General features: G+C 39.5%; 1 protein-coding gene and 1 pseudogene across 4 annotated transcripts; one reads left to right on the top strand and one right to left on the bottom strand.

Annotated features, from left to right (window-relative positions):
* Positions 1-5921: 5921 nt before the first annotated feature.
* On the top strand, positions 5922-20594 carry ATP23 (ATP23 metallopeptidase and ATP synthase assembly factor homolog). 4 transcript variants are annotated; one of them, XM_015152149.3, is made up of 6 exons: positions 5922-6604; positions 10720-10765; positions 11785-11866; positions 14934-15071; positions 16747-16830; positions 20144-20594. In XM_015152149.3, exons 1-6 carry the CDS (start codon positions 6418-6420, stop codon positions 20345-20347), a joined length of 741 nt encoding a protein of 246 aa, XP_015007635.1. In that variant the 5' UTR covers positions 5922-6417; the 3' UTR covers positions 20348-20594. The 4 variants fall into 4 exon arrangements, with proteins under 4 accessions (XP_015007635.1, XP_077810790.1, XP_077810789.1 ...); XM_077954664.1 differs by lacking the exon at positions 5922-6604 and adding an exon at positions 7388-7474; XM_077954663.1 differs by lacking the exon at positions 5922-6604 and adding an exon at positions 10364-10619.
* A 28965-nt stretch (positions 20595-49559) lies between these two features.
* LOC713002 (hsc70-interacting protein pseudogene) lies at positions 49560-53963 on the bottom strand (annotated as a pseudogene).
* Between the last annotated feature and the right edge of the window lie 18126 nt (positions 53964-72089).

Below are 72089 nucleotides of genomic sequence, written 5' to 3' on the forward strand. Positions count from 1 at the left end.
GATTCTATAATATGCCATTAGACCCCCCCATATGGATCATGTGAAAGTTATAACTATATTTTCCCTTTGGTTTAGTTGCTAGGAACCTCAGAGCCCAATCTGTGGCACCCCTCTAGTAATTACATGGACCTTTTGGTATGAAGTTTTGGGGTATTAACATACTCCTGGCTTTATTTTGTTTTCCATTTACCTTTGCCTCAGTTTCTCTTCCAATCATTTTCTCCTATGATAGTGTGTAGTTTTTCCCCAAGCATACTCAATCTTTTGTGAAAAAGGTGGGACATCAATACAGGTGTAAACTGTCCGGCTGTATTGTCTGGCTCCCAATTTCTTTCTTTCGCCTGTCATTCTCCTTCGGCTACTCACATTCTCTATTTTCCTTGACAGCCAAACTTCTTGAAAGAATTGTCTTCACATGCTGTGTCCACTTCATCCTGTCTTCTCAATTCACTGTAAACAGATTTAAAGTCTTCAATGCCTTCTTTGTTGCTATGATATTGATACCAAAATTATATTGTATTCGCTCATATATGCAGGACACAAAATGGTTTCCCTAAATTATCTCAACTATGAAAAAATATGCAGAAAAAAATTAATAGGTAATGCATGAAAATTTTGTTACTTCTGATGACTGGTGAGATTTATTTTCTTTTAAAAAGTTTTACACAATTTTAAAAACAAGCGCATTAGAACACATCTCGATGTAAATTAGAAATTCTCAACTTACATTTTCTAAAAGGAGGCAGAAAACTAGAGAAGCGACAATGAGGAGCCACTGGGCCACACTTCATTTCACCTTAAGACAGACTCAGAGAAAAACAAAGAGGGTGCGACTCAGATCCCCGGGGCCAGCGGCTGGGCCAAGGGGCACGACTGGATAACCTATTGTGAGGAAAATCTTGAGAGAGCCCTCACGACCCTTTAGCACATCCTAAAAGACCTCTGAACTTCTCTGCCTCTCCCGCTAACGGCTGCAAACCGCAGATAACGGTCAATCGCCTCCGGTTGTCCTGGTAACAGCCAGCAACAACAATCCCGCCTTCCTAACTCCTCCCAGAATACTGTGCGTCTTCTGCTTCACTTCCAGGTTCGGAGGACCGACTTCTTCCGGAAGTATCTGCCTGCCAGTCACCTGGCGTGTTCTGGCTGGGTGGCTTTGGTAGACAGAGTGTGGCGTATCGTTGGGCAGGGTCCTGGGGACCCTTTTGTTCTTTTCGCCGTTTAACGGGACTGGAAAGCTAAGCAAAGGCTTTACTCTCAGGGAATTTATTGTTGGTCGTTGATAGATGAATTGGACGTTAGTTTTTAAAATGTTTTGGTGGGGTTGGCAAATTTTGATTGCTGAGTGACAGTGGTGGGTAAAATTCATCTTAGAATTGTAGCAGGCTGTCTTAGTAGCCTTTAGATTAAATTGGTTTTAAGTGTTAGCAGGCAGTTTCAGCAGCCAGGCCTGTAGAGAATTATATTTTTCAAGTGATATTTGTGACCTGAATGTTTTCTCCCTCTGGCCTCTCCACTTTTTAATAGGTATGACAAAAATGGCCCAATTTATATGATCAACTTTCACAGCTGAAAGGTGGTAAACTCTTTACAATTATATGTAATTTATTTTTTACTGTGATAGATTTATAAAATTGTAAATAATTTAGTTCCCATGAAAAAGCAATTATTTTTGCTTTAGAAAATGAAGGCTGAAAAAACCCCCAAAACACAAAACCTCCAAATCCTACCCATTTAAAGACAACCAGTGTGAATACTTTGTAGGAATCTTCCAGACCCTTTCTATGAATTATAGTAAGTACAAATTCAAAATGGAATCATACTGTATATGCTACTTTGGAACTTAAAAAACTTTTTTTTTTTTCCAGACAAAGTTTCACTGTGTTGCCCAGGCTGGAGTGTAGTGGCCTGATCTTGGCTTACAGCAGCCTCTCCACCTCCTGGGCTCAAGCAATTCTCCTGCCTCACTCTCCTGAGTAGCTGGGATTATAGGCGGTGCCACCACACTCAGCTAATTTTTCTATTTTTAGTAGAGATGAGGTTTCACCATGTTGGTCAGGCTAGTCTCAAACTCCTGATCCCAAGTGATCTGCCCGCCTCAGTCTCCCAAAGTGCTGAGATTACAGGCATGAGCCACCTGTGCCCGGCCTGAAATTTTTTTTTTTTTTTTTTTTCCCGAGCTGCTGTCTCGCTCTGTCGCCCAGGCTGGAGTGCAGTGGCACAATCCCAGCTCACTGAGGCAGGAGAATCACTTGAACCTGGGAGGCGGAGGTTGCAGTGAGCCGGGATGGCGCCACTGCACTCCAGCCTGGGCAACAGAGCAAGACTCCGGCTCCAAAAAACCCAAAAAATTTTAATGAACATATTTTGTTTAAAAGAGACACTTAACGTGGTCATATATGTTCCATTTTACCTCTTGTTGGATATTTAAACAATTGATGTCTTTCCCCACTCCTTTTTTTTTTTTTTTTTTTTTTGAGGAGGAGGAGGTGTCTTGCTGTATCACACAGGCTGGTCTTGAACTTCTGGGCTCAGGCAGTCCTCCTGCCTCAGCCTCCCAAATAGCTATGATTACATGCCACTGGCCTGGCCATTTTTGCTCTCAATTAGTGCTACAATGGAGAAATGAAAATCCTTATAGCTAAATCTTTGCCCTTGCTCTAATTTCTTTGTGGTAATTCTTTTTCTTTTTAAAACTCATTTGTATTTGCACTTCATTATCTCTTCCTTAATGCCTTTTTATTCCATACTTTATACTGTATACAGATGAAGTTACACATGACATCCAAAGCCCACTTTATTTTTTAAAGTTGATTTTTCTGATTATAAAGGTAATATATGCTTATTGAGGAACATTAGAAAATTTCAGAAGAATGTAACGAGAAAATTCCAATACCTAGACCGCCATTGATACTGTGATATGATTTTTTTCCCCTCTGTTTCTTCAACAATCAGTATTGAAAGAGTGTTAGCTGATTTAGTAAGGAAATGTTGCAGCTTTTGGTTTGTACTTTTTTACTTATTCCTGTAGCTGAAGGGTGTTGCAAATAGTATCCAGAAATAAAGCCACATACCTACAACCAACTGATCTTAGACAATGACAACAAAAATAAATAATGAGAAAAAGACACTCTTTAATAAATGGTGCTAGACAAAGTGGATAGACATGCAGAGGAAGAAATTGGACCGCTTTCTTTCACCATATACCAAACTTAACTCAAAATGGATTAGAGTTAAATTTAAGACCTGACACAATAAAAACCCTAGAAGGAAACCTAGGGAAAAGGTCTTGTGGACACTGACCTAGGCAAAGAATTTATGAGCAAGTCTTCAAAAGCAATGCAACAAAAACAAAAACAGACAAATGAGTTTCATTGTGCTAAAAAGCTTCTGCATAGTAAGATAAATAAATAATCAAATAACCTACAGAATGGACGAACATATTTACAAACTATGCATTCAACAAAGGACTAATATCCAGAATCTACAAGGAACTCAACCAGAAAAAACCAAATAATCCTATTCAAAAGTAGGCAAAGGACAGGAATAGACATTTCTCAAAAGAAGACATACAAGTGGCTAATAAACATGATAAAATTCTCAGCATCACTAATCATTAGAGAAATGCAGATTAAAACCACGGTGAGATACCATCTCGCACCAGTCTGAATGACTATTATTAAAAAGTCAAAAAAACCTGATATTGATGAGAATTCAGAAAAAAGGGATTGCTTATACACTGTTGGTGGGAATGTAAATTAGTACAACCTCTGTGGAAACTCGTATGGAGATTTCTCAACTAAAAATAGAACTACCATTTGACCCACCCAGCAATCTCACTACTGACTACCCAAGGGAAAACAAATTATCACTGGGTGTGGTGGCTCGTGCTTGTAATCCTAGAGCTTTGGGAGGCTGAGGCAGGAGGATCACTTGATGACAGGAGTTTGAGACCAGCCTGAGCAATATAGCAAAAAACCTCCATCTCTGCAAAAAATTAAAAAGTTAACCAGACATGATGGTGCATGCCAGTGGTTCTAGCTACTCGAGAGACTGAGGTGGTAGGGTTGCTTGAGCCCAAGAGTTCAAGGCTGTGGTGAGCTATGATTACACCACTGCACACCAGCCTGGGTGACAGAGCAAGAACCTGTCTCTGAAAAAGAAAAAAAAAAAAAAAAGAAATTGTATGACAAAAAGACAAAGACATAGAACCAACCATCAACCTAAGTGTCCACCAACAGATGGTTAAATAAAATGTGGTATGCATACACCGTGGAATACTATGCAGCCATAAAAATAATGAAATGTATTTTGCAGCAACATGGATGGAGCTGGGGGCCATTATCCTAAGTGAAATAACTCAGAAGCAGAAAATCAAATACCACATGTTCTCACTTATAAGTGGAAGCTAAAGATTGGGTGCACGTGGACATACAGAGGGGAATAATAGACACTGGGGATTCCAAAAGTGGGGAGAGTGGGAGGGAAAGGGTGAGGGTTGAAAAATTAACTATTGGTTACAATGCTGACTGTTTGGGTGATGGGTACACTAGAAGCCCAGACCTCACCACTACATAATATATCTGAATAATAAACCTACACATAAACCACCTGAATCTATGTATAAAAAAAGAAACCATGAAAAAAAATCCAAATAGTATTTCAAATGTGTGTAGGCTATGGTCCATTTCTAGGCATATCTAGCCTTCCTTCAGTATTCCACACTAATCACACTGAATTGTAATGGCTTAGTTTTCCATATGTGTATGTTTTAGTTCTATAACTGGATTGAAAGCTAGTTGTGTGGTCCTAGATAAATTATTGAATTTTGCTGAGCCCACTTTCTTTATCTGCAAATTAGAGATAATACTTTGCAGGGTTGTAGTGAGGATTAGAAATAATGTATCCAAGGTGAGTTTAATTAAAAAGTAGTTACTTTGTTTTTGACTTCTGGCTTTAGCAGTTTATGTACATAGGAGGTGTTTGTATTTTTATAATATTCCAAATGAATGACTATACTAGCATCCCACCCAGTTTAGATATTTACTGAGCATATATGACACATAAAGCACTGTTCATAACTGTAAAGGCCTGGTGAGCCTATATTATTCAGATATGTTTCTTACATAAACCACATGCTGCTTTTCATCTTTAGCAATTTTCTTAGTCATCTGTTTCCTCAGTCTCTTAACACCTTGCCTGACCCATTAGTAGGTGCTGAATAAATGTGTGAGCTGAGTGGAATAATTTAGTAGGAAAAGAGAAACACAAATTGGATAAAACCTGGCAGGCCACGATGAAAATGATTAACAGGTATAAAGTACTTTGTACATTGGGAGATCAGGAGACATTAATTTTGATTAAGGTATCTGGGAATGCCCTGTGGAGTAGGCAGATTTGACCTGGGCCCCAGTAATAGGGGCTGAGGCAAGGAGCTTAAAGATGGAAATAACAATGTAAGTTAAGGCTGAGAGGTAGAAGTAAACACGGTGCGCTTTGTTATCAGGGAGTTATTGGTCGGGGGGAGTGCAGAAGAGTAGGGTAAGTGAATGGGTACAGATGGGAAGAAAAAATGTCGTTGATCCTACATTTTGAGGATTTTGATGTGACTCGTCACTCTTTATAGTTTTAAAATGTTTCTGAAAAATACTGCTTTCAATATGGCCTGAGACATCCTTGGGCTGAGTGGATCTGAGGGATGGCAGGGGTCGGGAAAGTGGCGGGCCAGCGATGACAACTAGCCTGTCCCTGAAGAAGGCCGGGAGTGGCAGGATGGCCGAGACCTTCGGCGGCACAAGAGCACTTAGTGGCCAATATTTGCCCCGAGGTGAGGAAGGAGTGTCTGCGAGGAGGCGGGACACCCTTAGCAGCTCAGCAGGCAGCAGGAAGCGGCAGAACAACGCTTGTAAAGGCCTGTCACCCACACTGGGTGGGCAGCAGCGAAGTCCTCGGCAGCCCGGGTGTTGCCTTTGAGGGAAGTCGCAAGACGCAGCTCCGCCCAACAGCATCTGTCCCCGCGCCCCTCTCCCCGCCCCTCCCCCTACCCCCTCTCCCCGCCCCTCCCCCTACCCCCTCTCCCCGCCCCTCCCCCTACCCCCTCTCCCCGCCCCTCCCCCTACCCCCTCTCCCCGCCCCTCCCCCTACCCCCTCGCCCCGCCCCTCGCCCCTCGCCCCGCCCCTCGCCCCTCTCCCCGCCCCTCGCCCCTCTCCCCGCCCCTCGCCACTCGCCCTGTATCCCGTGCTCCCGGTCTGGTTCAAAGCTCCCTCCCGCCTAACGTCTTCAGCCCAGCCTGGCTGCCCTTCTTCCCTGCGGAGGGAGGGCCTGGGCGGTCGGGTTGGCGGGAGGGAGGTTACCTTTCCCGGTCTCGCTCCGGCCGCCCGAGCCGGAGAGAAGCAGCGGCGAGGTCTGCGGGCAGCATGGCGGGAGCTCCGTACGAGCGCGGGAGGGGCCCCGCGGCAGGGGAACAGCTGCAGCAGCAACACGTCTCTTGCCAGGTCTTCCCCGAGCGTGTGGCCCAGGGGAATCCCCAGCAAGGGTTCTTCTCCAGCTTCTTCACCAGCAACCAGAAGTGCCAGCTTAGGCTCCTGAAGACGCTGGAGACAAGTAGGAGCCATGACCTGGAGGCTGGGGTTCGGCCGAATGGGTCTGAGACCGGGTGGGCGAGGAAGGGCCTGGGTAACACCTGGCCAGCGGCTGCAGTTTCAGCCTCGGGGCTGAGTGAACCAGGTTCAGCACAGAGTGTAGGCAGACAGGGCATCATGGGGGCTGGGTTGGGCGCCTGGGGCTCAGTTTTCCCACCAGAGGAGGCGCTGAGACCCTTTTCGTCGCTGTTTTTGGCTTGGGGAATGAGTTTGTCTGCCCTTTTTTGTCACTCACTGTTGTGACACATCCTCCGATTTCTTACATAAGTTATGCAGCCACATTGTGACTTCAGGGTAAGGGTGAGGCCGAGTTTTAAAGAGCCATCGAGGTTAATTAAGGCATACAAAGTCTGTAAAAATGTAATTAAAACATACAAAGGCTGTAAAAATGTAAAAATAGTTTTGCAAACCTATTCTTCCTTGGAAGGGGTTCTTAGCCTTCATGCATGAATGGGCTTCAGAGCGTAGAAATCCCTGAAATGGTCTGTGAAATCGTGCGTGTGTGTGTGTGTGTGTGTGTGTGTGTGTGTGTGTATGTGCCTAAGTGCATTTCTTTTTCTTTCTTTTTTTCCGAGACGGAGTCTTGCTCTGTCGCCCAGGCTGGAGTGCAGTGGCGCGATCTCGGCTCACTGCAAGCTCCGCCTCCCAGGTTCACACCATTCTCCTGCCTCAGCCTCCTGAGTAGCTGGGACTACAGGAGCTCGCCACCACGCCCTGCTAATTTTTTGTATTTTTAGTAGAGCCGGGGTTTCACCGTGTTAGCCAAGATGATCTCGATCTCCTGACCTCGTGATCCATCCGCCTTGGCCTCCCAAAGTGCGGGATTACAGGCGTGAGTCACTGCCACTGCGACCAGCCCTAAGTACATTTTTTTTTTTTGGTGGGAGAGAGAGTTTATAGCTTCATTATAATCTCATAGAGGCCAACGACCACACAAAGGTTAAGAACTGCTGTGGGTTAAACGGGAACACAACTGCCCATTGACAAATTTCTCTCCAGTAGCAGAGACATTGCACTAGAGAAGATTTCTTAATTCCTTTACATTGACATAGACTTAGTGTACTTTCAGATACATTTGGAAAATTAGTCTTAAACGTACTTGTCCCAAAGCAAGGTTACTATTTTATAGTTGGTCAGTCACAGTTCAAAAGTCAACCACGGAAAGATTTTCCAACCTTCTTGGGATTACCTGCTTGTAGAGACTCAGGGAGGTAGGAGGGGGAAGGGGAGGCCAGGGTAAAAGGGGAGAGAATGATGATATTGTATTTACTATACAAATATGTATTGAGTGCCTCCCAGGTTTTGGTGGGGGAAGTAGAAAGATAGCACCTTGCCTGGAAGGTGCTTCAAAGTGGAATAGAGTGGAAGGAGTGTGGGTTGCAGAGTTAGATGTGGGTTCAAATGCGGATCCCTTTCCTCAGATGTGGAAGAGTGACTTAACTTCTCTGATCCTCATTATTCTTATTGTAAAAAAAGAGAAGGGGAAAAATACCTCTTTTAGGGTTGTTGTGAAAAATAGATTTTATGGGGCTGGGTATGGTGGCTCATGCCTGTAATCTCAGCACTTTGGGGAGCCAAGGCAGGGGGATCGCTTGAACTCAGATGTTTAAGACCAGCCTGGGCAATATAGGGAGACCCTGTCTCTACAACAAATAAAAAAATTAGCTGATGTGGTGGCTCGTGCCTGTAGTCCCAGCTATTTAGGAGGCTGAGGCAGGAGATTTGCTTGAACCCAGGAGGCTGAGGCTGCAGTGAGCTATGATTGCATCACTGCACTCCAACCTGGGCAACAGAGCAAGACCCTGTCTAAAAAAAAAAGTATTGATTTTATGAATGTAAAGTACCAGCATATCAGGAGCTGAGCTGAATAAATGGTAGCTGTTTTTATAGTGGAAGGGCCACACAGTGGAGGAAGAGTAGAAATAGATAGGATGTGAGGAAGGTGGGGTGCTGAACATGAGCCCCAGTAGGAATCAATGGACTTCAATCTTCCAAGGGCAGGGTGGCTGGGAGGGCCTGTTGGTGGTATTAAAGTGTCAACCTGCAGCTTTAAAATCCTGTCCCTGCGTGGGGCATGGTGGCGGAAACCAGTCCTCATGGGAGACTTTTTTTTTTTTTCACCAAAACAATTTTATTCTAAATATTGCTGCAGGTCCTTTTTGAAGTACTAAACCAAGGTGCTGCCTGCATTTGTTTTTTTTTTTTTTAAGTATGAGGACTACAGACTTTTGAAACTGTTTTAACTTTGTAAAATTCTCCTAGTTGCATGAATAATAATGTGCTTAATATGGTACCTGCTACCTGGTATTCACTCAATTAATAATACTTATTGTTAACAATAATTATTCTACTGTGAACACTCTTGCAAGGGGCAGGTTGGTAAAGCAGTAACCTATACCTGACTTCCTCATCTCACATTTCTTTCGCCTATTTTTGTCTTCAACCTTTTTTTTAAACATTAGTTTCTTTTTCACTTTTTTTGGGTTACGTCATATAATTGGCTGTGCATTTATACTCTCAGACAAGATGCTTATGGGAAAAGTTAATATCAGAGGCATTTGGGTTCCTTGTACTTTCCTGTAGTAGTCACGGGCCCATAGAGTCTTAGATGTGGAAGGGCCCTGAGGAATCGTCTAGGCCTCCCTGTCCCCTTACAAGGAAACCTCTGTGCCATTGCTGGCCAGATACTCCACAGACCTCTACTGGAACACAGTTACCTGTTCCCTGAGGCTCTTTCAATCTACTGTCTATTGTTTCACCAGCTTTAATTGTTGGAGAAAAATCCTTTCTCTTACTGAGCTGAAATCTGCTGCGTGTAACTTCCATACTTTGGTCCTTGTTCTGCCCTTTGAAGAAATATTAACTGAATCTAGTCCCACATGGCACCCCTTCAATACTTGAAGCTACTGTGGTCCTAGTTAAGTCTTCTGTCTCCTTTCCAACCCCCTAAATCCTTTCTTGCTTCTTACTGGGAAGTAGTCCTGTAGTACCCTAGTCACTATCCCCTGTGGAAGAGCTTCAGTGGCAGGTCCCGTTTAGAACGTGGTAGTACTCAGCATGGGACATGGTGTTGCCAGTATGGTCTGACCAGGACAGAACAGTGTGGCTACTGGCTTCCCCAAATCTAGGTACTGTGCTGTTGTTCACTTTTTTTTTTTTTTTTTTTTTTGAGACGGAGTCTTGCTCTGTCGCCCAGGCTGGAGTGCAGTGGTGTGATCTGGGCTCACCGCAAGCTCCGTCTCCCGGGTTCACACCATTCTTCTGCCTCAGCCTCCTGAGTAGCTGGGACTACAGGCGCCCGCCACCACGCCCGGCTAATTTTTTGTATTTTGGTAGAGACAGGGTTTCACTGTGTTAGCCAGGATGGTCTCAATCTCCTGACCTCGTGATCCGCCTGCCTCGGCCTTGCAAAGTGCTGGGATTACAGGCGTGAGCCACCGCGTCCAGCACTGTTCACTTCTAAGGAATGTGGCCGTAGATTCCCTCAGTCTTTTGGTATATATCGTAATACAACGTGTTTGATCATTTAACTAAACATGAACTTTAAAAGCATAGTTGATACTGTCTAAGATGCTTAGTAGTACCATCTTTGTATTTGTGTTAGTGTTTTTTTTCAGTACAAACTTGCTTTGATGTTAATTTAAACTTGGCCTCTCATGTCAATTTTTACCAATTTTAAGATAAGATTACTTTTTTTTGAGACAGTCACTCTGTCTTCCAGGCTGGAGTGCAGTGGTGTGATCTCAGCTCACTGTAACGTCTGTCTCCCTGGTTCAAGCGATTCTCATGCCTCAGCTTCCCAAGTAGCTGAGACTACAGGCATGTGCCACCATGCCCAGCTAATTTTTGTATTTTTAGTAGAGATGGGGTTTTGCCATGTTGGTCAGGCTGGGCTTGAACTCCTGGCCTCAAATGATCCACCTGCCTCAACCTCCTAAAGTGCTGGGATTACAGGCATGAGCCACTGCATCTGGCCTGTGAGTTACTTTTTGATAATATCTTACACTGCTATTTGGGTAGTTTAATTGGTGCTACTTTTCCAATTAGCTTACTTAATTAAATCAATATCTTTTTTAGATCCGTATGTCAAACTTCTGCTTGATGCTATGAAACACTCAGGTTGGTAAGTAACTCTTTTTGAACTGCTGCTCTGAGATCTGGCTGCTGAAAACAAAAACCAAGTTCTCTTCTTAAGAGAGCTGCTTAGGATTTCTCTGAGGTCACGAAGTCTTTTCCATAGGGTAAATAGAGGTAATTGGCTGCATTGTTTCCAGGTAGGCCTTGTTCTCTTTGGACATCTTCTGCCCTAACTAATGTTCTTTTTTTTTTTTTTGAGACAGAGTCTCGCTCTTGTTGTCCAGGCGGGAGTGGGCAGTGGCGCTGTCTTGGCTCACTGCAACCTCCCTCTCCCAGGTTCAAGCAATTCTTCTGCCTCAGCCTCCCGAGTAGCTGGGTTTACAGGCGCACATCACCATGCCCAGCTAATTTTTGTATTTTTAGTAGAAATGGGGTCTCACCACATTGACCAGACTGGTCTCAAGCTCCTGTCCGCAAGTGATCCACCAACCTTGGCCTCCCAAAGTGCTGGGATTACAGGCGTGAGCCACTGCTCCAGCCCAGCTCATTTTCTAGCTCTTACCATTCACCTTGGGTGATTAGTAAAGACAGTACTCAAATTTTTCTTGTAAGTAATTACCAATCCTGGCCTTTCTGCTACACCAGCCTGAGCATTGTTTTTAATGGAAAAGAACTCTCAGCTTGTTATCTAGGAACCTTGCAGATGTTGTATAACTTTGAGGGGTTTAAAGGAAGTGACTTCTGACATCTAGTTCTTAACATTCTGGCCCAAGGGCAGGAACTCCAGCATACTTGCAATATGGCCATAATCAGTTGAACAAATGTTTTGTGGAATTATATCTATAGAATTTGAACTAGGATGCATTTTGCGTACAACCTCCTTATTTTACAGGTGAGATAACTGAGTCTTGAAGATGTTAAGTTTCTTTCCCAAGGTTTCCTATGTGTTAGTAGTAGAGGGGATTTACTGTATGGTGGAGGGTCTCCTGAGTCCTGGCCCAGAGCTGTTTGCCACATACACACTGTTTCTGGACATTGTCTCTTTAATCTGTTCTTGCCTTTTAGTGCTGTTAACAAAGATAGACACTTTTCTTGCGAAGACTGTAATGGAAATGTCAGTGGAGGTTTTGATGCTTCAACATCTCAGGTAGGCATTATTGCCAAATTGTTTCCTTCCCTTTAATCCTCTCTCTTGATATTTTTTGAGCATCTTCCACATGCTTGGCATTCTGTTTGGTAGACTTTGTGTAGGACTAAAAAAGTGAATTAGTTATCCTTACTCTAAGGAGTTTACTCTTAAAATCTCTTAAGGAGTTTATAACCTTACAGGAAAGATAAGACATGAACACAGATAATTATAAAATGAGGCAGGCTAAACCATTTTAGATGGGCTTGGTTACCACAGTGGGACAGTGATGTGATTGATTGAAAGATGCCAGCAGATTCAACTAGAGGATATAAAGCCTCCTTAGGGGCAGAGCAGGGGCAGCATGAGCAAAAGTGCATGCTAGGAAACTGCATGGCATGTGTAGGGAATGGCATATTGTCTAGTTTATCTCGAGGGAAGGAACACGTGGGGAATAAGGGAAAATAGGATTGGAAAGAAATGTAAGCCATATTTTGGGAGGCCTTGAATGCTAAACAAAAGGGTTTTACCTTTACATGGTGAGAAGTGATACTGCCTGTGAAAATCTTTCATTAGGGGAGTTTTCTTATCTGTACAGTATGGACAATGATTTTATGAAATGATTATTTTATGGAATGATTATGAGAATTAAATGAGATATTTCTTATAGAGTTGCTTATCTTAGTACCTGGCCCATAGTAAGCATGCAATAAATTTTATTATTAGTTTTAAGTCATCAGAGGGTTTCGACAGAGTCTTGGAGGTGGTAGATAATGTCATGTGATGAGGGTAAATGATGGTGTTATAAGTAACTGTTTCCCACCTGAATGTATAATTCATATTTAACTACACTTAACTGTTTCCTGCTGGATAATTTTATATGTATTTAGGTTGTTTATAGCATTTTTACAGTAATCATGGGAAGTGGCAATATAGAACAAGGGTAAGAAGTTTAGATTTTGGAGTCAGACTTGAGTTCAAATCTTAGTTTCCCTGCTTATTATCCGTGGGGCTTGGGCAAGTATTTTTCTTCTTCTCAGTTTCCTCATTTGTAAACTGGTAGTCACAATACCTATAGCTCTCAAAATGGCTCTGCATAAGTTCACCCCCTTCCCGGTCCCCCCAGGGTTAAATAGAGTGCACATCTTGAACTTTCATCCTAATTCTCAGCAGTGTTGAACACAGTTGGGCACCCTCTCCTTTTATTTTATTATTATTATTATTTTTAATTATTATTATTTTTGAGACAGAGTCTCACTCTGTCGCCCAGGCTGGAATGCAGTGACGCAATATGGGCTCACTGCAACCTCCGCCTCCTGGGTTCAAGTGATTCTCCTGCCTCAGCCTCCTGAGTAGCTGGGATTGCAGGCATGTGCCACCACGCCCAGCTAATTTTTTTATTTTTGGTAGAGACAGGGTTTCGCCATATTGGCCAGCCTGGTCTTGAACCCCTAACCTCAGGTGATTCCCCCACCTTGGCCTCCCAAACTGCTAGGATTATAGGTGTGAGCCACCATGCCTGGCCTTTTTTTTTAAGTGAAAATTTTTATTATGAAGTATCTCATTCATACAGAAGAGTAAAAAACCTGTATGTCCGCTTTCAGTAATAATAAAGTGCACACCTATGTAACCGCCACCCAGACTAAAGAAAAAGAACATTACTAGGACTTCAGAAACCTGTGTGGTCCTCTTGAATCAGGTCCTTTTCCCTTCCTTAACCTGATTTTTGTAGTAACCATTCCCTGCTTTTCTGAATGACTTTACCATCTACATATACAGTCCAACAGTGTGTTATTTAGTTGACTGCTTTTGAGCTTCATACATGATATACTTTGAGTTTTATGTAGTATTTTGTAGTATGAAATTGTGTAGTAGATAGTCTCCAACTTACTTCCCACGTTCAACATTAGTGAGATTCTTTCTTGTCATTGTGTGTACCTCTCTGGTTTATTCAGTTTCCCTGTTATATAGTATTTATGCTGTTGTGTGTTTGTACTACAGTTTACTTTAATATTGATTGTTTCCAACTTTATTATTATGAACAATGCTGCTATAAATATTCTTGACCTTCACTAGTGGTACACATTGCAAGAGTTTCTCTAAGTATATGCTCAAGAGCAGAATTACTGGGTCATGTAGTTTGTGTACACTTGACTTCAGCTGTTAATGCCAAACACTTTCTTTGGTTTCTAGTATGCAGCATTCTTCTGGTTGCTCCTTTGCTAGCTTACTTTCCTCTGCCAGCATTTAAATGTTGAAGTCCCTCAATCCTTGGTCATAGAGCCCCTTCTTTTCTTACTCTGTACTCTGCCAAGGAGGTCTCATCAGTTTTCTGGGGTCAAAGCTCATTTTTAAGAACTCCACATTCCATATATCCAAGTGCCCATTTAACATCTCTACTTGAGCATCTTTTTATTTATTTATTTATTTATTTTTATTTTTAGTGAAAATAAATTTTTTTGGGGACAGGGTCTTGCTCTGTTGCCTAGGCTGGAGTGCAGTGGCGCAGTCATGGCTTACTACAGCCTTGAACTCCTGGGCTCAAGCGATCCTCCCATCTCAGCCTCCTGAGTAGTTGGGACTACAGGTATGCATCACTGGATCCAGCTAACTTTTAAAATTTTTTGTAGAGATGAGGCCTCATTATGTTGCCCAGGCTGGTCTTAAACTCCTGGCCTCAAATGATCCTTCTGCCTTAGCCTCCCAAAGTGCTGGGATTACAAGCGAGAGCCACGGTTCCCCGCCTACTTAAGTGTCTTGAAGACACTTTAGACTTGAAATGTGTGAGTCCAAATTCATGATTCCCCAGTGAGGATGGTGCATGAATACATCCTTAATTTACGTACTGCTATAGTCCAGAGAGAAGAGAAGGGAGAAGTTAGTCACTGGGCGAGGCAATTGGAGCATGTACACTTAGGACTGGGACTTGTCCCATGGGTAGATGTGCGGCCAGTGGAGAAGAGTGGGTAGAGATATTCCAGGCAGGTGAGCTTGTCGGGGAGAGGTGAGGTCATGTGGGAGAGAAGATCGAGTCTATGAAAGGAAATTTTAGAAATCACTGAACTTCTTTTATTTTGGTGTCTCCTAGATAGTTTTGTGCCAGAATAACATCCATAATCAGGCCCATATGAACAGAGTGGTCACCCACGAGCTCATTCATGCATTTGATCATTGTCGTGCCCATGTCGACTGGTTCACCAACATCAGACATTTGGCGTGCTCAGAGGTGAGTTTTATTGTATTTTTCTCCAGAACACTCTATGCTTGAATATTTTATTCAAGTGTAATTTATTTAAATGTATTCCTTTTCCTACTGTCATAGCTCTACCTTAGTCTTGAATTTCTGTTTTTAACTAACATTGAATACCATTTTTGATATACAGCTAGAGAAATTTAAACTATATTTTTAGAAGTCTGTTAACTATATCCTGTAAGTCCTAATAATAGTGATGACTGACTTTAATAAGCTATTAGTTTTTTCCTGTGGGATACATTTTATAATGTGAAAAAATAATAATTAACATTTACTGAGGGCTATATTCCAAACACTGTTCTGTTTGCACAGATTCTTATTTAATCTTCACAATAACCCACTGAGGTAGATATACTATTATTGTCCCTGTTTTATGTATGTGGAAAGTGAGACAGTTGTTTAGATTCCAAAGTTAGTAAGTGGCAGAGGCAGGATTACAACCAGTATTTTTAACTAGCTTGCCCAGCTGCCTTCCATAGAGTTCCTTGCTTGCCCTAGAGTAAAACATGCTCGTTTCAAAAATACAACATGAAAAGATATTTATTACTAAGCACGTTGGATTGCTCGGAATATGCTCCTAGAGAGAGCGTATTCTGCATATGCATATACTTGGGTGTCATTAATTGAAGAGTTGATTAAAATAATCTAAATCTCAAGCCTATACTTCATAACTTAGATTATTTTCCCTTTCTCTTGAAATTAATATGTAGCCCCCCTGCATCTAATTAGAATTCCAATTATTTGGAGAATAGACTGAAACCTGAGTTTTTAAATAGGTCTCTCTCTTGGGTGCTGTGAGAATTAATGCCTTGTAGCTAAAGTGTGTTAAGTACTTTGAGCTCCTCAGAGGAATGAGGCCATAATATTGTAGAAGGAACACGAAGTGGACCATTCTGTTAGCAATGAATTAGCAAAAATGTGGTCAGGCTGCCTGTAGAATCTATGTGGGTTGTTCTAAGACTTTTTCATTCATTAAAGTATAGTAAATCTGAAAATATGTCCTAATTTCAGGCTGTCATGCTCATAGCATGACCGGTTTGGAATGTTCTTGATTCTTTGTATTTTGTATGGCTTCATTTTTCATAGGACAATCAAGTCCCTAGAGGAAGGTCCTGAACTTATACAGGTTTGAGGGAAGCTGCAAGAGAGATTCGGGCTAGGGTTGGGAGGGTCATATCCTCAAAGTGTCTCAGATATTAATGCATTCCGTTTTAAGCTCACTTTGAAACTCAGTTTATTTCAAGAATGCTTTCTTGAAGTACTTTTTAGTAATTTCTACAAGTATTTGTATCTTATAGAGTGTGTAATTTAACTCTGAGGTCTAGCTCTCTGACCTTTGGTTCCAAAAAGAAATTAGTTCTGTCAGTAAAGCTACAGCATAAAGTTTAGAAAATTTCCTTTGGTAGGCGACTGAACTTTTCCCCATCTCTCCAGTGTATTTGGCATTGTCTAGCATAGCTCATAGATACTTGCTTTTGTCGTCAATAGAGTTTAAAAAGTCCTTTAAGAAGAAGTAATACAAATACTCTTTTCTCAGACAAAGATGCTAATTTTATATTCTTTTCTAATTTTAAAAAATTGGTTGATATCATAAAGATATATAGAGCATGAGCGTTTATTTTCTTTTTGTCTGTCTTCTGTGTGATAGGTTCGAGCTGCTAACCTTAGTGGAGACTGCTCACTTGTCAATGAAATATTCAGGTTACATTTTGGATTGAAACAACACCACCAGGTAAAAGCTAACATGCAATCACTTCCCCTCCAGAGTGTTATGAGTGGAAATAATGAATAAAGAAATGAAAAGTACATTCAGTATTTGAAATTTAAAAGAACTTCCTATGTGAAAAGAATACAAAGTATGTGCCATTTAAACAAAGTAGATGGAATTTAGTTCTACTTTATAATTATGGGCAAGCTATGTGACTCAATGAGTGTGTGAGATATTTTAATAATGAAAGGAGGCCTGGCACAGTGGCTTGTGCCTCCCAGCACTTTGGGAGGCTGAGGCGGGCGGATCACAAGGTCAGGAGATCGAGACCAGAGTGGCCAACATGGTGAAACCCTGTGTCTACTAAACATACAAAAAAATTAGCTGGGCGTGGTGGCGCATGCCTATAGTCCCAGCTACTCTGGAGGCTGAGGCAGGAGAATCGCTTGTACCTGGGAGATGGAAGTTGCAGTGAGCCGAGGTCGTGCCACTGCACTCCAGCCTGGGCCACAGAGTGAGACTCCTTCTGAAAAAAAGAAAGAAAGGAGGCCCGGCGCGGTGGCTCAAGCCTGTAATCCCAGCACTTTGGGAGGCCGAGGCGGGTGGATCACGAGGTCAGGAGATCGAGACTATCCTGGCTAACATGGTGAAACCCCGTCTCTACTAAAAATACAAAAAACTAGCCGGGCGTGGTGGCGGGCGCCTGTAGTCTCAGCTACTTGGGAGGCTGAGGCGGGAGAATGGCCTGAACCCGGGAGGCGGAGCTTGCAGTGAGCCGAGATCACGCCACTGCACTCCAGCCTGGGAGACACAGTGAGACTCCGTCTCAAAAAAAAAAAAAAAAAAAAGAAAGAAAGGAGCTAAGATCTTGCACCTGGGATACTTTTCGATGAGGGTGGATAAGGAATGGAAGTGAAATCACAGCATGTCTTACTGTTATTCTAACAATTCTTGACTTCTGTTTTGAATCTACCATAGCATTCTGGAAACAAAAAATGTAATCCCTTTCAGAACAGAGAGTGCGTTGCTCCACAAGTTATGGCTATGTCTCAGTGTACCTGTAAAGGCTGTATAATGTGATAGAAAACCTTTGGCTTAGCACAGACTTGAGTATGATGAGCTTAGCTGAGAGGGATTTGTGTTAACAAAACAAAAACAAAAAACAAAAGAGATAGCTATAAGGCAAGATTATCCTGCTGGAAAGGCTTTGGGATCTGTATTAGATGGATGTGGGGAAAGGAAGTATAGAACTCATGGATTGATAATGAATGTGAGCAGTTCTGCTCACAGCCACCCTGGGCCTCTGTCCACATTTAGGAGAAAGGGTGGTCAGTCATTTTCTACAGTAAAAGCCTGCTGAGCCAGTTTGTGAAGTATGTGAGCATCAGGATATCAGTTCCAACTAGATGAAAAAAGATACGCTAAGGACAACAGGAAGCCCTTGGTTTTCTGGAGAAGAGAGTAACTCAGCTCTGGGGTGGAGGGTGGAGTCACAGTGAGCTACTCAGAGAAACTGTGAACTGAGTGAATCGGAGCGAGAAGAAAAGCCTGCTGCCTGGAAAGGGTGATTACTCTGGACAGTGAGGTGTTCAGCCTGTTCCAGGTCAGCTTATTGATATGCCACTGACTTGTCTTGTGCTGCATGTTTTCTGTGCCCTTGAGTCCCTGCTTCTCTGGTGAATTCTGTGTGTTCTGACTGTCAGTGGAGAGGGGTGGAAGCAGGGTCCACATCAGCACACCCCTAGAGAAGAGGATAATGTGGTTAAAGCATGTGCTGGCATAGCTCATGGATATCTGCTCTTGTCAATAGAGTTTGAAAAATTCCTTAAAAAAAAAACTGTTACATATACTCTGTTTTTAGAAAAATATGCTAATTTTTATATTCTTTTCCAATTAAAAAAATAAGTTGATATAATAAAGGAGTAGAGCGTGATTTTTTTTTTTTTATTCACCTTGTATCTTTGTGATAAGTTTGTGATGCACTCAGTCTTTGAAAGAGAAGTTTTCCTCTTTTTACCACTGGGTAGCAGCAGCAGAAAACAAATAGAAATAGCAATAGGACAGAAAATATGTGGAGGTAGTAGGAATGTGGCTGAGGGAGAAGAGTCTTAGAGAATGGAGTTCCTGCTTTTGTACAGCATGTGCCCAGGGAATAGAAACAGCAAGTACAGTTGCTGATTGTAAAATTACATAGTCATACCTTTATTTTAACAGAAATTTATTATGTCTAAAAAGAAGTAAATCTGTGGTCTACACTTGTGTCTCCTAACCCTGTAGCTTCAGGAGACAAATTTTTGTACCTTTTTTTCCCTGCAGGGGAGAAATTTCCTCTCTTTTTTAGCAATTGTTGTTTTGGCTTCATATGGTTCTTTTCTTCTTCTTTATGCCTGGGGTTTATTTTTTAAAATCAGTGTTTGGTAAAATTCAGGTTGAGAAACACTAGATTCCAATGTGAGTATCTCCAGCTTGAGCACACTGACCAGGCCAAATGAAAAACTGGGAACATGCAGAGAAAACAGATGGTTGTCAGGATGCACAGCCATCCAAACCAGTGTTTGATTATTTTTAGGAAAAGGTCAAGTGCCATTCTTTTGAGTTTTAATTTGGGCCTGGGGAGAAATAAATGGATTAAAAGCTCTCCAAGAATTGGAATGGCAGGGCCTTATATTTCTTAAATATTTAAATTAGAGTATTGAGAAATTCTAGCCTATTACTATGAAACATTAGGCAAATTATTATCTTAGAAGTTTAATATCTGTGTAAAGAACAATCAGGAAAAAAAGTTGTTTAATTTCCACCCCCCTTAAAAAATTACGGTACTTTCCAAGTTTGGGTGGATATGTGTATGGTTTTCTGTTGCCTCCAGAGAGGACTTACCCTTCTCAAAGGAAAAGTTATGTAGCATTGGTCATCTGAAAAGAAAGAGAGGTACAGAAGTGAAGTGTATTTTAAAGTTAATTAAATTTTATAAAAACGTCACTCAGGACCTTATAGACTTTTTTTTTTTTTTTTTTTTTTTTTTGGCGATTTTGCAAATTGGGAGATACTGTTTGGTAGACACTGCATAGAATTTCTGAGAATGACATCTGCTTATATTAGTGGGAAAGATGAGAAAATAGAGGTCTTACTTATGCCTAAATAATTTTAGGTTGAGCTAAAAATACTCCTTAAGTGTTAGGTATCTTTGTTCATTTTGTTTTCTTCTTTGGAATGATAGAAATTAGTAAAATAATATGAGGAAATTAATTTTAATTAATTCAGACATTAGATAAAATGTATTATTTTATGATTAAGTGTTTATATAAAATTAGAGCCTCATACTTTTCCTTCTTTTTAGACTTGTGTGCGAGACAGAGCCACTCTTTCTATCCTGGCTGTTAGGAATATCAGCAAAGAAGTAGCTAAAAAGGCTGTTGATGAAGTTTTTGAATCTTGTTTCAATGACCATGAACCTTTTGGAAGGATCCCACATAACAAGACTTATGCAAGATATGCTCATAGAGACTTTCAAAACCGTGATCGGTATTATTCAAATATATGAGCACAATGACATTTTATATTACGGAGCTTCCATCATCATGCAGAAAAAAAAATTTGTTCTCAAGTGAACAAACATATAAAATGTAAACAATCCATTCAATCCAGATAAAACAGAAGATTGTGATTCTAGCATATTATCAGAAAAAGTAACTATGGCAAAAAATGAAACTGCTTTAAACTCCAAGGCAAAAATTGTATCTTTATAGCTAACCATTTAGTAAATAAATAAATTACATTTTTGTATTTTAGTGATTTGTTTTTATTACATGTGATTATTTTAAAATTTGATTAAGAAACCTGTGAAGTGTGCCCTTCCATGATGTTGATAGGTGACCACTATTGGTATTTATGTTAAATGTAAAGAAATGTGTACCGATCTCATTGTAGGACTCTTACCGAGCTGTTGTTATGATGAAAATTGGAAATAATTCATTCAGTGGTCGATGCTATCCTTTCCCTATTCCTCTTTTATCATATATGTAGGACCCGTATGGCCTAATTTTCTGGGGACAGTCCTGGTTAGATCTTTTTCTTTTTAATAAAGGCAGTGGTCAAATTTTAGCTCCAGATCGACTGCAAGAACAAACCAGCAATACCAAGAGGACCCACAGACCCTCTGAAGGAAGCAACGGCTCCTGCAGTACCCAGGAGACACCTCAAATACTGTGAATGCCCCAATTGCAGAAGTGGGAAAGGGAGACCCTCCTCTCCCAAGCACACCCCCCCCAGTGGAGAAACTGAAGGTCTGTTTGTGGGAGAAGTTTCCAACCTTACCTGGAGCTGAGTTAATTTAGAGAGCCGAGCGAAATACAGGGGGTAGAGGAAGCAGCAGAAAGGCCCAGGGAGCTCGCTGGGTCCCCAAGCAGCCCATTCCTGCCTGTCACCACAGGAATCCATTGTGGGGGCAGCCAGAGAAGCAGAGGGTAAAACTCCACACACAGAAGGAAATCTCTAGCTGGACTTTGTAACAATTTCAATGGGGCGAGAAGCCTCCTGGCCAGAACTTGGGAGAGGGCGCAAATCCCGTGTGCAGAATCCACAGAGGGTAAGAACCAAGCTCGTTTCTTTCACAGCTGGGAAGCAGGTAGCCTGGGGCAAGTTTTCAAGCCTGTCTCACCCACCACCTGGAAACAGACTTGGGGCTGTGGTGGGGGGCATGGTGGGAGTGAGACTGGCCCTTCGGTTTGTGTGGGAGCTGGGTGATACTTGTGACTGCCAGCTTTCCCTCACTTCCCTGACAACCTGCATGACTCAGCAGAGGCAGCCATAATCCTCCTAGGTACATAACTCCAGTGACCTGGGAATCTCACTCTCATCCCCCACGACAGTCACAGCAAGACCTGCCCAAGAAGAGTCTGAGCTCAGACATATCTGTCCCTGCCCCGACCTGATGTTCCTTCCCTACCCACCCTGGTATCTGAACAAAAAGGGGATATAATCTTGGGAGTTCTAGGGCCCCGCTCACCACAAGTTCTTTTCCATACTACCACAACTGATGCTTTCTGGAAAGCTCCACCTCCTGGCAGGAGGCCAACCAGCAAAAAAATAGAGCATTCAACCACCAAAGCTAAGAAGCCTCACAGAGTCCATTGCACCCCCCTCCCACCTCCACTGCAACAGGTGCTGGTATCCACAGCCGAGAGACCCATAGACGGTTCACATCACAGGATTCTGTGCAGACAACCCCCAGTACCAGATTGGAGCTGGGTAGACTCACTGGGTGGCTAGACCCAGAAGAGAGAAAACAATCACAGCAGTTTGGCTCACAGGAAGCCACATCCATAGGAAAAGGGGGAGGGTACTACCTCAAGGGAATACCCTGTGGGACAAAAGAATCTGAACAACGGCCTTCAGCCCTAGACCTTCCCTTTGACAGAGCCTACCCAAATGAAAAGGAACCAGAAAACTAACCCTAGTAATATGAAAACAAAAGCTCTTTGACACCCACAAAAAAATCACACTAGTTCACCAGCAATGGATTCAAACCAAGAAGAAATCCCTGATTTACCTGAAAAAGAATTCAGGAGGTTAGTTATTAAGCTAATCAGGCAGGCACCAGGGAAAGGCAAAGCCCAATGCAAGGAAATCCAAAAAATGATACAAAAAGTGAAGGGAGAAATACTCGAGGAAATGGAGAGCTTAAAGAAAAAAGAAAAAAAAAATCAAGAAATTTTGGACACACTTTAAGAAATACAAAATGCTCTGGAAAGTCTCAGCAATAGAATTGAACAAATAGAAGGAAGAAATTCAGAGCTTGAAGACAAGGTCTTCAAATTAACCCAATCTAATAAAGACAAAGAAAAAAGAATAAGAAAATATGAACAAAGCTTCCAAGAAGTCTGGGATTATGTTGTGACCAAACCTAAGAATAATCAGTGTTCCTAAGAAGAGAGTTCAAAAAGCTTGGAAGACATATTTGGGGAAATAATCATGGAAAACTTCTCTGGCCTTGCGAGAGACCTAGACATCCAAATACAAGAAGCACAAAGAACACCTGGGAAATTCATCACAAAAAGATCATCGTTTAGGTACATTGTTGTTAGGTTATCCAAAGTTAAGATGAAGGAAAGAATCTTAAGAGCTGTGAGACAGAAGCACCAGGTAACCTATATAGGAAAACCTATCAGATTAACAGCAGATTTCTCAGCAGAAACCCTACAAGCCAGAAGGGATTGGGGCCCTATCTTCAGCCTCCTCAAACAAAACAATTATCAGCCAAGGATTTCATATCCAGCGAAACTAAGCATCATATATGAAGGAAAGAGACAGTCTTTTTTCAGACAAACAAGTGCTGGGAGAATTCACCATTACCAAGCTACCACTACAAGAACGCTAAAAGGAGCTCTAAATCTTGAAACAAATCCTGGAAACACAACACATCAAAACAGAACCTCTTTAAAGCATAAATCACACAGGATCTATAAAATGAAAATACAAGTTAAAAAGCAAAAACAAAAAACAAAAAACCAAAATACACAGGCAACAAAGAGCATGATGAATGCAACGATACCTCACATTTCAATTATAATGTTGAATGTAAATGGCCTAAATGCTCCACCTAAAAGATATACAACCACAGAATTGATAAGAATTCACCAACCATCTACTGCCTTCAGGAGACTCACCTAACACGTAAAGACTCACATAAAGGGGTGGAAAAAAGCATTTCATGCAAATGGACACCAAAAGTGAGCAGGATGGCTATTCTTACAACAGACAAAACAAACTTTAAAACAACAGCAGTTAAAAGAGACAAAGAGGGACATTTTATAATGGTAAAAGGCCTTGTCCAACAGGAAAATATTACTATCCTAAATATATATGCACCTAACACTGGAGCTTCCAAATTTCTAAAACAATTACTAATAGACCTAAGAAATAAGAGACAGCAACACAGTAAGAGTGGGGGACTTCAGTAGTCCACTGACAGCACTAGACAGGTCATCAAGACAAAGTCAACAAAAGAAACAATGGATTTAAACTACAACTTGGAACAAATGGACTTAACAGATATGTACAGAACATTTCATGCAACAAACACAGAATACACTTTCTATTCAACAGTTCATGGAACTTTCTCCAAGGTAGACCTTAGGATAGGCCATAAAATGAGCCTCAATAAATTTAAGAAAATCAAAATTATATCAAGCACTCTTTCAGACCACAGTGGAATAAAAATGGAAATAAACTCCCGAAGGAACCATCGAAACCATGCAAATATCTGGAAATTAAATAACTTGCTCCAATGAGCATTGGGTCAAAAACAAAATCAAGATGGAAATTAAAAAATTCTATGAACTGAATGATAATAATGACACAACTTACCAAAACCTCTGGGATAAAGCAAAGGTGGTGCTAGGAGGAAGGTTCATAGCCCTAAATGCTGACATCAAAAAGACTAAAAGAGCACAAACTGACATTCTAAGGTCACACCTCAAGGAACTAGAGAAACAAGAACAAACCAAACCCAAACCCAGCAGAAGAAAGAAGTAACTAAGATCAGAGCAGAACCAAAGGAAATTGAAACAATAACAACAACAAAAATACAAAAGATAAATGAAACAAAAAGCTGGTTCTTTGATAAGGTAAGTAAAATTGATGGACCATTAGCAAGATTAACTGAGAAAATAAGAAAATCCAAATAATTTCACTAATAAAACAGGAGATATTACAACTGACCACTGAAATACAAAGGATCATTCAAAGCTACTATGAACACCTTTATGCACATAAACTGGAAAACCTAGAAGAGATGGATACATTCTTGACAAAACACAACCCTCGTAGCTTAAACCAGGAAGAATTAGATACCCTGAACAATCCAATAACAAGCAGCGAGATTGAAATGGTAATTAAAAAATTACCAACAAAAAAAAGTCCAGGACCAGATGGATTCACAGCAGAATTCTACCAGACATTCAAAGAAGAATAGATACCAATCCTCTTGACACTATCCCACAAGATAGAGAAAGAAGGAACCCTCCCTAATTCATTCTATGAAGCCAGCATCACCCTAATACCAAAATCAGGGAAGGATATAACCGTAAATGAAAACTACAGACCAATATCCTTGATGAACATAGATGCTAAAATCATTAATAAAATACTAGCTAACTGAATCCAACAGCATATCAAAAGATAATCCACCATGATTAAGTGGGTTTCACACCAAGGATGTGGGGATGGTTTAACATACACAATTCAATAAATGTGATACACCACACAAACAGAATTAAAAACAGAAATCACGTGATCATCTCAATAGATGCAGAAAAAGCATTCAGCAATATCCAGCATTGCTTTATGATTAAAACTCTCAGCAAAATGGGCAGACAAGGGACATACTTCAATGTAATAAAAGCCATCTCTGACAGACCCACAGCTAACATAATACTGAGTAGGGAAAAGTTGAAAACATTCCCTCTGAGAACTGGAACAAGACAAGGATGCCCATTCTCACCACTCCTCTTCAATGTAGTACTGGAAGTCCTAGCCAGAGCAATCAGACAAGAGAAAGAAAGAAAGGGCATCCAAATCGGTAAAGAGAAAGTCAAACTGTCACTGTTTGCTGATGATATGATTGTTTACCTTGAAAACCCTAAAAACTCCTCCAGAAAGCTCTTAGAACTGATAAAAGAATTCAGCAAAGTTTCTGGATACAAGATTAATGTATACAAATCGGTAGCTCTTGTATATACCAATAGCAACCAAGCAGAGAATGAAATAAAGAACTCACCCCCTTTTACAATAGCTGAAAAAAAAAAAAAGAAATATACCTAAGCAAGGAGTCGAAATACCTCTACAGCAAAACTACAAAACACTGCCGAGAGAAATCGTAGATGACACAAACAAATGGAAACATCCCACGCTCACGAATGGGTAGAATCAATATTGTGAACATGACTGTACTGCTAAAAGCAATCTACAAATTCAATGCAGTCCCCATCAAAATACCACCATCATTCTTCACAGAATTAGAAAAAGCAATTGTAAAATTCATATGGAACCAAAAAAGAGCCCTCATAGCCAAAGCAAGACTATGCAAAAAGAACAAATCTGGAAGCATCACACTACCTGATTTCAAACTATACTATAAGGCCATAGTCACCAAAACAGCATGGTACTGGTATAAAAATAGGCACATAGATCAATAGAATGGAATAGAGAACCTAGAAATAAACCCAAATACTTACAGCCAACTGATCTTTGACAAAGCAAACAACATAAAGTGGGGAAAGAACACCCTTTTCAACAAATGTTGCTGGGAGAATTGGATAGCCACATGTAGGAAAATGAAGCTGGATCCTCATCTCTCACCTTATACAAAAATCAAGTCAAGATGGATTAAGGACTTAAACCTAAGATCTGAAGCTTTTAAAATTCTAGAAGATAACATTGGAAAAATTCTAGACATTGGCTTAGGCAAGGATTTCATGACCAAGAAACCAAAAACAAATATGACAAAAACAAAGATAAATAGCTGGGACCTAATTAAACTAAAGAGCTTTTGCATGGCAAAAGGAACAGTTAGCAGACTAAACACAACCCACAGAGTAGGAGAAAATATTCACAATTTATACATCTGACAAAGTACTAATACCCATAATCTACAATGAACTCAAACAAATCAGTAAGAAAAAAACAATCGCATCAAAAAGTGGATTAAGGACATGAATAGAAAATTATCAAAAGAAGATATACAAATGGCCAACAAACACATGAAAAAATGCTTAACACCATTAATGATCAGGGAAATGCAAATCAAAACCACAATGCAGTACCACCATAGTCCTGCAAGAATGGCCATGATAAAAAAGTCAAATAACAGTAGATGTTGGCATGGATGTGGTGATCAGGGAACACTTCTACACTGCTGGTGGGAATGTAAAGTAGTATAGCCACTGTGGAAAATTGTGTGGATATTCCTTAAAGAACTAAAAGTAGAACTTCCATTTCATCCAGCAATCCCACTACTGGATATCTACCCAGAGGAAAAGAAGTCATTATTCAAAAAAGACACTTGCACACACGTTTATAGGAGCACAATTCACAATTGCAAAATTGTGGAACCAACCCAAATGCCCATCAATCAACGAGTTGATAAAGAAACTGATACACACACACACACACACACATACACACACACACACACATATGATGGAATACTTCTCAGCCATAAAAAGGAATGAATTAACAGCATTTGCAGTGACCTGGATGAGACTGGAGACTATTATTATTCTAAGCAAAGTAACTCGGGAATGGAAAACCAAACATCATATGTTCTCACTGATATGTGGGAGCTAAGCTATGAGGACACAAAGGCATAAGAATGATTCAGTTGATTTTGGGGACTTAGGGGGAAGAAGAGGAGTGGGGCTGAGGAATAAAAGACTAAAAATATGGTGCAGTGTATACTGCTCAGGTGATGGGTGCACCAAAATCTCACAAATCACCACTAAAAAACTCACTTATGTAACCAGATACCACCTGTACCCCAAGAACTTATGGAAAAAAAATAAAATTAAGCAAACTGAAACCATAACAAAAAAGTAAAGGCAGTGCATTAAATTCATAATACAATCCAATTTAATTTTTATATATTTATAATATTTTTCATATAATCATTCTCAAATTTTTTTTTAGGCACCATATTTGAATTTTGGGTCCAGAAAGCATGGTCATTGTATCTATACCCCTTAACACAGGCTTTATCTGCATCTTCCACCTGCTACCTGATCCTAGCAGCTGCATCTTTAACCTGCTCCTAGCAAACATCATTTGGCCTATGTCTAGATTGATAGGTGATGATGCATATGTGTAGAGGTTTAAAGACCGAAGCTAGCAGGATTCATTCTTTTGAGTTAGAATTTTATTAAATATAAATTATAAAGTAAAACCTGAAGCCTTATCAAACATTTAAAACAAAATTTGAGGATTCTGGGAAGATAATGGAGAAGAAAACACCAGAAATCTGTCTCCCCACTTAGGTAAAAATTATAGTAGTAGAACCTCTCTGATGTAACTATTTTGGAACTCTGGGTCTATTGAAGGCTTGCAACAGCCAGGGAAAAGCTTGGATAGTAAATTGTGGTTCATTTTGGTCAATTTTAGCTCTTAGTACAGTAGCAGCTACCCATCCCCCATCCCCTATCCCTCTGGCAGGTGGGTGTGCACATGTTCCTGGAGCAGCTTGCATGCAGATTGTGGGAGCCAGGGTGAATAAAAAAAGACTGTGTCCTCCAAATAGTGGAGATCTGTGCTTTGATTGCTAATTGCTGCTTCTGATTACAGAGGTTCAGAGGTAGGTGGACATTGTGGTTGCACCTCCCTCCATTGTTGCAAGCCCCCCCCCCCCGGCTGAAGTGACTTCCCGGTTATTTAAAAGGCTGGTGCCTTTTTGTTTTTTTTGTGCCCTTCATTTTTCTCTTTTCCCCACTTTAGGAGCCAGACACTGAAGACTATGACGTTCAAAAGTAACCTCATATACAAGATAAATTAGAAAGTTACAGTGCATGTGTAGGGGAAGGTACAAGCTCTGAAAATACCCTAATTTTATACCTCAGACTGATCCTCAGCACAGGGACAGCTTACAACAAAAATAAAAACACAGAACAACAAAGCCTGGAGAGAGAGTATCTGACTTTTAGACTTACCAGATTATTAGATTAAAATGTCCAGTTTTCAACAAAAATCACAAGAGATAGAAAGAAACAGGAAATTATGGCCCATTCTATGGAAAAAAGCAAACAAACAGAAACTGTCCCTGAAAAAGACCTGTTGGCAGACAAAAACTTTAACACACTGTCTTAAAGATGCTCAAAGACCACATGATCCAGCAATCCTACTCCTAAGTATATACCCCAAAGAAAGGAAATTAGTATATGAAAGTGATATCTGCACTCTCACGTTTATTGTAGCACTATTTACAATAGCCAAGATTTGGAAGCAACCTACACAATGGAGTACATTCAGCCATATAAAAGAATGAGATCCTGTCATTTGCAACAACATGGGTGAAACTGGAGGTCATTATGTTAAGTGAAATAAGCCAAACTTTGCATGTTCTCACCCATGGGAGCTAAAAATTAAAACAATTGAACTCATGGAGATAGCAGAATGATAGTTACCAGAGGCTGGGAAGGGTAGTAGGGTGGGGGTGGGGGCATGGGGGTAAGGGAGGGGAAATTGGGTATGGCTAATGGGTACAAAAAAATAGAATGAACAAGACAGTATTTGCTAGCACGACAGGGTGACAGTAGTAAAAAGCAATTGTACATGTAAAAATAACAAAGTGTATAATTGGATTGTTCATATCACAAAGTGAGGGACTAAGTGGCTAAGTTGGCTGGAAATCCTGGGTCAATAGGGACATCCCTAAGGGGACTTTCCCCTAAGCCAAAATGAGTCACAGTTGCAAGCTAAGGGATTGAAACTTCAACCAATCATATAGGGAGTTTAAGCTCTAGCTGCAGCTTGATGTTTTTAACCAATCAGGCCCACCAACCCACAAGTGGATTGAAAAATAAGCTAATTCTATAGGAATTAGGAAAAAAGAAAAGAGGATGGGGTTATAAGGGGATATAAGCATAAGACACGCAAACCCAAAACGGCAACCCTTCCGGGTCCCATTCCACAGTGTGGAAGCTTTACTTTTGCTTTCACTTTACTTTCACTTTCGCTTTAATAAATCTTGTGGTGGCTCATGGTGTAATCCCAGCACTTTGGGAGGCCGAGGTGGGTGGATCACCTGAGGTCAGGAGTTCGAGACCAGCCTGACCAACATGGTGAAACCCCCATCTCTACTAAAAATACAAAAATTAGCCAGGCATGGTGGCACATGCCTATAATCCCAGCTACTTGGGAAGCTGAGACAGGAGAATCACTTGAACCTGAGAGGCAGAGGTTGCAGTGAGTCAAGATTGCACTACTGCACTACAGCTTGGGTGACAGATTGAGACTGTCTCAAAAAAAATAAAAAAATCTTGCTGCTGCACACGCTTTGGGTCTGTGCATTTCTGTAATCGAGCTGTAACACTTGCTGCAGTGGTCCACGGCTTCATTCCTTGAAGCCCATGAGACCATGAATGCTTCAATCGAAAAAAACCTGTATCAGAAGAAGACTTCTTATCTCAAAAGGATAAATGCTTGAGGTGGGGGATACCCCATTTGTGATTACTACAGATGTGATTACTATGCGTACCCCAGATGTGATTACTATGCATTGCATGCCTGTATCAAAATATCTCATGTATTCCATAAATACACCTAATGTGTTCCCACAAAAATTAAAAATAAAAATTTAATTAAAAAAGAACTAACTAAAGATGCTCAAAGAACTAAAGGAAGACATGGAGACAGTTAAGAAAACTATGTATAACAAAATAGGAATATTAAGAGAAAACCCAGGAAGGAAAAAGAAATTCTGAAGCTGAAAAGTTCAGTAATTGAAATAAGAAATTTACTAGAGGGATTCAAAGGCAGATTTGAGCAAGCAGAAGAAAATCAGCAAACTCAAAGATAGGACAATGGAAATTAGCAAGTCTGAGGAACAGAAAGGAAAAAGATTGAAGAAAAGTAAGCACAGCCTAGGAGTCCCATGGGACAATATCAAGCAGGCCAATATATACATTGTAGGAGTTCTAGCGGAAGAGAGAGAGAAAGGAGCAGAGAGAATATTTGGAAGAAACAATGGCTGAAAACTTTTCAAGTTTGATAAAATACATGAATATAAACATCCAAAGAGCTCAACAAACTCCAAGTATGATGAACTCAAAGATAGCCACATTGAGACATGTTATAATCAAACCGTCAAAAGACAAACACAGGCCTTTGTCTCTCACTGCAGCCAGAGCTCCCAGTCTTGTGTTCACTTCTCTGTTTCTTCTGCTTCTAGAGGCCCAGCCTCTGTTGCCCTGTGACCTGCAGGTATTGGGAGATCCACAGCTAAGACACCAGGACCCCCTGGAAACCTAGAAATGAGATCATTGACATTTAGGGATGTGGCCATAGAATTATCTCTGGAGGAGTGGCAATGTGTGGACACTGCACAGCAGAATTTATGTAGGAATGTGATGTTAGGGAACTGCAGAAGCCTGGTCTTCCTGGGTATATTGCTGTCTCTAAGCCAGACCTGATCACCTGTCTGGAGGAAAAAAGAAAAAAAAAAAAAGAAAAAAAGCCCTGGATTATGAAGAGATAATCCAAACCAACCGGGGGTTGGTAGCCAAACCCCTGGTTATATGTTTTTATTTTGTCTAAGACCTTTGGCCAGAGTAGGACATGGAAGTTTTTTCCAAAAAGTTTTACTGAGAAGATATGGAAAATGTGAATATTAGAATTCACAGTTAAGAAAAGCTATAAAAGTTGGATGAGTGTGAGGTGCACAAAAAAGGTCATAACGAACTTAACCAGTGTTTGACAACTAACCAGAGCAAAATATTTAAATGTGATAAATGTGTGAAAGTTTTTTAAATAAAATTTCAAATTCAAATAGACATACTAGAAAGGAATTTTTCACATGTAAAGAGTGTGTCAAACATTTTGCCTGCTTTCACACCTAATTCAACATAAAATAATTTATACTAAAGACAATTCCTACAAATGTAAAGAATGTGGCAAAGCCTTTAACTGGTCCTCAGGCCTTACTAAACCTAAGATAATTCATACTGGAGAGAAACCCTACAAATGTGAAGAATGTGGCAAAGCTTTTTAACCAATCCTTGCACCTTACTATTCATAAGATAATTCACATACTGGAGAGAAAACCTACAAATGTGAAGAATGTGGCCAATTTTTTAACTGGTCCCCACACCTTACTATACATAAGTAATTCGTATGGGAGAGAAACCCTACAAATGTGAAGAATATGGCAAAGCTCTTAACCAATTCTCAAACCTTACTAAACACAAGAAAATTTATACTAAAGAGTAACCCTCCAAGTGTGAAGAATGTGGCAAATCCTTCAGCAAATCCTTAATTCATAAGAGACACAAGATAATTCATACTGGAGAGAAATTCTACAAACCTGAAAGATGTGACAATGCTTTTGGCAACACTTCAAACTTTTCTAAACAAAATAAATCATACTGATGAGAAATTCTAGAAATGTGAAGAACGTGACAAGCCTTTAAATGGTTGTCACACTTGATTGTAGGTTGGATAATTCATAGTGGAGAAAACTATTACAAATGTGAAGAATGTGGCAAAACTTTTAACCAATCCTCACACCTTATTGCACAGAAAAGCATTTATACTTGAGAAAAATTTACAAACAAAAAGAATGTAAAAAAACCATTAATATCTGTTTACATCTTAATATCAGAGAGTTCATACTTAGTGAAAGCATTATAAGTGCAATTAGTGTAAAATTTTTTTTTCAGAAAATATAAGCTTTTATTTTTTTATTTTTATTTTTTTTTTTGAGACGGAGTCTCGCTGTGTCGCCCAGGCTGGAGTGCAGTGGCGCGATCTCGGCTCACTGCAAGCTCCGCCTCCTGGGTTCACGCCATTCTCCTGCCTCAGCCTCCTGAGTAGCTGGGACTACAGGAGTCCGCCACCGCGCCTGGCTAATTTTTTGTATTTTTAGTAGAAACGGGGTTTCCCCGTGGTCTCGATCTCCTGACCTCGTGATCCGCCCGCCTCAGCCTCCCAAAGTGCTGGGATTACAGGTGTGAGCCACCGCGCCCGGCCCAATATAAGCTTTTAAAGTGAAGAAAAGTATGTATTTTGAAGGCAAACATTATAGATATAAAGAAGGTTGTAGCACCTTTACTTGTATCACAGATCTTATTGCACATATTTTTACTACAGGAAAAGCCTAAAGCAGTTGCTTAAACTTTGTTCAACATCAAATAATTTATATTGAAGAAGAACCCCACAAATGTAATAAATTTGGAAAAACATTTTTTCAATAACTACAGCTAAAAAAATTCCAGAGAGTTTACATTAAAATATAATTTTGCAGATGCCGTAAACTATGTAAATATTGGAGAATTCACAGTAGAAATAACTAAGGCACCGACAGTTCAGACATTACACTAAATCAGAGTACTGAGTAGAGAAAATAATCCAAAACTAAAGTTGGTAGACAAATTATTTGTATATAACTTAAAAAGGAGTAGAATATTTTTTGAAGAGTTATGATTACATTTAAAGTATACTTTTTTGAAAAATCTGCTATTTTTTAAAAAAATTGAATAATGATATAATTCAACTCTAAAATTACTTCATGCTGTTTCTTCATTCCTATTGTGTTTACATGTGAAAGCATGCAATAAATTGTTTCTGCATTAAAGATATGACAGATTCTTTTTTATTAGGTGGGCATTATTTATGACCTTTTCTATGGGGGAGTAATGACATTAAAATGTAAAATGCATGATGAATATCTTAAAAAGGCTCTTTGTGGTTATTTAGTGATACATTAGGTGGGTTTTCAGAGTAATATTCTTCTACATTATCATGAGAGAAAAACATTCTTAATTCTAGTTAAAATTATGTTAAAATTAATTAAATTAGTATATTACTAATTGTACTTTTATGTAATAAAATGCAGCACACACACAAATACAAAGAGAATTCTGAAAGCAGAAAGAGAAAGTTGACTTGTTGCATAAAAAGGCTAATCTTCAATAAGATTACTATCATATTTCTCATCAGAAACTTTTGAGAACGGAACAGAATGGACTAATATATTTAAAGTGCTAGAAGGATAAAATTGGCAACCAAGAATCCTATATCTGGTAAAACTGCCCTTCAAAAGTGAGTAAGAAATTAAGACACTCCCAGATAAACAAAAGCAGAGGCAGTTCACTACCATTAGATCTGTCCTGCAAGAAATGCTAAAAGAGTCCTGCAGGTCGAAATCAGATGACTAGATAGTAACATGAAGCCATATGAAGTAATAAAGATTTCAGTTAAGGTAAATACATGAGCAATTATAAAAGCCACTATTATTGTAACAATGATGTGTAATTTTACTTTTTGCTTTCTACATGATTTAAGAGACTAATACATTAAAAAACCAATGATTACTCTAAAAGTATTATTGTAATTTGGTTTGTAACTCCACATTTTGTTTCCTACATAATTTAAGAGATTTATTCATTAAAAATTTTTAATGTATGTTTTTGGGCCCACACTAATGAAGATGTAATTTTGCAACATCAACAATGGAAAGGGGGGCCGGGTGCGGTGGCTCAAGCCTGTAATCCCAGCACTTTGGGAGGCCGAGATGGGTGGATCACGAGGTCATGAGATCGAGACCATCCTGGCTAACACGGTGAAACCCCGTCTCTACTAAAAAATGCAAAAAACTAGCCAGGCGAGGTGGTGGGCGCCTGCAGTCCCAGCTACTCGGGAGGCTGAGGCCGGAGAATGGCGTGAACCCAGGAGGCAGAGCTTGCAGTGAGCTGAGATCCGGCCACTGCACTCCAGCCTGGGCGACAGAGCGAGACTCCGTCTCAAAAAAAAAACAAAAAAACAAAAAAACAATGGAAAGGGATGGGGATAGAGCTGTTACAGAAGTAGAGTTTCTGTATGTTATTAAAGTTAATCTAGTATAAATTCAAATTAGAGTGTTATAACTTTATGACGTTAAATGTGATTTGCATGGTAACCACAGAAAAAATAGCTAAAGAATATACACAAAAGGAAATGAGAAAGGAATTTAAAGATTTCACTACAAAAATGAACTGAACAGAAAAGAAGATAGTAATGCATGAAATGCATAAAAAGCTATAAGGCATATAGAAAGCAAATAGCAAATTGACAGAAGTCCCTCCTTATGAGCAATTACTTTAAATGTAAATGAATTATCTTCAAGCCATAAGGATTTAACTATATACTGCTTACAAGAGACTCACCTTGGATCCAAAGACACAAAAAGATTGAAAGCAAAAGGACAGAAAAGGTTATTCCATGCAAATAGTAATTAAAAGAGAGCAGGGGTGGCTATACTAATATCAGACAAAATAGACTAAATAAAAAATGTTACTCGAGACAAGGACAGTGTATATCAATAAAAAGGTTCAATACAGCAAGAAGATATAACAATGATAAGCATTTATACAACTAATGACAAAGTATAAGAAGCAAAAATTGACAGACTCAAAGCGAGAAATAGTTCTACAATAATGGTTGGAAACGTCAATATTCCCCCTCTGAATAATGGATAGACCAGCCAGCCAAATGATAAGAGTGAGATAGATATACATATATATGGCACTGTACCTCAAAACAGGAGCATAAGCATTCTTCTCAAGGGACACTGGAAGGATAGACCATATGTTAGGCCACAAGTGAAGTCTCAGTAGGTTTAAAAAGATAGATGTCATACAAAGTGTCTTCTCTATCCATGATAGGGTAAAGCTAGAAAGCAACAACAGATGGAAAACTGGAAAATTTACAAATCTGTGGAAATTAAACAACCAATGGATCAAAGAAAAAATCACAAGGAAATTTGAAAATGCTCAGGGATGAATGAAAAAACACTATATACCGAAATCTTTGGGACACAGTAAAAACAGTGCTAAAGAGGAAAATTATAGTTGTAAATGCTTACAATAAAAAGCAAGGTAGGCCAAGTGTGGTGATTTATGCCTGTAATATAAAAATACTTTGGGAAGCTGAGGCAGGAGGGTTGCTTGAGGCCAGGAGTTTGAGACCAGCCTGGGCAACATAGCAAGAACCTATCTATACAAAAACAAAAACAAAACCATAAACCCCAAACCAAAAATTAGCCAGGTGTGGTCATCAATGCCAGTAGTCCTAGCTATCAGGAGGCTGAGATGGGAGAATCACTTGAGCCCAAGAGTTTGAGGCTGCAGTGAGCTTTGATCATGCCACTGCACTCCAGCCTAGGTGACAGACCCTGACTCAAAACAAAACAAACAAACAAAACAAAACAAACAAAAGAAAGCAAGGTAATCCTAAGTCAACAACCTAACTTTACCATTTAAGGAACTAGGAAAAGAAAAACCAATTAAACCCAAAGTCAGTTGAAGGAAGGAAATAATAAAGATTAGAGCAGAGAAAAATGAAACAGAGAATAGAAAAATAATAGAAAAATTAATAAAGTCAGGCTGGACATGGTGGCTCATGTCTGTAATTCCAGCACATTGGGAGGCCGAGGCAGGTGGATCATTTGGACCCAGGAGTTCAAGACCAGCCTGGTCAACATGGTGAAACCCCGTCTCTACAAAAAATACAAAAATTAGTCAGGCATGGTGTTGTGTGCCTTTAGTCCCAGCTACTCAGGGGGCTGAGGTGGGAGGATGGCTTGAGCCTGGGATGTGGAGGTTGCAGTGAGTCAAGATCATGCCACTGCACTCCAGCTTGGTTGACAGAGATAGACTCTGTATCAAAAAACATATATATATATATATACACACACACACACACACACATATGTAATGAAATTAAAATCTGTTTCTTTGGAAAGATCAACAAAATTGATGAAACTTTACCTAGATGGACTAAGAAAAAAAGGAGTCAGATTACTAAAATCAGAAATGAAAGTGGGACATTACTACTGTTTCTACAGAAATAAAAATGATTATAAGAGAGTACTATGAACAATTGTATGCTAACAGATTTGATAACCTAGATGAAATGGACAAATTCCTAGAAACACCAAAACCTACCAAGACTAAACCACAAAAATACAGAAAACCTGAATAGACCTGAAACTAATAGATTGGTATGTAATAATCAGCCCCCCAACCAAGAAAAGGCCTGGACCTATGGCTTCCCCTGCAAATTTTACCAAAAATTTAAAGAAAAACTAATATCAGTCCTTCTCAAACCCTTTCAGAAAATTGAAGAGAAAGGAACACTTCCTTACTTATTCAGTGAGGTCAGCATTACCCTGATACAAAAGTCAAAGACTCCACAGGAAAAGAAACTGTAGACCAATGTTCCTTATGAACATCGATGCAAAAAACCTCAACAAAATACTAGCAAACTAAACCCAGCAGCATAATAAATGGATTATACCATGACCAAGGGGGATACATTCTTGGAATGCAAGGATGCCTTAACAGATGAAAATTCACCACTGTAATACATAACATTAACAGAATGAAGGAAAAGAAACACATGATCATTTCAATTATTACAGAAAAGGCATATGACAAAATTCAACACACTTTCATGATAAAAACACTCAACATGCTAGGAATAGAGAGAAACTACCTTAACATAATAGAAGCCATATGAAAACTCATACAGAACATCATAATCAATGGTAAAAGACTGAAAGTGTTTCCTCTAAGATCAAAAAGAAGGTATGGACGCCCACTTTTACTACTTCTATTCAACATAGTGCTGGAAGTTTTAGCAAGAGCGATTAGGTAAGACAAAGGCATCTAACGAAATGCATCCTAATTAGAAAGGAATAATTAAAATTGTTTATGCTTACAAATGATGTTTATCTTCTATTATATTTCTGCTCACAGATAATATGAAAAACTTAAAGATTCTACAAGGAAACTATTAGAACAAATAAATAAATTAAGCAAAATAGTAGGATACAAAATTAATAAAAACCAGCTGCACTTCTACACATTAATAATAAACTGTCTGGGCTGGGCACTGTGGATCACACCTGTAATCCCAGCACTTTGGGAAGCTGAGGTAGGTGGATCACTTAATCTCAGGAGTTCAAGACCAGCCTCGGCAACATGGTGAAACCCTGTCTGTACAAAAAACTGCTAAAGTTAGCAGGATGTTGTGGTGTGTGCCTGTAATCCCAACTACCCGGGAGGATGAGATGGGAAGATTGGTTTGGCTACAGTAAGCCGTGATCATGTCATTGCACTCCAGCCTGGAAAACAGAGTGGGACTCTGTCTCAAAGAACCCCAAAAACCAGTCTGAAAAGGAGATTAAGTAAGTAATTCCGTTTAAAATAGTATCAACAAGAATAGATTATTTAGGAATTAACCAAGAAGGTAAAAGACACGTGAAAAAACAATAAAAACTAGAAAATATTTCTGAGAGAAATTAGAGAAGATGTAAACAAATGGAAAGACACCATGCTCATGGGTTGGCAGGCTTAATATCATCAAGATGTCAATACTGGCCCAAGCGTTCTATGTATTTAATGCAATCCCTGACAAAACTCCAATGAGTTTTTTTTGCAGAAATAGAAAAACCCATTCTAAAATTAATATGGCATGGTGGCTCATACCTGTAATCTCTACACTTTGGGAGGCTGAGACAGAAGGATCACTTCAGCTCAGGAGGTTGAGGCTGCCATGAGCCAAGATCGCATCACTGCACTGCAGCCTTGGCAACAGAGTCAGAGTTTGTCTAAAAAAAAAAAAATTAAAATAAAATGAACATGGAATATCAAGGGACCAAAATCACCAAAACAACCCTGTAAAAGAGCAAAACTGGAGGATTCACACTTACTGATTTTCAAAACTTGCCACAAAGCTACACTAATCAAAACAGTGTAGTGGTGGCATAAAGACATACATACAGACCAATGGGACAGACTAGGGAGTTCAGGAATATATCTTCACTTAAACGGTCAAATGATTTTCAACACTGGTGCTAAGACTCTTCAATTGAGGCAAAGACAGTCTTTTCAACAAGTGGTATTGGGAAAACTGGATGTCCACATCCAAAAGAATAAAGCTGGATCCTTAGCTAACACCATATACAAAATTAACTCCAAATTGGGTCTGCTACCTAAATACAAGAGCTAAAATTATGAAACTCTTAAGAGGAAAACATATGGAAAACACTTCACAAAATTGGATTTGCCAATGATTGCTTGGATATGACAACAAAAGCATAAGGAAACGAGAAAAAACAGACAAATTGGACTTCATGAAAAAGACAACACACAGAATGGGAGAAAATATTTGCTAATCATGTATCTGATACGGGATTATGGCCAGAATATATAGGCAACTCTTAAGACTCAAGAATAAATGCCAAACAACCTGATTCAAAAATGGGCAAAGGACTTGAATAGACATTTCTCCAAAGAAGATATACAAATGGCCAATAAGCACATGAAAAGATGCTCAACATCACTAATCATTGGGGAAATGCAAGCAAATTAAAACTATGAGATACCACCTCATACTTACTAGAATGGCTACTACCAAAATAGTAGTACAAACAGAAAATAAGTGTTGAAAAGGACATGGAGAAATTGGAGCCCTTGTGGATGGTTGGTGGGAATGTAAAATGATACAACTGCTATAGAAAACAGCATAGTGGTTTCCCAGAGTTAAAAATAGTTTTATCTGAAAGTCTTAATAAAGAAAAAAAGAGAAAGAAAAGTTAAAAGTAGAATTACCATATGATCCTGAAATTCCACTTCTGGGTGTTACAAGAACTGAAAGTGGGATCTCAAAGACACATTTGTGCACCATATTCACAGCAGCACCATTCACAATAGCTAAACCACGGAGGCAACTCAAGTGTCCATTGATATATGCATGGATAAGCAAAATGTGGTATATCCACACAATGGAAAATTATTTTTGTATAAAAAGGAAGGAAATTCTGACATACACTATGACATGGATGAACCTTAAAGACTTTATACTGAGTAAAATAATCCAGACAAAAAAGGACAAATATTGTATGATTCCATTTATATGAGGTACTTATAGTAGTCAAAATATTAGAGACAGAAGGTGGTTCAGCGCTTCGGAGAGAACAGAATGGGGAGTTATTGTTTAATGGGTATAAGGTTTTAATTTTAAAAGATGAAAATAGTTCTGGAGATGGAGGGTGCTGGTGATTACATAAGAGTATGAATGTACTTAATACCACTGAACTGTACACTTAAAAATAGTTAAGATAGTAAGTTGACTTGCTATCTCCTCCTCGTACTCCAGGTTTCAGTTTAAATGTTACTTTTTCTGGACATTTTTTCTTGGCTTCCAACCTGGGTCTCAACACAGGTAATATAACCTCAAATACATGCTGTATTACACACCCCAGATCATCCTGCACTTCTTCCTTGATGAAGCTGTTCCCTATGGTGATAAAGACTCAGCCCTTGTTGGTCCTTCCTGTATCCCTGGTGCCTACATCAGCACATGACAGACAGTGAGTGTTTAATAAATACTTATTGAATGAGTACAGTGTCTATTTTTTTGTCTTCACATTGAGTCCCTTTTCATGCAGTGGTTGGGAGAATGAAGGTGTGTCCAGAATTGGTGGGTTCTTGGTCTCACTGACTTCAAGAATGAAGCCGTGGACCCTCACGGTGAGTGTTACCATTCTTAGAGATGGTGTGTCCGGAGTTTGTTCCTTCAGATGTTCAGATGTGTCCGGAGTTTCTTCCTTCTGGTGGGTTCGTGGTCTTGGTGACTTCACAAGTGAAGCTGCAGACTTGCGCGGTGAGTGTTACAGCTCTTAAAGGCGGTGTGTCTGAAGTTGTTCGTTCCTTCTGGTGGGTTCGTGGTCTTGCTGGCTTTAGGAGTGAAGCTGCAGACCTTCGCTGTGTTACAGTTCATAAAGGTGGCCCGTCCGGAGTTGTTCGTCCCTCCCGGTGGGCTTGTGGTCTTGCTGGCTTCAGGAGTGAAGCTGCAGACCTTTGTGGTGAGTGTTACAGCTCATAGAGGTGGCGCCCACCCAAAGGGTGAGCAGCAGCAAGATTTATTGCAAAAAGCAAAAGAACAGGCTTCCACAGCCCAGGCCGGAAAAGCGCCAAGAGCCAGCGAGGGCTGCTGGCATGTTGTCACCTCTCAAAGGGGAGCTGTAGTTTCCTAGTGAGCTCTGAGTCCAGCCACCTTGACTCTTCTGAGGCTCCTCAGGTCTTCCTACTAATAGGTGGCCCAGTTAGTAGGCTGCTTGGTCTGGCTTTGACCCTACAGATCCAGATTTGGAGTGTGCATATCACTTTGACCTTTGCTCTGGGACTCTGAATCGTTATGTTAGGAGAGTTTTTTTTGGCTCATTGTAATTTTTCCCCCTCTCGTATTTGACCACTTTGGTTGTGAGGTAGCATGAATGCGATTAGCACTCAGAGAAGCTGCCACTTGCCACTTAGGGCATCACACAATTTTTGTTTTCCTTCTAACTTAACATTGGTACCTGTTGAATAAACAGTGTCGTTCAATAAAACTGCAGATATTCTACTTGGTAATTTCTGTGGAACCAAATTCAGCTCTTGGGGACCGTAATGCTTGCATTGCAAAAGTTAGAAGTAGAAATCAGCAGGGAAGAGAAAGAAGAAAGAGAATAATGAAAGAAAAATGCAGGCTTATTAGCAGAATGCTTGACTCTTGCTTCTCGAATATTTTAAATTGAGAAAAAAGTTAAAAAATTCACGTGCAACATTATTATTAACATAAATTAACATTTATTAATTATACACTTAGGGCATTGCTCTGAAGTGAGTTTAATGAACAAATAACTAGGTTTGGTAATATCTTGGCTGAATATCACTATCCTCTTGAGAAGGTGAATAGTCGAAATAGCATGGTCTGATTGCTGCAGACTAACATTATTCTCTTTCATTCTTCACCCTGCTCTTCCTTCTCCCAAGGGCATAAATGAACAAAACAATGGTTTCTTAATTGTTTAGCACTCAATTTTCTGCCTAGCAAAAACTGTGTGGTTATGCCAGTTCTCACAGTTTTAGTTAAAATAGAAGATTATTGCAATTAGAATTCAGTGCATATTAACCTTTAATTCATTTCTACCAGTTTAAACAAACTCTGTTGTAGAAAATTTCAAACATTTACAAAGCAAACCAAGTATAATAAATATCCTTGCACCCATGACTCAGGTTTGACAATTATCAACATTCTGCCATTTTGTTTAATCTATACTTTCAGCCACTACCCACATCACACTCATTTTTAAAAGGTAACTTTCACCTCTAGTGAGATACCCAAATAATAACTATATAATTTGGACAATATGTACATTTGTGTAACCCACATCATAAAATTTAGAACACCCCCATCACCTCAGAAAGTTCCCTCCTCTTTTTTCTCAGTTTCCCTCTTTCCCACCATCCAGCTAATCACTTTTCTAAACTTTTTCACCACGGATTGGTTTTGTCTGTTCTAGAATTTCATACACATGGAATCATTAAATATATTTTCTTTTGTATCAGGTTTCTTTTGCCCAGCATGTCTGTGAGTTTCATTGATGTTATTGCATTTATTAGTAATTCATTCTCTTTTTCTTGCAGAGACATGTCCCATGGTATGAATATATAACAATTTGCTTATTCATCCTTCTGTTTATAGATAATGGATTGTTTTTAGTTTTAGGTGTTGTAAATAAGGCTGTTAAGAACATTCTTGCACAAGTCTTTTTGTGGGTATGTTTTCCTTTCTACAAATAGTAAAATACCTAGGATAGAATAGCAGAGTCAAAGGATATATGTGTATTTAACTTTAAATGAAACAGAAACCTTTTCCTAAAGTGGTTGTGTTATTTCAGATTCCTACCAGTAGTGTATATGAGTTCTATTTGCTTCACATTCTAACAAATATTGTCAGTTATCTTTTTAATTTTAGTCATTCTAGTAGGTGTGTAGTGGTTTCTTATTGTAGTTTCAATTTCTACTTCTTTGATGACTAATGATATTAAACAATTTTCTTGTGTTTATCAGACAATTTTAAATTTTAAAATAAATTTCGTTTGTAAAAGTGTCTGTTCAAATATTTTGCCCATTTTTTCTTGGATTGTTTTTCTTTTTACTGTTGAGTTACAAAAAACCTTTCTATTTTCACTTAAAAGTTTTTTTGTATCAGATAAATGTTTCATGAATATTTTCTTCCAATCTGTGGCTTGCCTATTCATATTCTTAACATTTTCAATGAACAGAGGTCTTTAATTTTTAAGTCTAATTTACCAATTAAAACCATTTTATCGTTATTGATTTCTGTGTCCTAACAAATTTTTGTCTACTCCTAGTTGTGAAAATAGTCTTCTACATTTTATTCTAAGAGCTTTATAGTTTTAGCTTTTATATTTAAGTTTGTAATATATATATGAAATTCATTTTTGTGTACGGTGTGAAGAGTTCAGGTTTACTCTTTTTCTTATAGCTGTCCAGATGTTCTAGAACCATTTGTTGAAAATACTTTCCTCATTGAATTGCTTTGGGGTCTGTTGCAAATCAATGGACTATGTATGTGTGGGTCTATATCCAGATTTTATATTTGGTTCTACTGATCTATTTATTTATGCTTAAGCCAGTAATACATTGTCTTGATTACTTTATAGTAAGTCTTAAGGTCAGAATTGTAAGTCCTTCAGCTTTATTTTTCTTTTACAAGGTTGTTTTGACCAGTCTACGTCTTCTTTATTTCTATACACATTTTAGAATCAACTTGTCAATTTCTATGAAAAAGCCTGCTGGGATTTACGACTGGGATTGCACTGAAGCTATAGATCAATTAGGGGAAAATTCTTACCTTAACAACATCAAGTCTTCCAAATTATGAACATTCAAATTAATGAACAGAGAATATGTCTCCATTTATTTAAATCTTCCTTATTTTTTTTTAGCAATTAAAAATTTTATTTTTCTTGTTTATTTATTTAAGACAGAGTCTTGCTCTGTTGCCCAGTTTGGAGTGTGGTGGTACAATCATAGCTTACTGTAACCGTGAACTCTGAGGCAAGAGGGCTCAAGTGATCCTCTTGCCTCAGCCTCCTGAGTGGGTGGGATACAGCTGTATGCCACCACATCTGGCTAGTTAAAAATTTTGTTTTGAGAACTGTTTGGAGGGTCTATCTAGCAAGGGAGTGCAGCTACTCCTATACCCTTGACCAAAGACCAGTCCTCCTCTATCCGGGATGGTCGTCCTCTTTGACTGAGTGCACAGCTTTGGGAGGGACATACATGGAGCAGTGAGGGAGGAAGGGGACACCCGCCTAGCCAGTCAGATCAGCTGAACCAAGCCTGGTGATCAATGGGGTGACAGATGCCATAGCCAGATCAAGTCGGCTTCACCCCTTGGATGTAAGTTTGATTCAACATATGCAAATCAATAAATGTAATCAGATAAACAGAACATAAACAGAACCAATAGATAAACAGATAAACATGTAATCAGATAAACAGAACATAAACAGAACCCATCACATAAACAGAACCAATGACAAAAACCACATGATTGTCTCAATAGATACAGAAAAGGCTTACCTTTGAAAACATTCAGCACCCCTTCATGCTAAAAACTCTCAATAAAATAGGTATTGATGGAATGTATCTCAAAATAATAAGAGCTATTTATGACAAACCCACAACCAATATCACATTGAATGGGCAAAAGCTGGAAGCATTCCCTTTGAAAACCAGCACAAGACAAGGATGCTCTCTCTCACCACTCCTATTCAGCATAGAATTGGAAGTTCTAGCCAGAACAATCAGGCAAGAGAAAGAAATAAAGGGTATTCAAATAGGAAAAGATGAAGTCAAATTGTCTCTGTTTGCAGATGACATGATTGTATATTTAGAAAACCCCATCGTCTCAGCCCCAAATCTCCTTAAGCTGATAAGCAACTTCAGCAAAGTCTCAGGATACAAAATCAATGTGCAAAAATCACAAGCATTCCTATACATGAATAATATACAAACAGAGAGCCAAATCATGAGTGAACTCCCATTCACAATTGCTACAAAGAGAATAAAATACCTAGGAATACAACTTACAAGGGATGTGAAGGACCTTTTCAAGGAGAACTACAAACCATTGCTCCAGGAAATAAGAGTGGACACAAACAAATGGAAAAACATTCCATGCTCATGGATAGGAAGAATCAATATTGTGGAAATGGCCATACTGCCCAAAGTAATTTATAGATTCAATGCTATCTCCATCAAGCTACCATTGACTTTCTTCACAGAATTGGAAAAAACTACTTTAAATTTCATATGGAATCAAAAAAGAGCCCGTATAGCTAAGACAATCCTAAGCAAAAAGAACAAAGCTGGAGACATCATGCTACATGAATTCAAACTATACTACAAGGCTACAGTAACCAACACAGCATGGTACTGGTACCAAAACAGATATATAGACCAATTAAACAGAACAGAGGCCTCAGAAATAACACCACACATCAACAACCATCTAATCTTTGACAAACCTGACAAAAACAAGCAATGGGGAAAGATTCCCTATTTAATAAATGGTGTTGGGAAACCTGGCTAGCCATATGCATAAAACTGAAACTGGACCTCTTCCTTACACCTTATACAAAAATTAACTCAAGATGGATTAAAGACTTAATTATAAGGCCTAAAACCAAAAAAACCCTAGAAGAAAACCTACACAATACCATTCAAGACATAGACATGGGCAAAGACTTCATGACTAAAACACCAAAAGCAATAGCAACAAAAGCCAAAATTGACAAATGGGATCTAATTAAACTAAAGAGCTTCTGCACAGCAAAAGAAACTATCATCAGAGTGAACAGTCAACCTACAAAATGGGAGAAAATTTTTCAATCTATCCATATGACAAAGGGCTAATATCCAGAATCTACAAGGAACTTGTTTAAATTTACAAGAAAAAAACAACCCCATCAAAAAGTTGGAGAAAGATATGAACAGACACTTCTCAAAAGAAGATATTTATGTGGCTAACAAACATATGAAGAAAAGCTCATCATCCCTGGTCATTAGAGAAATGCAAATCAAAACCACAATCATATTATCTCATGCCAGTTAGAATTGTGATCATTAAAAAGTCAGGAAACAACAGATGCTGGCAAGGATGCAGAGAAATAGGAACATTTTTACACTGTTGGGAGTGTAAATTAGTTCAACCATTGTGGAAGACAGTGTAGCAATTCCTCAAGGATCTAGAAACAGAAATACCATTTGACCTAGCAATCCCATTACTGGGTATATACCCAAAGGATTATAAGTCATTCTACTATGAAGACACAAGCACACTTAAGTTTATCGCAGTACTATTCACAATAGCAAAGACTTGGAACCAATCCAAATGCCCATCAATGATAGGCTGGATAAAGAAAATGTGGCACATATACACCATGGAATACTATGCAGCCATAAAAAAGGATGAATTCATGTCCTTTGCAGGGACATGGATGAAGCTGTAAACCATCATTCTCAGCAGACTAACACAGGAACAGAAAACGAAACACTGCATGTTCTCACTCATAAGTGTGATTTAAACAATGAGAACACATGGACACAGGTAGGGGAACATCACACACCGGGGCCTGTTGGGGGGTAGGGGGCTAGGGGAGGGATAGCATTAGGAGAAATACCTAATGTATATGATGGGTTGATGGGTGCAGCAAACCACCATGGCACGTGTATACCTAGGTAACAAACCTACATGTTCTGCACATGTATCTCAGTCCTTAAATTTTTTATATATCCCACAAAAATTAGCTGGGTGTGGTGGCACATGCCTGTAGTCCCAGTTGCTTGGGGGGCTGAGGCAGGAGAATCACTTGAACCCAGGAGACGGAAGTTGCAGTAAGAAGAGATCACGTCACTGCACTCCAGACTGGGTAACAAAGTGAGACTGTGTCAAAAAAAAAAAAAAAAAAAAGGCATTGGCTTTGAGGTGAAATATGAGTGCTTAAGGCAGAATATTTCAATACTAATTTTTATTACTGATTCTGGAAAGATTTTGAAGACAATGTTATATGCACTGTTTTCTACAACGTGTTCCTATAAACCATTTTAGAAGGCATTGGAAGATTATGGTGGTTGTTTCCATATTAAAATGTTAATGTTTGAGTCAAGTTGGTGGTTTTTGAACCTGAAAGATCAAATAGTTCAATTTAATTGTATTAACCAAATTGATTTCAAACCAGCGGAATTATTTGCAGTGCTTAAAAAGTCATTATTTTCCATTCAAGCGAGATAAATGGGTCACCTTGGGATTTGCAGCTGGAGTTTTCCTTTATGATAACATACTGGGAGCCAAGTCATTTGTCCTAATGATACTCTCAGCAAAGGTTCACCAAACCTGCCTTGATTAATTTTTCAAAAGCACTTAAAAAGATTTACCAATTACACTTTCGGGGGTTGACTTGATCAGCTCCACATGGCTGCGCAATCTGCATCTTGCTACTTTAAGCTCCAACAGACCAAAATGGTTAAAATAGGTCTGATGGAAATAAACTATGAACTTAATTCTAATGTGGTCTCAACTTGTATGCTTTAAATATTTGGGATGCTGCATATAAAATGATCTAATGCAAATTCTCAAATTCTGAAAAAGTAGTGAGGGAGCAAATATTCTGTTTTGCCAGTGAGAGATACTGTAACAGAAAACGATAAAGGAACTGAAGATGGCACACTGAATACCACCGCAGGACTATTAAGATTCGTTTTCTTTAATCTCTGCTCCCGTCCTTCATTTCTATGGCAGTTATCATTACATTCTGGCAGTAATGTGGTGGTAAGTAATCTGCATTTTCAATTCACACAGACATGTAGTTCCATATTGAAACAAATTGTTTTTTCTTTTTTGGTCTCTCCTAAAATCTTTCTTCTCAAAGTATGGTCCTTGGTTTAGCAGCAATGGCATCAACTAGATGCTAATTAGAAATGCCCAGATTCTGCTAGATAAATTTGTTTCATTCATGTGTATATTAAAATCAAGAGGCACTCTCTGGCCAGGCACAGTAGCTCACACCTGTAATACCAGCAACTCTGGAGGCTGAGGCAGAAGGATCTCTTGAGGCCAGGAGTTTGAGACCAGCCTGGACAACATAGTGAGACTCTGTTTCCAAAATAAAATAAATAAATAAATAAAATTAGCCAGGCATGGTTGTGTACCTAGTCCCAGCTACTTAGGAAGCTGATGTGGGAGGATCGCTTGAGACCAAGAGTTCGGGGCTGCAGTGAACTGTGGTTGTGCCACTGTACTCCAGTCTGGGTGACAGAGTGAGAATCTGTCTCAAAAACAAACACACAAAACCCCAAAAAACTTCCACAAGTTGAGCCGTGCAAGCTTGAGAATCATTGCTTTAGGATAATGTTGCATCTGGGTGCCTTTACTTTCAAACTTACCATTCTTAAAACAAAACAAAACTTTTTATATGCTTTTTTTTTTTTTTTTTTTGAGACGGAGTCTCGCTCTGTCACCCAGGCTGGAGTGCAGTGGCCAGATCTCAGCTCACTGCAAGCTCCGCCTCCCGGGTTCACGCCATTCTCCTGCCTCAGCCTCCCGAGTAGCTGGGACTACAGGCGCCTGCCACCTCGCCCGGCTAAGTTTTTGTATTTTTAGTAGAGACGGGGTTTCACTGTGTTAGCCAGGATGGTCTCGATCTCCTGACCTTGTGATCTGACCGTCTTGGCCTCCCAAAGTGCTGGGATTACAGGCTTGAGCCACCGCGCCCGGCCTTATATGCTTTTTATATAGTGTGTTTGTTGCTCCATAAAGGAAGTTGAGGAATTCAGGATTGTTCTCACTTAATCCATCCGTTAACTAAATAACTCTTCCTTTAAGAACAAATGCTTTTAATCTCATGACTAACGAACTCTGCTAATTCAGTTTTGTGTATTAAGCATTGATATGTGAAGACCTACTCAGTACTCAACGTTTCACAAAATGTGAGGAAAGAAATAGAAAATAAAGAAAGATATGTTTGGTTTTAGTCATTATTATGGTAGGATAAACTCTGATTATCATAAAAGGAAAGAATTTCAATGATGAAATTCAGCGCACACATGAGAATACATAAGGTCACTAGGTAAGATACAGGAAATCCAGTTAAATTTGAATTTCAGATCAACCATAAATACTTTTTTTAACCTAATGATTTAGCATTTTTTAGTATAAGTATTTAGTAGAAATAGGTTCCATGCAAGTACCTGGGACATAGTTTTATTTGCTAAATCTGGCAACCCTAAGAAATAAGCCATGCAAAATGAGGAGTAAATTATATTTTATAATCAATAAAAATTGGAATCTATATGATATGCTATCAGGCTAGCTACATAAATTCCTTTTTATAGAATATTTTACAATTAAAGAGCAATAATGTATGCTGTGTTCCATGATTGCAGCTCAATATGAAATCTCTAAGTAATTTTGATCAAGAAATTTCTTTGCATTGATGTCAAAACACAAGCAATAATAATTTAAAATAATGCCATGCATCCTGATTACCATTCTACTAATTTTATTAATTAATGTATAAAATGTTGAACCAAAACAATACACTGTAATGTTCTTAAAAGACAGAAAAGAAAAAAAAAAAAAGGAGAAAAAGAAAAACCATACTGAAATTCTGAGCTGTTAGAAAACTCAACCAGCAGCAGAGGGCACTAATGTATCACTGATGAATTGTGCATCACAAGAGGCTTAAACATTTTTTTTTTTTTTTGCTTCGCACTAATAAACTTTTATTTCACTCAAATTAGAGCAATAATCTTCCATACATAAGTATTTTTCCTGCCCGATAATTCAAATAAAAAATCCAAAATGATTAATAAAGAAAAATATAAGAATTAACAGACCCTTTAAATTTGTTTTAAATATTTTTAAGGTTTAAAAAGGGTTTAAAGTTTGTAATTCCTAGTAGGAAAACATTATCTGAATGAATACCCTAATGGCAAACCACTGTAAAATGCTTCAGCTGCATTCGGGGGAGAGGGGTAGGAATTATCCTCAAAGCACTCCAGCTGTCTTGATGAGAAGGTCAGAGGTACACTGGTTTGTATTACTGTAACATTCATCAGGTGATCTAGGTTGCCTTTCCTTAAGCAACGGCTTTATTTATCAGAAGGGCATTACGCTTGACCTCCAAATATGGCTGACAATTTACTGATAAGATTCATAACCTTTGGGTTGCTGCGGTATTTTGACATATTCGCTGGGTTCTGAGCCACAGCCTGGGAGACCACCATAACTTCTGGATCCTGTATGGCTGCAGGAACCTCTGGCTCACTGAGAATTTTATTGGGTCGAGGCCTTCTGGCCATCCCAGGTATGCCCCGTCCATTCCAGGCATTCCTCTGGGAAAAATATCAGGCATTTCCCTAGGAAAGCCACTTGGAAAAGAGCCAGACTGAGCTCCTGACTATTGTCTGGCTTGTCTGGCTTCTTCCTCCCTCTGGGCTCTCTCATGCTCTTCCGAGCCTTCTTAACTCTTTCTATTCTTTCTTTGGTCTCTTGCTTTTCACATTTTCGTTCATACTTTCTCTGATGTTCTGCAATTTCCTGTGTCCTAGGTTGAATCAGGATTTATTTCAATGGCTCTGTCACAGTCTCAGATGGCAGCATTTGGCTTCTGTAATTTGACGAAGACAGTGGCCCTCTTGGCATACAAAATGGCCAAGTGAGGATTCAGCTTGATGGAATCTGTGAATAAGTCAATGGCTTTCTGCAGTTCACCGTTATTTAGGGCTTCAATAGCAGCCACTTTCTTATCATTTGCCTGATCCATCATCTCCTCTGTTATCTCTGCATTTCATCTCCCATTTCTGGAGGGGCATCAGTGTCTGGTTCAATCACACTTTCATTATCAATTCCTAGATAACTTTCCTCACTTGATGGTTCATCTGCCTTTAAGTTTTCCTTCACCTTCTTACTACCAGATTTTTCTTCCTTGGTATTTTCTTCTGATTTCGCTTTCCGAGTAGCAGGTGATACTTTACCCCCCATGCTCTCCACCCTCTCCCTCAGGAAACACATTTCCTTGGTGTGCAGAACGCTTGGATCTTGTTTACACATTTTCACAAAGGCCCAAAGCACGTTCACTTTGTGGGGGTCTATGGTCGGAAGGCAGTGGGCGAAGCTACGGGGCTGTGGCTGGTTCTAGGCCCAGGTGCTGGCTCCGCATGACCTCGTAGAAGCAGGCAGCTGCTGGGAGACGGAACACACTAGAACCTTCCTGGCCACTGGCTCCTCCCACCCAAAGGTCTCATGACCCCAGGTCCTCTGCCTGCTCATTCCTATTCCCTCTGCACTGCTCCTGCTCTCTCCCTAGAACCTTCTAGAAGCATGGCTGTTTGTGCTATTGCCTGCCTTTCTGTGCACACATTCTCATATTCTTAACTAGGAACCGGCTCCCTGGATCGGGCAACCCCTGACATGGGTGCCTTCAAGGAGGCGGAGGATAGCAGCCCCTTAGGGAGCAATGTCCAAGAGCATATTCTGTGGCTGCATGCACTTGAGGCTTAAACATTTTTGTATTGCTTTGTTCAACTTAGATTTTATTTGAATATTTATTTTAATCAACTTTGCCATGCAGTGTTGTTAAAACAGATTAGAAACTAAAAGCAGTTCTAGTGTACTGTTCAGCACTTGTATGACCCTAAACAACATATATATACACACGCATACACACACACACACACACACACACACACACATATATATACACATATATATGTGCTTAAGATCCTTCGCTAATAAAGTACTTAACCATTTTGGCAACCGGATGTACTACATTTCTGGTTTATGCTTGAATGCCTGGGTCTTTACAAGTGTGTTGACTGTGTGTGAGGAATCATAGGTCTAATTAAGGAAGGCAGTGGTGGATGGAGGTTTATGAAGTTAAGGAACTAAAATCCTAGTTGGGTGGGAGATGGCTTTAGCTGGACTGACTTAACTCCTGAGCCAGATAATGGAGTGTCATATGATACAATTCCATCCCCAGGCATACAAACCTATACAGAGGTGTGTATAAGTGCAAAAAAATTCAGGACAATTTCAGTTTCCTCACAGTACTGCCTTTATGGACAGAGGAGGAGAGTTAATTTTGGTCCTCTTTGTGCTAGACTTGGCATTGCATATATTTGATTTCATTCCAGTTTCATGACAACTCTGTGAGGTAGGTGTTATTATCATCTGTTTACAGATGAAAAAAATCCCCAGGGCTGAAAGAAAGGGTATATTTCAATGAACGCTATCCTTTTGTATAGTGGGCACTCACTTAACATTCATCTAATGTAGCATTTCTTAAACTTTGGTCTGTAAGACACTAGTACCCTTCAAGGTTTCAAAAGTTTTCCTTATCAAACAATTATGGGAAATGTTGCAAACTTTAGCTGTCTTTTAGAGTTTCACAATGCATAAAAATGTTTTAAAATTTCTTAAGAAATTATGTGGTAATGCAACTTATTTAACTTTATGCTTAGGTTTCTCAATCTTACTTAGCTAAAGAATTTTTCTTTTTCTCCCATTTTTAGTAGAACAGCCATCCATGTTGCAAGGCATACATCTTTTGTGAAACATGTTTTGAGAAACATGGGTCTAATTATGTATGGAATATATTTCCTGGTAGGAATTAGAGGAGTTAATTCATTATCATCATAATTCTTAGAAAATATGTATTTGGGTGGTGATTCCTCAAGGATCTAGAAACAGAAATACCATTTTACCCAGCAATCCCATTACTGGGTATATACCCAAAGGATTATAAATCATTCTACTATAAAGACACATGCACGTTTATGTTTATTGCAGCACTGCTCACAATAGCAAAGACTTGGAACCAACCCAAATGCCCATCAATGATAGACTGGATAAAGAAAATGTGGCACATGTACATCATGGAATACTATGCAGCCATAAAAAAGAATGAGTTCATGTCCTTTGCAGGGACATGGATGAAACTGGAAACCATCATTCTCAGCAAACTAACATAAGAATGGAAAACTAAACACTGCATGTTCTCACTCACAGTGTGATTTGCACAATGAGAACACATGGACACAGGAAGGGGAACATCACACACTGGGAACTGTTTGGGCTTGGGGGCAAGAGGAGGGAGAGCATTAGGACAAGTACCTAATGCATGCTGGGCTTAAAACTTAGATGATGGGTTAATGGGTGCAGCAAACCACTATGGCACATGTATATCTATGTAACAAACCTGCACATTGTGCACATGTATCTGAGAACTTAACGTATAATAATAATAAAAAAGAAAATAGGTATTTGGTACCTTCAATTTGTAGGGCATTGGGATAGAATCCAGACATATGACGTAAACCCTGTTAGAGAGAGAGAGAGGAGTTTACAGTTTATATGAAGAGGCAAAAATGTCTTTGGTTTGAGTGGGAATGTAACTTTAACTCCAGTGCTCTTCTTTCTTTAATTTTTAGAGTAGGATGGTGGTTATGGATAACAGGGTTTCCAATGATTTCTTAATGTGACATTCTGTTTTGTTCCCTTAGTAAACAATTACCACTTTCTTCCATTAATTTAGTATGGCTTAGATGTTTGGAAGGAAGAAAAACTTAAACATTTGAATACAAGTAAATCCCAGATAGAAGTCATTAAGAACAGTACATCTTTGACACACCCTGGAAAATAGGTGTCTTCCTTTTCACACACATTCAAATGCACACACAGGTGTGTGCACACACACATTCAATTTCATCTCATCAGAGCATCACATCTTTATGTCATTTGTTGGATAAACAAAAGCAAATGAAGGTTGTAGATATCTATATCAGGGGATTGGTCAAAGGATTTGAAATTCATAGACTAAAAATTTCAGTTGTTTTTCAGTAATTTTGAAGGCTGGTAAGTTACCACTATGCCAGAGATCTCTAGCCTTTTTTTCTTTAGGGATGTGATGATATTTTGCACTGTTCTGGCACCTTTTATTCTGATAATCTTTTAAAACCTCATCAAGCAATGTAACATATTACCAACAAGGAAATGAAATTAATTTGTAGTTGTAACATTAACAGGGGAGTTGGAAATGAAATATTCAGCTGTGGTTAGATAGGCAAGTGGAAATGTGAAGATGATGAACAATAAACCAATAACACAACCTTGAAATATTTTTTTCTTGAGGTATTCAGATGCTTATAACAAGAAAAGGTTTTCCTCCCTGCATTACCTTATTTAAGGCAGCCCCAGCACTTCACTGTATGTGTCCCTTTGAAGTAGGACTGCTTAGAAAGGCTCTGGGTGTGCAGCCTTGCTTTTTTGAAAGGATCATGACTTGCACCTCCATCTCATATTCTTGAGGAGGACAGAAAAGAGGGTTTATCTTTGCTTCTACGTATCTTAGCAGCATTCTTATCCTATTAAGCCATAGGCCTTATTTTTTCAGGTCACAAATAACTGAGAAGTGTAGAAATAATAGGCTACTGATGGCAAATTATATTTTTCCATATTATGACTGTAAATGTTACCTGAGACAATTTTTCAGAAGCCATTTTCACTATAGTGGTTTAAACCAAAACTCAGTGAAAGGAAGTCATTTTTTCCACATAATGCGGTAATGATAAAGAATGATTATTTTCTCTTTACGTTGATAACACCTAATCCTTAATCCTCCTTATGAGATTTGCTTTAATATCTAAAAATAATGAACATTTCTAAAAAAGGTACCTCCAATGGAACTACAAACTCACCAGAAATTGCAGAGGATGTCCATGTGGAGATGTTTCATATGAAACCGCAAGTGGCTCATGACATTACTTATGGATCGTTCCCCCGTGGGAACATGACACACATCTGACAATATCAATGAGATAATTTGTATCTTGGCCTAAAGCAGGCTTTCTGCTTTGGTGTCTCTTCATTTCAAATAATAACACTGGGGGCCTGGAAGAAAGAGGCAGAGGTATCATTTAAACTGTGTTTCCTACATTAAGAGATTGAAAATGCAAAACGAAGGAAGTTGAGCCCCAGAGTTATTGGTTGTTATCTCTTTCAGTACTACTAGTAACAGATCCATTGTAAACTTGTTGGGGCAACATGGGCAACCAGGGACTCTCTAGTCACTTGTTTATAACAGAAATCAATGCTTTTTAAACATCTTTAACTCCAGTTGTGGCATAAAGTCATCAGTGGACTCTGTTAAGCAAAAACCTTTCTTTAATCCTTATATTGAATTTCTTCAAAAATATTTATTAAGCACCTATTTTATGCCAGGCACTGTTCTAGGTACTGGGTCACTGGTGAACATGATGGGTGAAGTCCCAGCTATCTTAGAGTTTACTTTTCCTTGGGAATAAAGGCAATAAACAAGCTAACAAAGAGGCTATGAAGAAAATAAAATAGGTTAATGTAATAGAGAGTGACAGGTGTGGAGTGGAAAAGGCCTCCCTGAGGGGGTATTATTTAAGAAGATGGAGTCAGCTAGAGAGGGGAAGGAAAAGAGCACCCCAGGCATTGGAAACAAGTGCAAAGGCCTGAGGCAGGAGCAAACTTGGCATGTTCAAGGTACTGGAAGGAGCTCTTGTAGCCAGAGCCTGGTGAGCAAAGGAGGGGTAATGGAAGATAAGCACAGAGAGGCAGGCAGGGATTGGGCCATCTGGGATCTTGTAAGATCTCGATGAAGAGTTTAGATTTTATTGTACGTGCAATTCTAGCTGCTGTGAGGAGAATGACTGTGCGGGCAAGAGTGGGTGCAGGAAGAGCACCAGGGCTATTTCAGATAAGCCAGGTAAGTCCAGGGTCTTGGTCTAAGGTGGAAATAGTAGAAATGGTGAGAAGTAGTTGATTCCAAAATATATTTTAGAGAGAGAAACAACACGATATATTGATGGATTAGATGTGGGGACTGAGGGAAAGAGGTCTTTGTCCTGAACAATTTCCTGAGATGGGAAAGAAGAGGTTTAGGGGGTGGAAATTAAGGGTTTGATTTGAATGTGCTTAGTTTCAGATGCCTACTGGACATGAAAACATTGATATCAGATAAGTCAGAGCTGAAGATACACACTTGGGTGTCATTTGCATATAGGTGGCATTGGAAGATCAGGGCCATGACCAGCTGATGTTGGGAGAGAGTATAGATCCAAGAAAAGGTGGTGTAGAACTGCGTCTCCAAGTCACAACATTGTTGAAGTTGGGAAGAGGAGGAGGAGCAGCAAAAAAGATGGAGAAGGACCAGCCAGTGTAACAGGCAGGAAGATGGAGAGGTGTAGCTATGGAAATCAATAGAAAAAGTGTTTTAGCAAGGAAGTGTATAGTGCTGCAGAGAGGTAAAGTAAGACGAGAACAGAGAGATAGCAATTAGATTTGTCTCTCAAAGGTCATGGGTGACCTTGAGAAGAGTGAGGATAACAAAGAGGATGAAACTCAACTTTCTCTTCAGAGAACTGAGAGTGTAGCCACAGAAACAAAAACCAGTCCAAAGTGGAACTTTGTTTTGTGGCTCTACTTAACTTCTTAGGGTAACTGTAACCATAGAAACCCACTGTGATTTAAGAATCCCTAGAGGTTGGATAGTCCAAAGTTTCACCTTGGGCCTTCCAGGACAGGCTGACAGATGTTAAAAATTTGCACAAACATTTCCAGGAATAGGGTTCATCTTATCATAGTTCACTTTGTGGCTGGATAGCTTTGTCTGTTAAAATAAAAGCCTTTGTCAATTTAAATTTAGCAGAGTTTATCTGAGCAAAAAATAATTCATGCATTGGCAGTACTTAGAACCAGCAAAAGTTCAGAGAGCTCACTAAGCACAGTTGGAAGTGAGTATGTTTACATAGGAAAGGAAAGTGCAGAAAGAGCTTGACTGGCTACAGCTTGATGTTTGCCCTATTTGAACATGATCTGAGCAGGGGGCAGCCTGTGATTGGCTGGAGCTCAGCTGCTGTGGTTGGCCAAGACTGACCATTTGTTATATTTCAAAGTTAGATTTTCAGTTTGTTTACTCACTAAAGTTGCAATTTGTTTGTAGGAACTCAAGGTATGGAGATGACCTCAGACCAATGGCCTGCTGCTTATTTAAGAGATTTCTTTCAGAGTATGGAGATTTCTCATGCCAGTATGTTTATTTGTTATTATTAAATTAATTTTTATTATTACCATTTTGTTATTATTATTTTATTTAACCAATGGAGACTCACTGTATATTATTTTTAACTTACTATTTTATTATTATTAATTACTGTTTTGTTTTTACAGGATTTTTTTTTTTTTTTTTTTTTTTTGAGATGGAGTCTCACTCTGTTGTCCAGGCTGGAGTGTAGTGGCGTGATCTTGGCTCACTGCAAGCTCTGCCTCCCTGGTTCACGCCATTCTCCTGCCTCAGCCGCCCGAGTAGCTGGAACTACAGGCGCCCACCACCACGCCCAGCTAATTTTTTGTATTTTTAGTAGAGACGAGGTTTCACTGTGTTAGCCAGGATGGTATTGATCTCCTGACCTTGTGATCTGCCTGCCTCAGCCTCCCAATGTGCTGGGTTACAGGTGTGAGCCACCGCGCCCAGCCTTTTACAGGATGTTTTAATGTCTTTTTGCTATTTCTAACTTTTCTCCTCCTGCTCTGTATGTGTGTGTGTGCGTGTGTGTGCTTGTGTGTGTGCGTGTGCATGTGTGTAGTGGGGAGAGGTGGGAGAGGAAAGAGCATGGGCTTCTGAGTTAGATAAAAGTTCGTTCTTGGCTCTGGCACTTAATAATTCTTCAGTTTCAGACAAGTTATTTTACTTTTGGGGTATTAGTCTCTTGATCAGTAAAATAGAGACAACACATAGTTCATAGGGCCTATTATGGGACTAGAAGGAGATGATCTGTGTTAACACTTACTGATATGGTTTGGTGTGTCCCCTCCCAAATCTCTTCTTGAATTGTAACTCTCATAATTACCAAATGTTGTGGGAGGGACCCAGTGGGAGGTAATTGAATCATGGGGGCGGGTCTTTCCTGTGCTATTCTCATGATAGTGAATAAGTCTCACGAGATCTGATGATTTTATAAAGGGGAGTTTCCCTGCACAAGCTTTCTTCTCTTTTCTGCTACCATGTGAGATGTGCCTTTCACCTTCTGCCATGATTGTGAGGTCTCCCCAGCCACGTGGACCTATGCATACATTAAACTTCTTTCTTTTGTAGATTGCTCAGTCTTGGGTATGTCTTTATTAGCAAAATGAAAACAGACTAATACACTCACCAAGCACCTGGTAAGTGGCAGGTGTGGAGTAGATGTTCATTACCCTCCCCTCCCTCAGCTCTTGTGAGAAGACCAGCTCTTGGCTTTGCTGGGTGCTTCCTCTTGGAAAGGTTCCTTGACACTCCTCACCCTTCCCACCCACACTCAATCAAACTTTCTTTTTTCTTTGTGTACCTTTATCACACCATCTATGATATGTGATTGGTTTCTACATTTCTCTCCAACTAGACTGTAAACTCTCTGAGTTTGGGAAGGGTTTTCACCCTTAGGGATGCAAAATAGCATAGTGATTAAAGGTGCAGCTTGAAGCCAAATGACCTGTTCCATCAGTGTCAGCTGAGGTCTTGAGCAATTTACTTAACTGCTCTGTGCCTTGTTTCCTCATTTGAGGAGTGGGTCTGACAAAATTGGATGAGGATTAAATGGGATAGCTCTGATAAGTTCTTGAGACAGTACCTGCCACATAGCACTCCATAAACGTTTGCTGTTACAAGGATTGTCTTTGCAGCCTCTGCAGTGCCTGGTCTGGGGACTAGTGCCCCAAAGGAGCTAGTCTGTGGGATGACTGAACAAAGTGACCAAATGGAGAGCATAGATTATTACCTAGATGGGTAAGTATGTCCCAGATAATATTGTTATTTTAGATGACTCTTTAAAAAAATAAAATTTCAGAAGTTTTACATAAAACATGCTCATTATAAAAAATTCAACTAATATAGAATTATATCAAGTAGAAAGAAAAACACCTTATTTTGTCCCCAGCTCTTCATCTTCCCATGTGTTAAGTTTGGTGTATAACCTTCGAACCTTTATTGTTAACACATTTACTGTTTTCTCTTTGTGGTTCAGGCATTGGCTCTCATGCCCATAGACTGAAAAACAAACTCTACTATCCATTTGCCAAAAATGTCAGAGACTAAGAATTTGAATTAACCAGATATTAATACATTAATTCTAAGTTGTTAGAAACTTATTACTAACAACTTATTTAGAAAAATTGTTTTATACCTGAATATACCTTTCACTTCCTTCACGATGATTTGTGTGCAGAGTAGACACTGGCCTTGGAGTGTTTGGGGATAATGGGAAGAGGTGCTTTGTTCAAAAATTCTCTGCCGCACTTTGTCATGTGCTTGGTATTTTCTTGTTAGAGCTGCATTTCTTTCAGTTCAGATATTGCCAAAAAGCCCCTGCAAATTTGCAAGTGAGCACAGTTCTTAGACAAAGCAGCTTAAGGGAAGGGAAGGCCCTGAGAATGAACCTAGAAGCTTTGCCCCTGTCAGGGTTTGACTTTTAGCTCCTCCCGTTTAAGAATCAGAATCTCAGCCTTGACTCAGGGGCTTTAACTCTTCCGGTTCCTATGCCTTGATTTTGTCATGCTCTGGTTCTTCAGTTAAAGTTGAGGAACTTCAGACTCATTTTACATTTTGGAGAAACAGTAGGAGGAGCTCTTTGGATGAGCTGAGGCTTTAGCCATTCTTTGATAATAAATTTTTTATTTCTAAGGCACTAGGCATAGACCTAGAGGCATTTTACTGTGGTAGGTTTTTATCTCTTTTTATAATAAATAGAAAGGGACACATGAATTTTAATCAAATCATGGATCTAAAAGCAAAGCCCATGGTAACAGAATTTTGCTCCATATTTCCAAATAATGCTTTATTACTAACATTTTCTTATTATCCTAAAAACTAGCTACTTCTCTTCCAATTTTATGGTAATATAAAATTATTGGTTGAAACCTTATTATAGCTATTTTATATTTGAAAATTTATTTTGGGACTGAAGTTATATCTTCAGGGAAAACATGATTGTATATTCATAGATGTTATGATTTCTTAACTCTTTTAATTTTTATAATATTTTAATACTTTTATTTGTCTAAATGTTCAAATAATCAATATCCCAAGGTTTAACAGTGCTTACAGTGTAATTGCATTTAGAAAAATAAATTTTATATTGACATTTCAGGGATCCCTATTCAGTTGAACATAATGAATTATGAAACCCCACTGATTGAAATCTGGTTAGATGCTGCTGTTAATGATTTTCTCTTTCCTCTGTTGTTAGTATTTTACGTTGAAGTTAGTAGCTTCTAAACTTCACCCCTATGAGTACTCCTATCCTTTCAAATGATTATAAAATGTTTCCCCATTTGAAAATTGTGGTAAAATACATGAAACAAAAAATTTGTGATCCTGACTATTTTTAAGTACACAGTTCAGTATTTTTAAATGCATTCATAATGTTGTGCAATCATCATCATCATTCATCTCCATAACTCATTTCATCTTGTAAAACTGAAACTCTGTATTCGTTAAACAATAATTCCCCATATTCCCCTTTCTCCAGCTGCTGGCACCCACTATTCTACTGTCTGACTGTATAATTTTGAACTACTCTAAATACCTCATATAAGTGGAATCATACAGTACTTGTCTACTAGAGACTGGCTATTTCACTTCACATAATGTTCTCAAGATTCATCTATGTTGTAGCCTACATCAGAATTTCCTTCCCTTTTAAGGTGGAATATATTTCATGTACAGATATACCACATTTTGCTTATCCATTCATCCACTGATGGACCATGGGTTGCTTTCATGGTTTAGCTATCCTCAACAGTGCTGCTACCAACATGGGTATACAAATATCCTTTAAGGCCCTGCTTTCGGTGTTTTTGGGTACAGAAATAGAATTGCTGGCTCATAAGTTAATCCTATTTTTAACTTTTTGAGGAACTGTCATACTGTTTTCCACAGCGGCTGTAACATTTTACATTTTCACCAACAGTACACAAGGGTCCCAATTTCTCCACACCCTTTCCAGCACTTCTGTTCTGTTCTGTTCTTTTGGCAGTAGCCCTTTTAATGGGTGTGAGGTGGTATCTCATTGTTTTGATTTGCATTTCCCCAATGATTAGTGATATTGAACATCTTTTCATGTGCTTATTGGCTATTTGTGTATTTTCTTTAAAGAAATGTCTGTTTAAATCTTTTGCCCATGAAAACTTTTTTTTTTCAATATTGTGGGCAGTTTAGTATGGCCCATCTCATAGTTGGAGGGAGGCAGGGGCAAACCCAGTGTGTTTCTGCCAGCTCTGAGGCCACCGCAGGACTCAAAGAGAGTAGGCTCATGAATAGACAGGAACCAGAGGTTGCACTGCCCTGCCGGCCACTACTTCCAATTCCTGTTTGTAGAAAAAAAAAAAGACAGCCACCTTTTGGTCCATTGGCTTTGTAAGTGTAAAGGGGACGAGCAGATGGCAACTCCCAGGCATCCTGCAAAGTAGATGAGTCACCTTAAGACTTTTGCTCATCTTTGAATCAGGTTGTCTTCTTCTTGTTGAGTTTTAGAAGTTCTCTATGTATGCTGCATATTAATCCCTTTTCAGATATGATATTTTCTTTCATTTTGTGGGTTATGTTTTTACTTGGTTGATAGTGTCTTTTGATGTACAAAATTTAAAAATTTTTAGAAAGTCCAATTTGTCTATATTTTATTTTGTTGTCTGTGCCTTTGATGTTGAATCTGAGAAATGATTGCCAAATCCAATGTTGTGAAGTTTTTGCCCTGTGTTTTCTTCTAAGTGTTTTATTGTTTTAAGTCTTACGTTTAGGCTTTTGATCCATTAAAACATTTTAAAAATTGTTTCATTTTTGTTTTTAAACTTATCGTAGAGATGAGGGTCTTGCTATATTGCCCAGGCTGTTCTCAAATTCTTGGCCTCAAGCAATCCTCTGCCTTGGCCTCCCAAAGTGCTGGGCCACTGTGCCTGGCCTCTGATAAATTTTGATTTAATGTTTGAATATGGATTAGATAAGGATCCAATTTTATTCTTTTGCATGTGAATATCCCATTTTCCCAGGATTCTTTGTTGAAAAGACTGTCTTTTCCCCACTGAATGGTCTTGGCATTCTTGTCAAAAATCATTTGACCATATATATTTATATCTATATCTCTATCTATCTATCTATCTATCTATCTATCTATCTATCTATCTACCTACCTATCTATCTATGAGGGTTCATTTCTGGGCTCTTAATTCTATTCCATTGGTATATTTGTCTGTCTTTATGCCACTACCACAGTATTTTAATTATTATAGCTTTGTGGTAAGTTTTAAAATCAGGAAATGTGAGTCCTTCAGCTTTGTTCTTTTTTTCAGGTTATTTTGGCTATTTTGGGTCCTTGAGATTCTATATGAATTTTAGGATGGGTTTTTCTATTTCTGCAAAAAATGCCATTTGGATTTTGGTAGGTTTTGCATTGAATCTACAGATCACTTTGGGTAGTATTGACATCTTAACCATATTGTCTTCCAATCCATGAACATAGGATGCATTTCCATTTGTTTAAGTCTTCTTTAATTTCAGCAGTGATTCATAATTTTCATTGTAAAATATTTTACTTCTTTGTTTAGGTTAGTTCCTAAGTGTTTTATTCTTTTTGATGCTATTGTAAACTGAATTTTCATATTTTCCCTTTTAGATTGTTTATTGTTAGTATGTAGAAATGCAACTGATTTTTATGTGCTAACTTTGTATCCAGCTACTTTGCTGAATTCGATTATTAGTTCTAATAGTTTCTTTTGTTAGAATCCTGAGGGTTTTCTATATATAAATTATATCATCTGTAAACAGAGATAATTTTACTTCTTCCTTTCCAGTTTAGATGTCTTTTCATTTTCTTGCCTAATTGTTCTTCATAGAATGTCCAGTGTTATGTTGAATTCAAGTGGCAAAAGTGGGCATTCTTGCTCTATTCTTGACATGAGAAGAAAAGCTTTTTTTGTTTTACCATTGAATATGATGTTTGCTGTGGGTCTTTCATATATGGCTTTTATTATGTTAAGGTGGTTTCCTTCTATTCCTAGTTTGTTGAGTGTTTTCTATCATGAAATGGTATTGAATTTTGTCATATGCCTTTTCTGCACCAATTGAAAAGATCATGTGGTTTCCTCCCCTTCATTCTGTTAATGTTGTTTATTACAGTGGTGGATTCTAATACGTTGAACCATCCTTGCATTCCAGGAATAAATCCCACTTGGTGATTGTGTAAAATGCTTTTAATGTGCTGCAAGTTTTGGTTTGCTAGTACTTTGTTGAAGATTGTTGCATCAATGTTTGTAAGAGATGGTGGTCTTTTGTTCTCTTTTATTTCTTTCTCATTTTTAAATTTAATTAATTGTAAAGATACAGGGTCTTACTCTGTCACCCAGGCTGGAGTGCAGTGGTGTCATCCTTGCTCACTGTAGCCTTGAAGTCCTTGGCTTAGGCAATCTTCCCACCTCAGTCTCCTGAATAGCTGGGTCTAAAGGCATGTACCACCTTGACTGGCTAATTAAAAAAAACCTTTTCTTTTTTTTTTAGAGACAAGATCTTCATCCCAAGTTGTCAGATAATATACAGTTACAGGATCTTCAGGGTGTCATTTTTCTGGCTAGAAACCTCTGTGGCTAGGCTGTTTCACCAACTTACCCTGGCAGGCTGCGCTTGACCTACTGGACTGGGTCCCATGCCTGCCAAGGGTGATCAGATGTGGAATAGCCAGGGGTGTGTGAGTGAGCATGGGGTCTGGCCACTGCACAGTCAGACATGTTGGTTGCTGCAGTGTGGTGGGGAGCTGCAGGTGCTGGCACAGGTGCTGGCACTCTGCAAAGTTGCAGCTGGACCAGGCACACCAAAAGTAGCTTCCAAGGTTGAAATGGGGGAACATAGTGATGCCTGGAGTCTTGGAGATGCCAGGAACTGCAGGGCCCCCAAAGAGGGAGTCACAGCCCTACCTTGGGGAGTTCCCAGATCTGGGCTACCCAAAGAGCCATAGCTCTTCTTTCCTTCTCTTCACTCACAATGTGGTGAGCAAGAGGGTATGTCTCAGCCCTGTTTGTGTCACAGCTCTTTTATCCTTGCCATTTGGGCTTGCGCCCAGGAAGAATGAAGTACGCAGACAAGTGGAGGGTGAGCAAGACAAAGAGGAGCTTTATTGAGTGATATAACAGATCAGAGGAAATCTTCAGGGGACAGCTCCTTTCTGTAACCAGGGTGCCCTGATGAACGTTCTGTTCCTAGCAGAGAGGATACCCTGGAGTGGGAAGCTCCTCTCTGCAGGCAGGTCATGCCAATGTCTTCTCAGCTTTCAGCAGAGAGGAGGCCCTGGAGTGGGTAGCTCCTCTCTGCATCTGGTGGTCCCAACATCTCTGCAGCTCTCAGCAGACAGAAGACCCTGGAGTGGGTAGCTCCACTCTGAAGCTGGTGCTTCTGATGTCTGTTCTGGCTGAGCCTGGGGCTTCTTTGGGGCTCAGAGGGGAGGAAGTTGATTGGCAATTGGTCCATGGGTGGCCATGGACAGGCCTGCAAAAGACACCACAAGTTCCGTCTCTGGTCCCTGGTACTGGCAGCCCAGCCCCCAGCCTTTAGGTCCTCCCTTGCCTGAAAGCGGGGCTCACTGGGGATCTGTCCACTTCCACTCAGGAACTTGCCTGCCTCCTGCTGCCATTCATGGCACCCAGGCTGTAGGTGCTAAGGGGTGCCTTCACACCAGCGCTGAGCTGCCTTCAGCCTCCCCTTGTCTTCCCTCCTATGTTTGTTTGGAGGGGGCTGGCATGGCAGGGAGCTTGTGTGTCAGCACTGCCCTGAGTGTGTGAAAACAGCTGGGCTGTGACAGCACCTGGGCTTGGCCTTGACTTTGCTTTGAGATTTGAGCAGGCACCAACAGCAGGAGAAGCCAGGCAGTAGGAGCAGGCACTTCTGAGCCTGTGAGGGCAGAGGGGCTTTCCTGGGCTTCCAAGAGTGCAGGGTTGCCTGAATCTGCAGCTGCAGTTTGGGTGGCTGCAGCTGTGCCTGGTTTGGGTGTGTGTGCAGAGCTCCTGCCTGCTCCATGGTTTGGGTGGCTGGAGCTGTGGGGTGAGGTGTGGGTCCCACCTGCTCCCAGGCTCCAAGAGCACACAGATGCCCAGGTCTTCAGCTGTGGCTTGGGTGGCTGCAGCAGCACCCGGGGAGCTCCCATCCCAACTCAGAAGGAGTGGGGCTCCCATTTGTCCTTGGCTCCCGCTGTCTCTGTGGAGCATGCAACCCCAGCCGTGCCTTCCCACTGCAGCTGGCGTGATGGCAGTGGCTGCTCCAGATGGGCCACTGCTGCCATCAATACTTTGTATAGTGTCTATATTTTCAAACACACTGAGCCTCAATTTGTGGCCTAACATATGGTCTATCTTGGTGAAAATATTTCATGTACACTGGAGAGAAAAGCATTTGCTGTTATTGTTGGGTATAGTGTTCTGTATATGTCTGTTAAATCTAGTTGATATTTTGCATTAAGTCCTCTATTTCCTTATTTTCTGTTTGGTTGTTCTATCCTTTATAGAGAAGGAGCTACTGAAATCACCAACTATTACTCTAGAATTATTTATCTCTTCAATTCTGTTTTTGCTTCATATATTTTTGATGGTCTGTCATGTTTATAAAAATGTTATGTCTTCTTGCTGGGTTGACTCTTTTATTAATACACAATGTCCTTCTTTGTCTTTTTTTAACCTTTTTTTGATTTAAAGTCTGTTTTATCTAATATTAGCATAGCTGTCCCTGCTCTCTTTTGGTTATGATTTACATGGAATATCTTCTTTGACCCTTTCACTTTCAACCTGTGTGTGCCTGTGAGTCTAAATTGATTCTGTCTTGTAGATAGTATCTAGTTAGATCATGTTTTTAAAGTCTTTCTGCCAATCTCTGTCTTTCGATTAGAAAATTTAATCTACTTGCAATTAAAGTAATTACTGACAAGGAGGGACTTCTGTCATATTGCTCTTTGTTTCTTTAATGGTGTATAGCTTTTTTGTCTTTCAGTTCCTGCATTACTGTCTTAAAAATTTTTTTTTGGTAGTAAAAGGTTTAAATTTCTCTCTTATTTCCTTTTGTATATATTCTATAGCTATTTTCTTTGTAGTTATCGTGGAAATTACATTTAACATGTTAAGTTATAATAGTCTGATATGAATTTATACTATATTAATTTAAATAACGTAAGTCTGCTCCTTTAACAGCTCTGTCATCATCCCTTTTAGTTGTTGATGTCAAAAAATTATATCTTTACACATTGTGTTCCAAAACATGCTATTTTTAAGTTTAATATTAATATTTTATTAATAATTTAATTATTATATTAAATAAATTAGTCTTTTAAATTATGTAAAAAATAAAATGTGGAGTTACACCAAAGTTACAATAATACTAGCTTTGAGATTAATATGTTTTCTTAATATATTAGTCTCTTAAATCAGAAAATAAAAAAGTGGAGTTATACCATTATAATAATACTAGCTCTTATAATGCCCATTAAATCTTTATTTATTTAGATTAGAGATGGGATTTTACTCTGTCACCCAGGCTGGGGTGTGGTGGCACAATCACAGCTCACTGCAGCCTCAAACTTCTGTACTCAAGCATTCCTCCTGCCTCAGTCTCTCGAGTAGCTGGAACTACAGGCATGCACAACCACACCTTGCTAATTTTTAAACATTTTATTGTACAGACAGGGTCTTGCTATCTTGCTTAGGATGGTCTTGAACTCCTGAGCTCAAGTAATCCTTCTGCCACGATGTCCCAAAGTGTTGGAATTACAGGTGGTGTGGGCCACCACACTCTGCTAAGATCTTTATTTCTTTGTATTGCTTCAAGTTCTAGTGTCCTTTTATTTAACTCTGCAGGACTTCCTTAAACATTTATTGCAGGGCAGGTATAGTGGTAAAAACCCCCTCAGCTTTTGTTTATCTGGGAATGCCTTAATTTCTTCATCACTTTTGAAGGACAGTTTTGGCAGATACAGGATTCTTGGCTGACAGCTTTTTCTTTTAGCACTTTGAATTTATTGAGCCACTCTTCTATTTTCAAAAGTTTCTGATGAGAAATCTTCTGGTAATCTTACTGAGGACCCCTTGTATGTGACAAGTCACTTCTCTTCTATCTTACTGCTTTAAAAATTCTCTCTTCATCTTTGAATTTTGACAGATTAGTTATGTGTCTTGGTGTGGCTGTGTTCGAGTTCATCTTACTTGGAGTTTGCTAAGCTTCTTGGATGTCTATATTTATGTTTTTCATCAAAATTGGGAAGTTTTCAGCCATTATTGAAATATTGTCTCTGTCCTTTTTTTTTTTTTCTCTCTCTCTTCCTTCTGGAATTTTCGCAATGCATAGTTTGTTCCACTTGATAGTGTCCCAATGTCCCCTAGGCTCTCTTTTCACTTTTCTTTAACCTTTTTTCTTTCTCTTCCTTGAACTTGCTAATTTCCATCATCCTATCTTCAAGTTTGCTGATTCTTTCTGTTGCTTGTTCATATGTGCTTTTTGGGGGAACCCTGACTAAGGCAGCTATGACTTCATATCTCACTGGCACTAGGTTAGTACCCAGTTTTGAATAAATATTTGTTCAAAGATGAATATTGAATGAATGAACATTTTTTCAATCAACTGAATTTTCATTTCAGTTATTATAATTTTCAGCTTCAGAATTTTGTTTCTTTTTGTATCTTCTATCTCTTTATTAACATTCCCATTTTGTTCATATGTAATTTTCTTAACTTTCTCCATGTCCTCATTTAGTTCTTCAAGCACATTTAAGACAGTTGTTTAAAGTTTTTCTCTAGTAGATCAGTCATCAGGTCTTTTTCAGAAATGGTTTCTGTTGATTTATTATTTTTTTCTTTAAATGAGCCATACTTTTCTGTTTCTTTGTATGCTTTGTGAGTTTTTTGAAATATTTGAATTTTGTAATATGGTAACTTTTGAAATTAGATTTTCCCTCTTCCCAGGGTTTGCTGTTTTCTCTTATTCTTTGTTATTTTGATTGTCGTGCCAAGGATCAGCCTGAGATATAAACTTAAGGCCTTTCAGCTCTTTTCTGAGCCTGTGACTTTCCCTGGTTTTGTGTGGTCACTTGCCAACATTTCCCATATATGCAGTTTTTATTTTTATTTTATTTTTATTATACTTTAAGTTCTGGGATACATGTACAGAACGTGCAGGTTTGTTATGTAGGTATACACATGCCATGGTGGTTTGCCGCACCCATCAACCCATCATCTACATTAGATATTTCTCCTAATGGTATCCCTCCTTTAGCCCCCCACCCCCCAACAGGCCCCAGTGTGTGATGTTCCCCTCCCTGTGTCCGTGTGTTCTCATTGTTCAACTCCCACTTATGAGTGAGAATGTGCAGTGTTTGGTTTTCTGTTCCTGTGTTAGTTTGCTGAGAATGATGGTTTCCAGCTTCATCCATGTCCCTGCAAAGGACCTGAACTCATCCTTTTTTATGGCTGCATACACCATTCCATGCTGTATATGTGCCACATTTTCTTTATCCAGCCTATCATTGATGGGCATTTGGGTTGGTTCCAAGTCTTTTATGCAGTTGTTTTGAATGTCGTAGTTTTCAGTGTCTCACTCCCAAAAGAAGAACGAGAGAAAAACAAATGAAGAATAAAAGGGCACTGGCCCTTTATATCCCCTCAAGTCACTTCAGCCAGAGGAGGAGGGGCTTGCAACAATGAGGGGAGGTGCAACGACAAGGTCCACTGGCCTCTTTTTCTATACCTCTGTGATCAGGATCACCACTGAGTGATCAGAGCACAGATCCCTAATATTTGGAGAGCAAGATCTTTTTTGCCCATTCTGACTCCCACAAGCTGTGTGCAAGATGCTCCAGGGACATGTGCACAGCTGCTTGCCATGGGTCTGGCTTGTAAAATGTGTATCTTCTACTCTGCTAAGGGCTGAAATTAACTTAAATTAACCTCTGTTTTGCTCTAAGCCTTCCCCTGGAAGTCACAGGCCTTCAATAGACTCTAGAGTTCCAAATAGTTCCATCAGACAAATTCTACTACTGCAGTGTTGTTTAGATGAAGAGACAGACTGCTGGTGCTTCCTACTTCATCATCTTCCCAGAATCTGCTCAAATTATAAGGGTTAATGAAATAAAAAGCAGTTCTCCCAAAGGGATATAATTGAAGAAGTTTATTCATTCAGTATTTATCACTGGGTACCACCCTAAGTGCTGATGAGATACGAAGTCACAGCTGTCTTAGCCAGGGTTCACCCCAAAAGCAGAGCCTGACAAGAGCTCACTGGTAGGGAGTTTTGTTTGGGAAATAAGCAGGAGTGGGATTTGGAAATAATATAGGAAAGTGTTATGAGCTGGTTTACCACTGTGGGCACCTGGAGTTCAATTCCATGGGGCCTCTGAGAAGCTGTGTAGGATGCCCCTCAGAACTGCCCCCTTGAGACATGGAAGTGGTGGTATTCAATCTACTGAATAAGGATTGCCCTTGGGAGTGTTAACTCCCTTGACTTCCAAGTTATACAAGAAGCAGAATGACTGAGTGTCTCCAATCAAAGGCAGATTACCCATAGTAGAAAGCAAGAGACAGTGGTGCAGCTGAGATAATGTGTTGTCAGTTTTCACCTGGTGGTTGCTTTGGCCAAGGCTGGACTAAAAAGTGAGCTAAGAGGCTGTGAGATGAGGAGGAAGTAGAGATTCATAAAACAGCCCATGTGGTCATGGACCCTATTTAATGGACTCAGACACTAGGCAACTACAATGAATATAGTGTGATAAGTGATAAAGAAATAGGGAGAGTTTATCAGTTAGAATTGGGACACATGCAACAGAAACCCTACAGTAGAGGCTTAACCCTGTGGTTTAAAAATAGACCTATTTTTCTCATGTAAAAAGAAGTTCAGAGTGAGGAAGTTTGGCACTCAAGGAAGTCATCCAGTACCAGGCTCCATCCAGCTTCCTGCTCTTCCATCCTTAGTGTCTGGCTTTCATCTTCATAGTTGGTCTGATTGTGTTCTAGGCAGGAAGACAGGGAAGACAGGCAGAGGACGTGTGCCAGCTGAGTCTGTTTTTATTAGGAAAACCATAGCTTTCTTAGAAGCCCATCCAACAGGATTCTGCTTACATATCATTGAGTGAAGTAGCTCACATGGTCACTCCTGGCTTAAGAGAATCTGGGAGATGAATTATTTTTATTTTTTGAGACAGTGTCTTGTTCCCTTGCCCAACTCTAGGTTGCTGCAACCTCAAACTCTTGGGCTTAAGTGATCCTCCCACCTCAGCCTCCCAAGATGGGACTACAAGTATGCACCACCATGCTCAGATAATTTTTTAATTAATTAATTTTTAGAGACAGAGTCTCTAAATGTTTAGTGACAGAGTCTCACACTGTTACCCAGACTGGAGTGCAGTGGCATGATCAGAGCTCACTATAACCTTGAACTCTTGAGCGCAAGTGATCCTCCTGCCTGTCTCTTGAGTAGCTGGGACTACAAGTATGTGCCACCACACCCAGCTAATATTTAGATTTTTTAGAGACTAGGTCTTGCTATGTTGCCCAGGCTGTTCTTGAACTCCTGGCCTCAAGTGATCCCCGTGCTTCACCTTTCCAAAGTCCTGGGATTATAGGAATGAGCCACTGCACCCAGGCCAAGAGATGAGTATTTTTAATTGGACACATCATACACTGAACATAATTGGAGTACTGATAGTAAGAAAGACAGCAGAAAGGATATTGAGTAGGCAACTTACAGTATCTGCCTCAGAAGTCTAAGTGGTATGGGAGTATCAAGGAGGGACCCCAAACCTGGACTGGGGATAAGAGAGAGCGGTCAGAGAAGGTCCTTGAAGGTAAGCCTTGAGGTGGATCTTGAAATATGAACTATAACTGGCCAGGTAGATAATATGTAAACTTCTGTTGATGTATGGTGGCAGGAGGCCAGAAAGGGAATGGTTGGAAGAACAATCTAGATATTACATAGAAGGACATGAAAATATGAATGATTATAGGACTGAAGAAGAATTTTGGAGAGATACAACAGGCTAGAGAATTGAGTACAAATAGGTAGTGGTAAGGTACGACTCTGACAGGTGTTATGGGACCAGACTAGACCAGAGAAGGCCTTGTATACCATCATAAGGAATGTGGATTTTATCTGGAAGCCTAATAGGAAGTTTTGAAATATTTTAGGCAGGCAGGTAATGTGATAAGATCTACATTAAAAATCAATCTGAAAAATGTTTGGAGAATGGATTGGAAGTGTGGTGTGGCAATAATCAAGGATTTGCCATAATCTAAGGAAAAATCATGTAGGATTAAACTAATGAGGATAGAGAGAAGGGGACAGACTTGAGAGAAGTTTTGAAGACAGGGTTGATAGGGCTTGCTGGATAACTGTGTGATATAATTTCTCTAAACCAGCAACACATGAGGGGGAAAAGTAAATTTCCAAGGTAAGATGATAAATGGACATGCTGAAGTGGAGGCTCCTATGGGTCAGTGAAGTAGTGATATCCAGTAGCTAGGGAGAATGTTGGAACTGAAACCTTTGTAAGAGATTGGAGTTGGAATTCTAGATTAGAGGTATTGGCATATGGTGGCAATTGAAGTCCTGGGTATGGGCAAGGTCACACAGATGGAGTGAGTATAAGAAAGAGGAGCCTGGAAGGCAGTACTACTGGGCACATTAGCATATGGACATAAGAAGATGAGATGAAAAAAGGGATGGGGAAGGGAAGTGAGAGAGATCCAAGTGACTCTAGGAGAGAGTGATGCATGGAAAGCCATGGATGAGAGAGAGACTCAACATATGGTGTAGGGGTGAATAGTATGAGCTTCAGAGTCAGACAGACCTCATTTCCAGCCCAGGGTCTACCTAATTGTGTGACCTATGACTCTATGCCTCAGTCTGTTTCCTGATTTTGAAAATGGGGATCATAACAGTATTTACTTCAGCATTGTTTTGAGAATTAAATGAGACAATGTATAAAAAGTACTCAGCACTCTGCTTGGTACACAGTTCTTAAAGAGTGGTAGCTATCACACTAATATGATGACTGTCTCTCCAAGAGTGGCAGGAGATTTGGACAGATCAGAAGAAGGATGTTGAAAAAAGGCTGGAAAGAATCGATTGGATTGTGATTCAAGAGGTCACTGGGAATCCTTGATGAGTTTCAATGGCATGGTGGGGACAGAAACAGAATGTGGGTAGGGTGGGGGAATTTGAGAGGTGGATTGCAAAGAGGTGGATGATGATGAGTATGTGAAGTTCATTATTTCATTCTCTCTACTTTTGGGATGTTTGAATATTTTTATAATAAAAAAGGGTCTAATAATTATAAAAAATACGTTTTTTTTTCCTCCAAAATACTCAACACATAATAGAAATAGCAGAAGGCATTGGTGAGTAGGAGGACTTAGGCTTTGCCTGGTGGAAAGAATCTGGCCATAGCCCATGTAGGATGATTTCCAGACTTATGATGCTGCCAAAAGGAAGCTCAATTGTTTGTATGTATCAATCAAACTCAGAGTATTTGTGTATGTGTCAATCCCTACACCTGTGTGGGCTTTGAAGTCAGACTGCTGCATTCAAATCCTGTCTCGACCATTTGCAAACT

The sequence above is a fragment of the Macaca mulatta genome, chromosome 11 (assembly GCF_049350105.2).
Source record: "Macaca mulatta isolate MMU2019108-1 chromosome 11, T2T-MMU8v2.0, whole genome shotgun sequence".
Classification (NCBI taxonomy): domain Eukaryota; kingdom Metazoa; phylum Chordata; class Mammalia; order Primates; family Cercopithecidae; genus Macaca; species Macaca mulatta.

Excerpts from the sequence above, each read along its gene's own strand:
- ATP23 (XM_015152149.3), top strand. The coding sequence starts at position 6,418 with ATGGCGGGAGCTCCGTACGAGCGCGGGAGGGGCCCCGCGGCAGGGGAA. Across the intron at positions 10,766-11,784 it reads GCTATGAAACACTCAGGTTG|TGCTGTTAACAAAGATAGAC; the intron begins GTAAGTAACTCT and ends CTTGCCTTTTAG. Across the intron at positions 15,072-16,746 it reads GACATTTGGCGTGCTCAGAG|GTTCGAGCTGCTAACCTTAG; the intron begins GTGAGTTTTATT and ends TCTGTGTGATAG.